At 45.1% G+C, this 72,089-nt stretch overlaps 2 protein-coding genes across 2 annotated transcripts; both read right to left on the bottom strand.

Moving 5' to 3' along the window:
- Positions 1-30,271: 30,271 nt before the first annotated feature.
- On the bottom strand, positions 30,272-33,991 carry LOC112895736 (acyltransferase-like protein At1g54570, chloroplastic). The gene is made up of 13 exons (XM_025963729.1): positions 33,691-33,991; positions 33,538-33,589; positions 33,385-33,440; positions 33,054-33,212; positions 32,851-32,955; positions 32,434-32,537; positions 32,160-32,281; positions 31,932-32,040; positions 31,699-31,829; positions 31,222-31,591; positions 30,972-31,085; positions 30,664-30,746; positions 30,272-30,557 (listed from the first exon to the last, which is right to left on the bottom strand). The coding sequence occupies exons 1-13, from the start codon at positions 33,989-33,991 to the stop codon at positions 30,272-30,274; spliced, it is 1,992 nt and encodes a 663-aa protein (XP_025819514.1).
- A 1,264-nt stretch (positions 33,992-35,255) lies between these two features.
- LOC112893635 (acyltransferase-like protein At1g54570, chloroplastic) lies at positions 35,256-42,677 on the bottom strand. Its single transcript, XM_025961065.1, has 13 exons — positions 42,123-42,677; positions 41,821-41,872; positions 40,992-41,047; positions 40,652-40,810; positions 40,445-40,549; positions 38,450-38,556; positions 37,483-37,604; positions 37,278-37,386; positions 37,031-37,164; positions 36,584-36,953; positions 36,252-36,365; positions 35,965-36,050; positions 35,256-35,852 (listed from the first exon to the last, which is right to left on the bottom strand). The coding sequence occupies exons 1-13, from the start codon at positions 42,496-42,498 to the stop codon at positions 35,552-35,554; spliced, it is 2,091 nt and encodes a 696-aa protein (XP_025816850.1). The 5' UTR covers positions 42,499-42,677; the 3' UTR covers positions 35,256-35,551.
- Between the last annotated feature and the right edge of the window lie 29,412 nt (positions 42,678-72,089).

The raw sequence follows: 72,089 nt of genomic DNA, 5'->3' as shown, positions 1-72,089 counted from the left end.
AGCCGGCCGCTGTCGAGACATGGCAGGGGCATAAGTGCAAGAGTTTTTAGTGTTCCAGGGACCCAAACGCAAAATACCGAGGACCCCCCTATGTGTTTTGTTATTTCATGTGATTGATGTTGCTGTCTTGCAAAATTCGTAGAAAAATCAAAAAATTGCAAAACTAATTTTGTTGGAAACTAGATTACAAACCCTACCACTTTTATTAATGAAGTTTAGTTTAAAACTAAATATTTTTTAATCTATTTTAAATTTAAGGTTAAAAGGTATTTTGCACATAACTTCTCCATATTAGCTTTGTTTCTTATGATTTTTGGTAAGTAACTTTTATAGGTCATGTGTGGACTTGTGTTAAAGTTTCAAACCTAGCACTGTTTTATAGTTTAACTTCTTTTGAATTTGGGTAATTCAAATTTGAAATGATTTGAAATTAACTAAGCATGTTCTTTAGGCTTAATTAGTTAGATCTTTTTGTCATAATCTAATGTGTTAATAATTAGTCTATAATTAAATTTTCAAGACTTTATAATTCTATTTACCTTCATTTTGAATTTAAACTTGAAATTTGAATTCAAAATTCAAATGTTCTAGTTCCTGTTTTTCATAAATTCAATACAATAATCATGACTTAAATGTGAATGATAATTCAAGACTAAACCCCCTTGTTTCATGAGTTCATGTGTGTTAATTATTGGATTGCAACTTTATCATGAAATAAAAATATTTGACTGAAACACCATCTCAAATAAATTGTTGCACACTCGACGACGGAGACTACGAGTTGGTCTTGGGACAAGACCAGGGGTTTTCTGAAGACCCAGTAAACGTCGCCGAGGAACTAACTGAAGCCCCGAACCTAAGTTCGGAAGTCTCTTACGTCCCTGCCTCCACCCCCACTCAAGAAGGCAAGCCCCGATGCATAACCTAGTATTTCAATTTATTACCATTTCACTTATATATTATATATCTTGCATTACATCTAGGAGTTGAAATGAAACCCTAGTTGCATAAATCCTACGAATCCAATGTATTGTACCCAAGTCCTTATCACATAGACGCTCTGCTAAATAGGACCGATAAAAGTCGAGTGATTTCCTGTCACTCGCGAGATATAGGAATTGCATGTTTACTATTCTGCAATCACTATAAGGATAATGGACAGAGTCATGTGCTGTATCATGACCTGAAGGTTTACCCTGTCTGTTTTGTTAAAAGTTGATAAGGTCGCAGCGTGTGGTAGTGGTGGCTAAGCGTTTGAAAGTACTAGCCACGTGCCGCGAAATATGGTAAAGCGGTAAGCCTAGTACCTGAGTGGTCCGGCAAATGGACATGTCTCCACCACTCGACTTTTATTTTATGTTTACACGCACTGATGTGTGGGAGTACGTTCTGCAAAGCAGACAGGAATACGGGATCATGTAGTCGCGCTACAGACGTATGTCCTGCACAATTGGTGTGCGTACGGTCCTGCAGTCGCTTCTGGTGGCCCTGATCCATAACCCGGAATATGAGGGAAACGGTTGCTTCGGAACGATCTTTAGATGTTCCAAGCGTGTGTGTTAGGTTTACCTTGCAAGGTTGAATTCAATTCAGAATCGTCCGTCTCTCGCGGAAATTGAGACTGCTTATTCCTTCTGCCACATAGAGTAAGAAGAATAACTAATGATGGAACAATCTTGATGAATGATAAACTCTACCTTGCTTGCTTAGTGTAGGTGCTAACTTAGAATGGATAATCAACTAAAATATGAAAGCTAAAATTTAAAAATAGATCATACTCTTTGTTGCTTTTCAGCTGAAATGAAACCTAGAACCTTTACAATGCCTTCATGAGTCTAGTTACGCGCTAAAGTATACCCAATCTCGGATAAGCCTTGCTGAGTATTAGTATACTCAGTCTTGCAAATAAACTTTTCAGGAATGACCTTCGAGAACCCTACGGATAGTCTCGCTTGGCCAACTTCTGTTCCATATGGCTGGTCCGTGGAGTGGGATCCGTCCCCGGCTGGCAGTGACCCTCCGGAATGATACCAGGCTTCGGGCTGAGCATGGTGTTAACCTTCGCAACGTGTGTAGTCGCGTGTTTATATGTTTACTTCCGCTGTGAACCTGGACAAGCTATTTAGCCTGTCGTTTTGAACACTGGTTGTATAAGCATTACTTTAAGTTTTGAACAAGGTTTGTAATAATATCTACATATCTGTAAATCAAAAGTTGGTGAGCTGTACTGTGACTGTAAACTCGCCATCATGCGAGGTAAGCCTGCTTCGATCCTGCTGAACCGTGGTTGTATCAGGCGGTGACCCGACAGACCAATGGGTTGTTCCGTTTGAAGTGCGTTAAGTTAGTATCGGCTAAACAGCGATGACTAGCGCACTTGAGCCGGAATAATTCAGGCGGTTCTGCCACAGCTGGTATCAGAGCTGTAGGTTTACTTTTACATCTGGAATAGCTCTTACAAAGTGTTTTCAGGACAAAATTGGCCAACAAATGAGTTTACAACGTACGTTGGATCCGTTAAGGTTGGTGTTTAGAACGCAAAGCCCTAGGGAAGTATATGGGAATTAACAGGTGGCTACCAGAATATGTATATATGTATAGATAGTTCTGACTTCCAGCACTACTTTCTGTCAAAATTTAAATTCATGTACAACTCAACCTTACTTTTTGTAACGACACCTACGATCGTGAGGTAAGAAGGTAAGGATCCTCAGCTAACTGGGGAGTTAGCCTTCCCGTCGGTGATGCGAACCGAATGCTGTTTCTCAAGCAGTGGCCTACTTGAGATGCTGCCAATATATCAACTTAGGTTGATCATATTGGGAGTATATGGTTCGGCGCAGGGTATGGCGATCGCTGTTCATACCCCCGCATTTTTCGGTACCCCCGTGAATACGTTGTTTCAATAACTTATGTTAACGTTGTCTGTACGGTGGTAATTGTACAGGTGCTATTTCTATAGTGAACAGTACTGTTTGGGGACGCTTTCATGTCGTGCTGCCATGAAAGGTTCATGATATATATATATATATATATATATATGTGTGTGTGTGTGTGTGTGTGTGTGTGTTCTTCTGCAGGTACACTAACCACGATTAAGAGGTTAGGACGAGTAGGATTAATCGATTAGTTATTAGGGAGTGTCGTATGTGTTTTGCCACCGAAATTAACCGCGTAAGTTCGAACATATTCGATAGTTGTTTTTGGTTGTGAGGACGAGTAGTACGTGCATGCATAATCCGTTGTCAAACAAAAGAATGCAATATGTGTTTAATACTGTTAAGGATGAATGGTGTGTTGTTTGTCTCTGGAATGGGTTGATAGGGTTTTCATGGTAGTTTTAAGTTAGGTATCTTAAGTATCTTAGGCATCCATCTGAATTCCAGTCTTTGCTGTTATCAGAATTGATTATCTCGTTCCATTTATCTTGTGATTTCTCAGCAAGATAAAAAGTCTCACCATTTGCATTCCTGTTGCAGATGGCAGCCCCTCCTAACATCTTTTGGGATCCAGCCGGGCATTTCCATATAGATGCCTTGCACTGGGAGGGTTTCCCTCGCCTTCTCTGGGAGTCACTGCGTTCGCTCAGTTATATCGAGCCTCCACAGTACGACGCAGTGGAATATCAGGAGGAGGGTGTCGGTGTTTAACCGGCTGCCCACCGAGGGATATGCCCAAGGTGATAAGTTTTGGGTGAGGAGACGCCGAGATCAGGAACTTGAAGGTGCATGGAACACAAAGCTTAGACAGGTTCGGGCCGCAAGATGCGTAACACCCTACGTCCTGTATGGTGGCTTGTATTGCCTTTGGTGTAGAATGACCTAGAGATCATGTTTTGAGAGGGGTCCCTGACCTCCCTTATATATCCGAGAGGCTAGGGTTACAAAGATACTAACCAACACCAGCTAAGGAATCGTACCAGAACATGTCTCGAGTAGATTCTCCCTGTATCGGTGAGCCTTATCTCCTATTTAAACAGGACCGTACGCACACCAATTGTGCAGGACGTACGCCTGTAGCGCGACTACATGACCGTACTCCTGTCCGCCCTGCGGAACGCACTTCCGCACGTCGGTGCGTGAGAAAAACCAAATTACGAGTGGTGGGAGGTATGTCCACTTGCCAGGCCGATTGGTTACTAGGCTTACCGCTTTACCATATTTCGCGGCATGTGGCTAGTACTTTCAAACGCTTAGCCACCACTACCACACACTGCGATCTTAACAACTTTTATCAAAATAGACAGGGTAAACCTTTAAGTCATGATACAACACATGACTCTGTCCATTATCCTTATAGTGATTGTGGAATTGTAAACATGCAACTCCTATATCGCGCGAGTGACAGGAAATCACTCTACTTTTACCGGCCCTATTAAGCAGAGCATCTACACGATAAGGACTCGGGTACAATACATAGGATTCCTAAGATCTTATGCAATTAGGGTTTCATTTCAATTCCTAGACGTAATGCAAGATATATAATATAATAATGAGATTGCAATACTTGAAAATACTAGGGTATACATCGGGGCTTGCATTCTTGAGTGGGGCTGGGGGCAGGGATGTCAGAGACTTCCGAACTTTGGTTCGGGGCTTCAGTTAGATTTTTGGCGACGTTTTTCGGGTCTTCAGAAAACCCTTGGTCTTGTCCCAAGACCAACTCATAGTCTCCGTCGTCGAGCATCGTTGATTCTACATGATATGCAACAATTTAAATGAGACGGTGCTTGAGTTCAAGATTTTATTTCATGATAAAGTTGCAATCCAATAATCAACACTCACGAATTCATGAAACAAGGGGGTTTTATCTTTTAAATCATCATTTATACTTAGGTTATGGTTATAGTATTGGATTTACAGAAAACAGAAATTAAAACATTTGAATTTAAATTCAAATTCCAAGTTTAAATTCAAATCTTAGGTAAATAGAATTATAAGGCCTTGAAAATTTAATTATAGACTAATTATCAACACATGAGTTTATGACAAAAAGATCTAATTAATTAAGCCTAAGGAACATGCTTAATTAATTTCGAATCATCTCAAATTTGAATTACCCAAATTCAAAAGAATTTAAACTAAAAAACAGTATTAGGTTTGAAACTTTTACATAAGTTCACACATGGCCTATAGAAGTTACCTACTAAAAATCACAATAAACAAAGCTAGTATGTGGAAGTTATGTATATTATACCCTTTTACCTTAAGTTTAAAATAGATCCAAAACTATTTAGTTTCAAACTAATATTCATTAATAAAAGTTGTAGAGTTTGAAATCTAGTTTCCAACAAAATTAGTTTGGCAATTTTTGGATTTTTCTACAGTTTTCTACAATTTTTTTACAATGCAGCAGCATCAGTCACATGAAATAACAAATCATTTAGGGGGGGGGGGCGGGGTCCTTGGTATATTTGCGCCTGGGTCCCTGGGACACTAAAAACTCTTGCACTTATGCTCCTACCAGGCCCCGGCGCGTTCTCGCCGGCGGCGAGGTCAATGGCGGGGAGGGGCTGGTCGGGCAGGGTCTACGGGACCCAAAGAGCTGTATGGGAGGGGAGGTGCACGACGGGCGACGGTGGAACACGACCGGCGATGGGGAGGTGCCGCGGTCGTGGCGGCGCGTCGCTGTTCCCGGCGATCATGGGGATCTAAAGCACGCACGAGCACCAGGGGGAGATGGGGATGCGATTCCCGTACTTGAATTGGCCGAAAAAGTGGGGGAAGCGGGTTGTCAACGATGAGGTCGAGATCGGGCGGCTCCGGTGAGAGGCGGCTCGGGGTGGGGGCGATTCCGGCGAAGGGGGGCCGGGGATTGGACCAGATCAGGTCCGAGGGCTAGTGGAGGAGGTGGGGAAGCGGTAGGCCGAGGGGATTTGGATGGGGTGAAGGGGTCACGACGAATTCCGGCGAGGAAGCACGGGCGGACTTCGGTGGCGCAAGGAGGAAGAAGAGGAAACAGGTGAGGGGAGGTGGGGTTCGGGTCGGCTTTATAGGGGATAGCACGGCTCAGCTGATGGGAGAGAGAGGGAGAGAGAGAGAGAGGGCGGTCAAGGGCGGAGCTGAAGACGGCGGGCGGCGCCGGCGTGCTCGATGGGGTGGTGTGGCAGCCGCTCGGGATCGACTGCCCGACGTGGCACGGCGAGGGGAGGACAACGGAGGCGTCGTGGCGGTGGGAGGAGGGGTGGGGCGACGCGTGGACGGGTGGCGCAGAGCTGCAGAAGCTCGGGAAGCGGCCGGCAGCGGCGGGTCACGCGCGCGCGCAGAGGCAGAGGAGATCGGGGGCTCGGGGAAGACGATGGAGGATCAAAACGCAATTTCAGAGAAAAGCTGGGACCCTTCTCTAATGTATAGATAAGTTTCCAATCAGTGCTCAAATGGAGATGGGTCCAAAAGCAAAAGTGTATGGTTTTTCAAAATGTACAACTTTGCTTTAAGGTTCATCCACAGAAGAGCTAAGGATTTGCAATTAATTTGAAATTTAGCAAGATTTCTAAACTTTGCATAAATCCTATTTTAAAATTACACCACATTTATATCCAAAGGTAGTTTCACCTACTTTTGCGATTTAAACACAAGTTTTAAACTTTTGCAAAACAACCCTCATACTTTTGAATTCTACCCTCCATGTTCACTCATTTAGCACAAAAGGACCTTTATTAAAATATAATTATATAAACAACCATTTTTCCTTAGCATATAAATTTTTAAACATACTTTTACCACATTTTGCACGTAACATTACACTAAAATTTAGGGTGTGACAATGCTAAATACCTGAGTGTCACAGCCTTCCCCCCTAAAAAGAATCTCATCCCGAGAATCCGGAACAGGATAGAATTGATTGATCAAGTCTGGAAAATTATGCTGAAGATAAGATTCAGTTTCCCATGTTGCTTCTTCTTCTGTATGATAGTTCCATTGAATCTTGTACATTCTAATGATTTCTCTTCTAGTGCTTCTCTCTTTGGTGTCTAGCACTCTAATGGATGTTCTGTATAGGTCAGATCAGGTTCGATTTCGATGGCTTGGGAATCGATGATTTCGGTAGGAACTTTAACACACTTCCTAAGTTGAGATACATGGAAGATGTTATGAATGGCTGCTAATTGAGAAGGAAGTTGAAGGCGGTAAGCTACGGGTCCACAAATTTCAAGGATTTCAAAAGGTCCGATGTATCGAGGAGCAAGTTTCCATTTTACGCCGAACCTTTGAATACCTCGAGTAGGAGATACTCGAAGATACACAAAGTCTCCGATTTGAAATTGTAATGGTCTTCTTTGTATATCCACGTAGCTTTTCTGTCGAGATTGGGCTGCCTTTAGATTGTTCTGTATAACTTTTACCTTATCCTCGGCTTCGATAACTAAGTCGGGTCCAAAGATTTTACGCCCGCCAGTTTGTGACCAATTCAAGGGAGTTCGGCACCGGCGACCATACAATGCTTCGAACGGGGCCATTTTAAGACTAGTTTGATAGCTGTTATTGTAAGAAAATTCTGCCAGTGACAACCATTTATCCCAATTCTTGTCATACTGAAGGACACAGGCTCTAAGCATATCTTCTAGAATCTGATTCACCCTTTCAGTTTGTCCATCTGTCTGAGGATGATATGCAGAGCTTCGAACTAACTTGGTTCCGAGAGCATGTTGAAGTTGTTCCCAGAACTGGGCGATGAATTGTGCTCCACGATCAGATATTATCATCTTAGGTATCCCATGAAGACGAACAATTTGATCCAGGTAAATCTCGACATACTTTTTAACATTATACGTAGTATGCACGGGAAGGAAATGTGCAGTTTTGGTTAATTGATCAACGATTATCCAAATAGAGTCATGCCTCAGAGAAGTATTGGGCAAACCAACAATAAAATCCATAGTGATATCCTCCCACTTCCAAGAGGGAATAGGTAGAGGTTGAAGAATACCAGCAGTCTTCAAATGACTGGCCTTGACTCTTTGGCAGATATCACATTCCGAGACATACTTAGCAATTTCTCGTCGCATACGAGTCCACCAAAAGTTTTGTTTCAGATCCTGGTACATCTTTGTACTGCCGGGGTGCATAGAGAATTTGGATAGGTGGGCCTCGTCCATTATCTGTTTACGAAGCTTATGGTCTTTAGGTACAACGATACGTTCGTTGAACCTTAAAACTCCTTCTGGATCTATTTGGAAGCACTTATATTTCCCTTCTCCTGGTGTTATCTTCTGTTTAATGATTTTGACTCCTTTACTTCGCTGTTGAGCTAGAACAATGCTGTCCTTAAGTGTGGCTTCAACTGAGAGATGGTTTAAGTCACCTTGGGGAATGATTTCTAGATTGAGCTTTCTCATTTCCCAACAAAGAGTCTCATTGAAAGCTTCTACAAACAAGCAAGAGCAATGTGCCTTGCCACTGAGTGCATCCGCAACGACATTGGCCTTGCCTGGATGATAGTGTACTTCCAAATTGTAATCTTTGATAAGTTCTAGCCAGCATCTTTGTCTCATATTCAAATCTGCTTGTGTAAAGATATATTTGAGGCTTTTGTGATCGGTGTATATATGACACTTCACACCCATGAGATGATGTCTCCAGATCTTCAAGGCATGAATGATAGCTGCGAGTTCAATATCATGAGTAGGATAGTTCTGTTCATGAATCCTGAGTGCTCGTGATGCATATGCAATTACTCGATTGTCTTGCATAAGCACACAACCCAGTCCGATTCCTGATGCATCACAGTAGATGTCAAAGGGTTTTGATACATCTGGTTGAGCTAAGACTGGAGCAGTTGTGAGATGATCTCTGAGAGTGTGGAATGCATCATCGCATTTTTGATCCCAAGAGAATTTGACACCTTTCTTTAGTAGTTCGGTCATAGGTTTGGCTATTCTGGAGAAATCCGGAATGAAGCGGCGATAATAGCCAGCTAGACCAAGAAAACTACAGATTTGATGGACCGATGTGGGAGGTTTCTAATCCATCACTTCTTGTACTTTGCTGAGGTCAACGGATATACCATCATCAGAAATGGTATGGCCCAGAAATTTCACAGTATCTAGCCAAAACTCGCACTTTGAGAATTTGGCGTACAAGTGGTGGTCTCTTAGTCGTTGAAGAATGACATGAAGGTATTTAGCATGATCTTCTGAAATTTTGGAGTAGATCAAAATGTCATCAATGAAGACCACAACAAATTTGTCGAGTTCTTGCATGAAGACAGAATTCATGAGATACATGAAATAGGCGGGAGCATTGGTAACACCAAACGACATGACCAGATACTCGTATAGACCATATCGAGTGGAGAAAGCTGTTTTTGGAATGTCACTGGGCCGGATCTTAATTTGATGATAGCCGGAACGAAGATCAATCTTAGAGAATACCTTAGCTCCGGCTAGCTGATCAAAGAGGATATCAATACGGGGTAAGGGATACTTGTTTTTGATAGTTACCGCATTGAGAGGACGATAATCTACACATAGCCTTATTCTATTATCTTTCTTCTTCACAAATAAGGCTGGACAACCCCATGGTGACGCACTCGGACGAATGAAACCTTTGTCAAGGAGGTCTTGGAGTTGGATTTTCAACTCAGCCAACTCGTTAGGAGGCATACGGTAGGATCTCTTAGAGATAGGGGCTGTGCCAGGTTGGAGTTCTATGATAAACTCGATATCTCTATCTGGGGGCATTCCAGGCAAATCATCTGGAAACACATCTGGATATTCACAAACAATAGGAATATCCTTTAACTTGATCCCAGATGCAGCATAGGTGTAGGAGTTGAGGTACTTCGGTTGTGGAAGATAGAGAATAGTAGGCTCATGCTCAGGTGAATCGATCTCCACAGTTCGAGAAGAGATATCTAAAGACACATGGTGCTGGGTCATCCAATTCTACCTAATAGAACATCCATTCCTTCTAGGTCTAGTAGAAGTAAGTCCATTTTTATCAATCGACTACCCAGCTGAAGTTGTGCCTTCCTACAGATTTGATTTGATAAGGTTTTTCCACCAGGAGTTGTTATCTTATAATCTCCATTAGTAGGATAGATATCCAAGCCTATTTTAGTCCCATACTTTGCACTGACAAAGCTATGAGTAGCACAAGAGTCAAAAAGAACAATAACAGGGTGATGGTTGATAGAAAATGTACCCGTCATTATCGGTGTCCCTTCAGGGAGTTCAGAGAGAGTGGTGAGGTTCACCTTTCCTTGGCGGACCTGGACCACCTGTCTCTTGTTCTTGCCCTTGCTGGTTGGACCGGATGTTTGCCCTGGGAAAAACTTCCTAGGTTGAGGGCAATCCTTGATGAAATGGGACGGGCTTCCGCAGTTGAAACAACGATAGTTGCCTTGATTGACAGGCGGAAAGCACGGCCGTGGACCTGGTTGTGGTTGCTGCTGAAATTGTGGTGTCGGTGGTCGGTTGAATCGTGCCGGTTGGGGTGGTCTGGCTACCCATCTACCAGGCAAATTGCCTCGAGGCGGGGCTCGAGGGGCAGTGCTTGGAACCAACCGATACCTTGACAGTTGTGTAGTTGAGGGCCTTGTGGGTGTCTTCCTCTTCTTTTCTGCTCTATGGGCTGAGATGCAATCTTCTTGAGTAATGGACATATTGACCAACTCATTAAAATTGTCGGCCCTTACCAAATTCAGTCGTTCTTTAAGTTTGGTGTTTAGGCCTCGGCGAAAACGATCTCTTTTGCGGGCATCATTGTCCGCATGATATCCCGCATATTGGCACAAGTGGTTGAAAACTTGTGCATATTGCATGACGGTGCGGGTTCCCTGAGTCAAGTTAAGATCTTCATTGAGCTTTTGCTCAATGAGTCCCTCAGGTATGTGGTGCGCTCGAAAGGCAGTCCGAAACTCGTCCCAGGTGACGACATGATCGGCAGGCTGCATGGCATAAAAATGATCCCACCATAGACGAGCTGTGCCATGAAGTTGCTGGGCTGCAAAAAGCGCCTTGTTTTCCTCCGAACATAGGGCAGACAATAAAGCAAATTTGGATTCGATAGTATGAAGCCAAGCATCGGCGTCGAGGGGTTCATCTGCCTTGTGGAACAGTGGAGGCTGGGTACTAAGGAAGTCTTGATAACTGGCCGATAAGGGTTCATCTCGGCCTCGGGATTGCTGATGGAAGTGGCCCATTTGAGCCTGCACAAGCTGGTTGAGAAGTTCTGTTTGTCGGGACATAACCTCGGCTAGATTTGGAGGTGGCGGTGCTGGTTGCTGAGAACCACTAGCCTGATCTGCCCGGAATCCTTCCAGGGTTCCGCAAGTAGCTCCAACCATCTGAAACAAAGGAGATATCCATTATCAACCATACCCTTACTCCAATTTCAGATGATATACAATTATCAAACAGAAATGTAATTCAAATGCTCCATTCAATCAACTCATTTCAGATACCAAGATATTGAGCAAGATAATAGAACACAAGATTTAGATTACTACTTAAACACTGGTAATCCTTACATCTTACATTAGCGCACTTTAACCACTACAAGCCATTGCCTAAGTACACATGCCACATATAACACAACAAGTGGCTCTTGATCTAAATATACTACGAACTACCTATGTTACATCTGTCTACACTATCTACAACTAGACTATCACCCACTCAACCAAAACTAAAAGTCATCAAAGTTGCCCACTGATGACTGGCTGCCAGAAAAAGAATGATGGGGACTGATAACAGGATCTCCACTCAGAATCGATCCCGGAGACTCCTTCGATTTCTTCTTCAGGAGCTGGTATGGCAGGAGGTGCTGGCTGCTGTTGGAGTTCATTGATGTGGGTGTGGGCATCATCAATCTCCAAGATGAGGTCATGGACCTGTTCCTGGAGGAACTCAATGATCATGTTGCGTTGGGTGATTATCGCATCACTCTCATTGATCTGGTCCTCCCGATGATGAATAGTCTCATTTCGAGCAGCAATGATCCCATCTTTCTCGGTCACTAAGGCTCGAAGTTGATCAACTTGGGTGACTTGTCTATCAGCCTCCCTATAGTAACTTCACGCAGTATTGATCAATTGACCCATCTCGCGACATAGTAGCAGTTGATAATGATGCTGCACACCCATAAACCGCATAGTACCTCGAAATGTTTCCTCCGTGGAACCTTCTAACCTGTGACCTTTGGGGACTACTCTGAGGTTCCACTCTGGATCCTTGGGATCAGTAGTAGAAAATATACCGATCGGCTATCCTGCAGCTTCTCTTGGATGTTGCTTACAGAAAAGATGAATGGCTTCCAGTGCCGCTCCTTCAAGGGTGTCAACTATTCGATAGCCCATCACATCAACTTCAATAGGCTGCCATTGAGAATGGAAGGGATGCTGAGGAATAGTAATTTTAACTCGACATCGGCGAACACCCTCTTCTTGGTACTCCATCGCGTCATACTGTGGAGGTTCAGTATAAAGGAGCGAACGCAGTGACTCCCAGAGAAGGCAAGGGAAACCCTCCCAGTGCAAGGCATCTGTATGGAAATGCCCGGCCGGATCCCAAAAGACGTTAGGAGGGGCTGCCATCTGCAACAAGAATGCAAATGGTGAGACTTTTTACCTTGCTGAGAAATCACAAGATAAATGGAATGAGATAATCAATTCTAATAACAGCAAAGGCTGAAAATCAGATGGATGCCTAAGATACTTAAGATACCCAACTTAAAAACTACCACAAGAATCCTATCAACCCATTCCAGAGATAAACAACATACTATTCATCCTTATCAGTATTAAACATACATTGCATTCTTTTGTTTGACAACGGATTATACATGCATGTACTACTCGTTGTCACAACCAAAAACACTGCCGAATACCTTTGGACTTATGCGGTTAATTTCGGTGGCATACTCATACGTCTCTCACTAATAACTAGTCGATAAGTCCTATCCATCTTAACCTATTAATCGTGATTAGTGTACCTGCAGAAGATCACATATATATATATCATGAACCTTTCATGGCAGCACGACATGAAAGCGTCCCCAAACAGTACTGTTCGCTATAGAAACAGCATCTGTACAATTACCGCCGTACAGACAACGTTAACATACGTTATTGAAACAACGCATTCACGGGGGTACCGCAAAATGCGGAGGTATGAACAGCGATCGCCATACCCTGCGCCAAACCATATACTCCCAATATAATCAACCTAAGTTGATATATTGGCAGCATCTCAAGTAGGCCACTGCTTGAGAAACAGCGTTCGGTTCGCATCACCGACGGGAAGGCTAACTCCCCAGTTAGCTGAGGATCCTTACCTTCTTACCTCACGATTGTAGGTGTCGTTACAGGAAGTAAAGTATAGGATTCCTAAGATCTTTTGCAATTAGGGTTTCGTTTCAATTCCTAGACGTAATGCAAGATATATAATATAATAATGAGATTGCAATACTTAAAAATACTAGGGTATACATTGGGGCTTGCCTTCTTGAGTGGGGGTGGGGGCAGGGATGTCAGAGACTTCCGAACTTTGGTTCGGGGCTTCAGTTAGATTCTCGGCGACATTTATTGGGTCTTCAGAAAACCCTTGGTCTTGTCCTAAGACCAACTCATAGTCTCCGTCGTCGAGCGTCGTTGATTCTACATGATATGCAATAATTTAAATGAGACGGTGCTTGAGTTCAAGATTTTATTTCACGATAAAGTTGCAATCCAATAATCAACACTCACGAATTCATGAAACAAGGGGGTTTTATCTTTTAAATCATCATTTATACTTAGGTTATGGTTATAGTATTGGATTTACAGAAAACAGAAATTAAAACATTTGAATTTGAACTCAAATTCCAAGTTTAAATTCAAATCTTAGGTAAATAGAATTATAAGGCCTTGAAAATTTAATTATAGACTAATTATCAATACATTAGTTTATGACAAAAAGATCTAATTAATTAAGCCTAAGGAACATGCTTAATTAATTTTGAATCATCTCAAATTTGAATTACCCAAATTCAAAAGAATTTAAAGTACAAAACAGTATTAGGTTTGAAACTTTTACATAAGTTCACACATGGCCTATAAAATTTACCTACTAAAAATCACAATAAACAAAGCTGGTATGTGGAAGTTATGTATATTATACCCTTTTACATTAAGTTTAAAATAGATCCAAAACTATTTAGTTTCAAACTAATATTCATTAATAAAAGTTGTAGAGTTTGAAATCTAGTTTCCAAAAAAATTAGTTTGGCAATTTTTGGATTTTTCTACAGTTTTCTACAATTTTTTACAACGCAACAGCATCATTCACATGAAATAACAAATCATTTAGGGGGGGTCCTCGGTATATTTGCACCTGGGTCCCTGGGACACTAAAAACTCTTGCACTTATGCCCCTGCCAGGCCTCGATGGCGGCCGGCCATTCGGCCCCGGTGCGTTCTCGCCGGCGGCGAGGTTACCGGCGGGGAGGGGCTGGTCGGGCAGGGTCTACGAGACCCAGAGAGCTGTATGGGAGGGGAGGTGCACGACGGGCGACGGTGGAACACGACCGGCGACGGGGAGGTGCGGCGGCCGTGGCGGCGCGTCGCCGTTCCTGGCGAAGGGCCGGCGAACATGGGGATCTAAAGCGCGCACGAGCATCAGGGGGAGATGGGGATGCGATTCCCGTACTTGAATTGGCTGAAGAAGCGGTGGAAGCGGGTTGTCGACGGTGAGGTCGAGCTCGGGCGGCTCCGGTGAGAGGCGGCTCGGGGTGGGGGCGATTCCGGCGAAGGGGGGCCGAGGGTTGGACCGGATCAGGTCGGAGGGCCAGTGGAGGAGGTGGGGAAGCGGTAGGCCGAGGGGATTTGGACGGGGTGAAGGGGTCACGGCGAATTCCGGCGAGGAAGCACGGGTGGACTTCGGTGGCGCAAGGAGGAAGAAGAGGAAACAGGCGAGGGGAGGTGGGGTTCGGGTTGGCTTTATAGGGATAGCATGGCTCAGCTGATGGGAGAGAGAGAGGGAGAGAGAGAGGGCGGTCACGGGCGGAACTCAAGACGGCGGGCGGCGCCGGCGTGCTCGACGGGGTGGTGTGGCAGCCGCTCGGGATCGACTGCCCGACGTGGCACGACGAGGGGAGGACAGCGGAGGCGGCGTGGCGGTGGGAGGAGGGGTGGGGCGACGCGTGGACAGGCGGCGCAGAGCTGCAGAAGCTCGGGAAGCGGCCGGCGGCGGTGGGTCACGCGCGCGCGCAGAGGCAGAGGAGATCGGGGGCTCGGGGAAGATGATGGAGGATCAAAACACAATTTCAGAGAAAAGCAGGGACCCTTCTCTAATGTATAGATAACTTTCCAACCAGTGCTCAAATGGAGATGGGTCCAACAGCAAAAGTGTATGGTTTTTCAAAATGTACAACTTTGCTTTAAGGTTCATCCACAGAAGAGCTAAGGATTTGCAATTAATTCGAAATTTAGCAAGATTTCTAAACTTTACATAAATCCTATTTTAAAATTACACCACATTTATATCCAAAGGGTAGTTTCACCTACTTTTGCAATTTAAACACAAGTTTTAAACTTTTGCAAAACAACCCTCATACTTTTGAATTCTACCCTCCATGTTCACCCATTTAGCACAAAAGGACCTTTATTAAAATATAATTATATAAACAACCATTTTTCCTTAGCATATAAATTTTTAAACATACTTTTACCACATTTTGCACGTAACATCACACTAAAATTTAGGGTGTGACAATGCTAGATACCTGAGTGTCACACTAGGACCATACGCACATCCAATGTGCAGGACGTACGTCTGTAGCGCGACTACATGACCGTACTCCTGTCCGCTGTGTGGAACGTACTCCCGCACATTGGTGCATGTGCGAAAAACCAATTTACGATTGGTGGCGGGTATGTCCACTCCTCGGGCCGATCGGTTACTAGGCTTACCGCTTACCATAATTCGCGGCATGTGGCTAGTACTTTCAAACACTTGACCACAGCTACCACACACTGCGACCTTATCAAATTTTATCAACACAGACGGGGTAACCTTTCAAGTCATAATACTGCACATGACCCCGTCCATCATCCTTATAGTGATTGCAGAATAGTAAACATTCAACTCCTATATTGCGCGAGTGACAGGAAATCATTCGACTTCTGCCGATCCTATTAGCAGAGTATCTATTCGACAAGGACTCAGACACAATACATAGGTTCCTAGGATCCATGCATCTAGGTTTCCATTTCAACTCCTAGACTTAGTGCATAATATAGTTATATAAGTATAAAACTGTATAAGTGTAGTAATTTAAAATACTAGGTTATGCATTGGGGCTTGCCTTCTTGAACAGGGTTGGGGTCTGGGATATTAAAGACTTCCAAACCTTGGTTCGGGCTTTAGTTAAATCCTCGGTGACGTTCACCTGGTCTTCAGAAAACCCTTGCTGGGACTCCTGGATTAGCTCGTAGACTCCGTCGTCGAGTGTCGCTGACTATATGATATGCAATGATTTGAATTAGGTGAATCTTGAGTTAAGAATTTTACTTCACGATAAAGTTGCAATCTAACAAATTGATAAACACAACTTTAAAACAAGAAATTTTGAATTCAAACCTACTATTTGTATCTTAATTAATTATCATAATTAATGGGACTAATTGAATTAGGTTAACAAGTTTGATTTTATTTTGCAATCCACAAAGGTTATGGCCTTGAATTTTTGTGGGTAAGCTTACTTCTAATAGATGAGCTTATTATGAATTTTTCATAAATTTCTAAAAACAGAAACTAAAGCATTTGAATTAAGTTCAAATTTTAAGTTTAAATTCAAACCTTAGGCAAAACGGTGCCATAAATTCTTGAAAGATTTACTATGAACTACTCAATTACAGAACATCATATGGTAAAAAGATCTAAGCATGAAAACCTTAGTAACATGCTTGAATAAATTTAAACTGTTTCAAGCTTGATTTGCATAAGTTTAAATGAGTTCAAGTTAGAGTTTAGTACTGCAGGTGAAACTTGCACACAAGCTCACTCATACCCTAAACAGGCTACACACCAAAAATCACAAGCAATAGAGCCAGCATGCAAAAGTTATACTCAAGATACCCTTTTGCTAAACTTTAAAACAACTCAAAAAGCATTTGGTTTCAAACCAGACTCTAATAAACAAAGTTGTAGAGTACAACAAAACTAGTTTGACAATTTTTGGATTTTTCTACAAATTTCTATGGATTTTCAAGGTTGGCTGATTTGAAATGGGGGTACTGATTTTCACAGAAAGGACCCTAAAAAGATTTGAATCCTTGCAATTGGGTCCTTGGCCGGGTTAAACAGAGAAGCCGATCGACGGCGACCAAATTCCGGCGAGGGGGCTCACCGGCGGTGAGGGAAAAGTGGGGGAAAAGGTTCAGGAGCTCACGGCGGTCATGGGGGTGGCCGGAGTTGAGGAAGAGAGGGGCTGAGGCGGCGAGTCGACGGTGAACAGAGGCGGGCGGCAGGGCTCCGAGGGGCGGTGACGGCGTTCCAGTGGCCGGAGTGCCGGAGGGCGGCAGGGAAGTAGCTAGAAAGCTTACTCGGGGTGATGTGGTGCTGGTGGTGTGCTTGGTAGGGGCTGAGAGGGGGTGGAGCATCGGGACGATGGCGAGACCGAGCGGCGGCGAAGCTCGAGCTCACCGGCGCGGTGGTCCGGGCTGCGTGGGCGCGGGGAATGGAATTGGGCTGCTCAGTGAGCTTTAGTGGGTTGCAGCAGTGCTGTAGGAGCACTGGCTTGCAGGTGTGGGGTGGCGGAGGCGGCTGACGACGGCGAGCCGAGGCTGCGGCGGAGCTCCGGCGAGGAGTAGCGCTCGGGAAGAAGGAAGACAGTGGAAATGTGAGTGCGTGAAGGCAAGAGTGAGTTCACTGGGAGCTCAGGGACGTGCTTCAAGTTGAGGAGGAGGCACGGCGAGCGAGAGCAGGTGCTGGCAAGCCAGCGGGAGGCGTGGCGGCTCAGGCGGCGGCGGCGCGACGTGGAGGGGCGGGGAGAAGCCAGCGGAGGCTGGGCAAGCGGTGGGTGCGGGCGCTGGAGGGCACGTGGCGCGAAGAGGAGCGGCGCGGGGGCAGCTGGGGCTCGGGAAATGGCCGGAGAAGATGGCGGGGTCACGGGCGCAGAGAGAAACAGAGAGAGGGAGGGGCTGGAGGTTGAAGATAGGGACCTATCTGCAGTTTTTCAAAAATGCAGGGACTCCACTGTAAAACCAAATTAACTTTTAAACCATAGCTCAAATGAAAATGTATCCAAAAGAAAAAGTGTAGAGCTTAGCAAGATCTACAACTATGCTTTAAGGGTCAGCTTCAAAAGAGTTAAGGATTTGAATATAATTTAAAACTTGGCAAAATTTTAAACTTCAGAGATATCCTATTTAAATTCTACACTCCAATTGAACCCTTAGGGTAGTTTCACTTCTCACAGAGGTTTAAAAGTAAGTACTTGCTTCTTGCAAAACAACCCTTTACATATTTTGATTTTACCTACCATTCTCACACATTTTGCACCAAAGTACCTAAATTTTCCAGAATTACATAAAGACCCTTTTGCCTTTGCATTAAAGTTTTTAACACACATACAAAAGATCAAACACACAAACTCATACTAGAATCTAGTGTGTTTTCTTCCTAAGTACGTGAATGTCACAGAGAAGTCGCTCCAGCAAGGGCCGCTTGCCTGCTTTACCATCTTCTTGTGAGTCCACCATGTCCACAAGCTTCTTAGCGGCTCCCCTGAGGTCCTCCAGCTCCTTTTGCCGCCACTCCTTCTCCTCGCCCAGCGTCTTGATCTGCTGAAGGCAATCGGCGAACTGTCGTTCAGTGTTGGCGATTACCTTCTGCAGCTTCTTGATGTCATCTGTATGGTGATACAACATTTTCTTCACGTCAGTAAGCAGCTCTTCTTTATACGTTAAGATTTTCCTAAGCTCTACGGTGAAGATATTTTCAGAATCCAAGATAAATTGTTAAGGGAAAGTACTCGAGGGAAGAAAGGGCTTGCCTTGGTACGCCTTCTTCTGCTCCTTGAGTTGTTCCTGGAGCTCAGAGTTGGCCGTTTTGAGATTGTGCAGATCATTTTTGAGAAGCCACATCTCTCGAGTCCGCTCCTGCTTCAGCTTGTCAAGTTCTCTCCGAAGATAAATGTTCTTCGCCAGCTCTTCGGATATGCGTTTTTCCTTGGCAGCGAGCTCCTAGTGGCCACTCACGACTGCTTTTAGCTTTTCGGTCTTCTTCTGCGAGTGCTTGATCACATCCTGCATAAGGGGGAAGATTAGGACAAGCAACTCTACAACGTACACTGGCAGCAGAGTAATCACGACTTACCAGGGTAAAATTGTACATCTCTTTGGAGATCTTCTTGAAGTACCGGATGTTGTTGTCCGTCAGAATCGGGTCATCCACCAGATCTGTGGTGATGACATTTTGGTATCTACTCCCAGCCATCAGCAGCTCGCCAGTGATCCTTGAGGTCCCTGCGTGCTTCTTCAGTAGATGGTTGTTGGGCACCTGCAAGTCAATATGCATTCAGTACATAATGTCTCTGGTCTAAGCAGCTAGCCGTGGGCGGTCAGACACTTAGTTGTGCCATCTGTAGGAGCGGCTTCAGTGGCCTCGACTTGTTCCTCACCACCAGCCCTGGCTTCGGCTTGCTGGGGCTCGGGGGATGGCAGGTCGGGCAGTGTTGTGTCCGCCTCGGGGGCTGGTTCCTTGGGAATGGGCTCCTCTAGGGCTGGTGGCTTGGGGGCTGGGGTAGCTGCGGCCGGCTTCTGCTTGTGCCTCATATCGCTTGCAAACCTAATGAAGCAGAATCAGTTATATTATTACACAAGTCGAGCAGAACAGGGTGTTCATTATGCAAGAAAAGATGTATACTTACAGTGAAGACTTCTTCATGATAGCTTTCTTTACTCTCAGAGCACATGGCGTCTCAACCACGATACTCATTGCTGGCGGCAGGGTCACGCCAGCTGGTGGCGCGGTGCCCGCCACGGCGATGGTAACCGCTCCTGTCGCATTAGTCGATGGGTCCGTTCCCATCTCTTGGCGCTCGGGGTCGGGAGGAGAAGTAGATGGACTGCAAAAGGATAGTGTTAGCGTGCAACAATACCGATATATGATAACTCAACAAGGCAGCATCTTCATACCTGGAGGACTTGAATACATGCGCTTTCTGGTTGCGCACCACCCGACGACCCTACGGGACCAAAGGCAGAGTTTCGGTCAACTCCACGGATGGTCCAGGGGAGTTGTTTCTTCTCGCCTCTCCTTCGGCTTCCCTTTCAGCCAGGGGGCTCCCGCCTTCAGTGGACTCACTGCCGGGCAGAGCCTCGGCTGCTTGAGTCCTCTTCACTTCAGCTGCGGCGCTGTGTGTCCCTACAGAACACTTTCAGTTAGCAGTGACAGAACAGCAGAACTTGTTTTTAACAAAAAGTAGTCGAATACTTACCGGTTTCGGAGGATTTTGTGCAGAAAATAGCAGCGGGACGTTGGGAACTGCATTCACGTCTAGCAGCACTCACCTGACCCGGGTGAGTGCGGTGTCGTCAGTCAGTTCTTCTGCGCACATCTGAGAGAGATCTTCAGCGCCTATGTACTCGAAGCCTAAAGTGTGGCGTTGTTGGATTGGCTGGATCCGGCGCTTGAAGAAAGAAAACATTACGGACGCTCCGGTCACCCCTATTTCTTTATGAGCTGCTATGATGGCTAGCAACTCATCGACTTGGTCCAGGTCTGCTCTGGGGAGCTCGGTGTTCCACTCCAGCCTCACGACAAGGGGGTTTGCTGGATTTTTCAGGAAGCTGGGGGGCATGGTTTTCGATGTAGAACCAGTGGTTCTTCCATCCAGGAATGTTCAAGGGGAATTTATAGAAAAGGTACCTATCGCTGGCTTGCTATCTAAATTGGATGCCGGTGCCCCCTACAACGGATAGATTTTTGGTTGTGGGTTGTGGTTTTACCCAGAAAAGGAAGCGGAAAAGATACCAACGGGGTTCGATTTTGAGGAAAGCTTCGCAGAAATGGATGAAGATAGCAATGTGGCAAATAGAATTCGGGTTGAGGTGATGGAGCTCAAGCCCGTAGAAATAAAGAAGGCCACGGAAAAAAGAGCAAGAGGGGAGGGCCAGACCCCGTTCGGCAAAATGGTAAAATGTGATGATTTCGTCTACATTTTCCATGGGGAAAGGTTCGCGAAAAGAGGGGTGCCAGTTGACAAGACTCTTGTCTTGGAGCAATCCCTCGGAAACAAGTTTATTGAGGTCGTTCTTAGAGCACTTACTATGAGTCCATTCCCCAGACGGCGGCTGCGCCTCTTTCTTCTTCTTCCCATCCTTCTCAGATCTCTTGGGCACCATTTCTGGATCCACTCGCCATGAGTTGCTCGGGCGCTGCGGGGAAAGGGGCGAAGAGATTTGGCTAGGATGGGGCTCTCCAAGGGGGTGAAGGCGGAGTGCAGCTCTGATTGGGGGATTTGGAAAGTTCTTGGCGGATTGCAGATTGGAAGCACAGTTTTTACTCGGCGTTATCGCGGGGTTAAATAACCAGCGGCTGGAACTAGGCATGGTGCATAGGGGAATGGAGTACTTAGCAACATACTCGGCAGAAATAAAAGTATGCAATGCTCCACAATCAAATAAAACTGATGTAGGGGCTGAGTTGACTAGGAACATACCGAACATAATATCCTGAGCCTCCTGAGCGGTCTCCGCGGCCACATGATTCACACACCCGCGGACTTAATTCTGCTGACCCTTGTTATTCTGCGGCATCTGATTGTTGTTTTTGGGTTGTTGCTACTGTGGAGTCTACCTCTATCCACTGTTATTGAACTGGCCCGGAGTATTCTAGGCGTTCCTCTTGGGACAACCATTGGCATAGTGTCCCGCCTCACCACATCTGAAGCACGTATTACCTCAAGTGGGAACAGGGGCGTTGTTCCTCACAGGTGTTGCACTAGGGATGCTCTGGCGATTCTGCGGAAAGCTGGGACGCTGCTCTGACTGACGAGCATGCTGAGCTTGCTGCTGGTGGTGGTTCTATTGGTTAGGGCGCTGGAATTGATTCTGCCCGTAGTTGACACTCTGTCCTCCAGTGCGAAAAGGTGTCCCTTGCGGAGGCGCGAAATGAGGGCGTGAGCTGTTGCTGAACTGCCCTGATGACTCAAACTTCCTCTTCTGCTCACCCATCTCCTTGCGAACATGCTCCACCATGATGGCATTGTCCACCATCTTCTAAAAGTTTTCAAAAGTGTGCACCATCAGTTGATACTTGAAAGGACCAATCAGACCATCCCTGAAGTGATCCTGCTTCTCTGCGTCATCTGCTACGTCTACGGGAGCGTAGCAAGACAGCTAGATGAACTTGTCCTGGTACTGACTCACAGACATTGCTCCCTATTTCAGCGCAAGGAACTCTTGTTTCTTGAGCTTCATCAGACTTTTGGGTATGTGTTGCTCCCTGAACTTGTTCCTGAACTCCTGCCAGGTGATGGTGTTGGGGGTGTCATGAGCTGCGGTGTAAGCATCCCACTAATCTGTGGCGGTTCCTTCCAGTCTGCCCAAAGCATAAAGAACCTTCTCCCTATCAGTACACTGGACGATGTTCAGCATCTTCTCCACCGTCTTGATCCAGTCATCAGCTTGCAGAGGATCAGGTGGGTGAGAAAATGAAGGAGGTTTGTGGCTCATGAATTCCTTGTGCCTGTCTCTTGCTGGTGGTGGTGGCAATGGTGGAGCTTGGTTCATCTAGGCCTGCATGTTGGCGATAGTGTTCGCCATGTTGGTTAGCAGCTGAGTCTAGGCGGCAAGGAACTGCTCCATCCCTACTGGTGGCGCCTCGTGCTGTTGACTCTGCTGAGGATCGGGGTTGGTATTGTTGCTCGTTTCCTGTCGTGGTACTGCAGGCTGATCAATCCCTGATCCGGACCTGGTGTTCACCATCTGATCAGTTAGGAGAATGAGACTCATGAAATTAATATGGAAAAAAGGGTAGGAGCAAGGATAAGATAAGATAGTAAATAAAATAGACAACCCTAAGCTTTACCCACTATCTATATTTATTAAACCTTGATGAAATTATGGGCTTCACTCCACAATTCATCACAATCATTACAAAGATCCAACTCACATTGTGCTCACAAAACCAAGCACACAAGCATATTAATTAAGACTAAACAAACTATAAAGATCGTTTGAACTAGCGATTACAGAAAGACTCTTAAGGACACTCCTAACTTAGTCTCCTAGATCTAGCATCTCTAACGGTAGCGAGGACCGTGCAACATAGAGGATATTTAGAAAATGCTATGGGTGACCTTAAAGCAAGAATAAGTTTGGAAAACATCAACATACTTGAGAGACAAGTACGAAGTCAAGAATGAGATAATAATGATATAATCAAGAAATAAGCAAATTTTTGAAAGCAAGCAAGCAGAAGCTAGGTTACTAAGCATATAAGCCTTAAAATTCGACCATTACTAACTAGGCTAATATCCTACAGTCAACACTGCTCTGATATCACTTCTGTCACACCCGGTTTTAGAAAGGAAACCGAATACATCTCATATGTGCGCTAGGATCAAGTTCCACACATATGATAGACAATACCAGTGTATATCCGAAACAATGTCATAACGAAAGAGAGTATCATAGTACTTTATTACATGACCGAACGTCTTAGTCTTAAGAGAATAAATAAACGTTTGTAACTAGCAGCAGACTTCAACTTCACAGGCATATGACTAGAAGACATATGCCTAGAATTCTTCAAAATCTTCAGGAAACTCCGGACAATTATCTTGTTCTGAGCAACATTGGTTTTAATAAAGCAAGCATGAATACACTTATGGTTGGTACTTAGCAAGTCGAGTAAATAGATAAAAGAAATAGGATGACAACAAATACATAAAGAACATCAATTTAGATCATCTTTAAGTTCAATTACTATCTGAGTGTCCAAGCCGCTCTTAACCATGAGCATGGCTGATATATCAGTTTTTCACTCTGCAGAGGTTGTACACTTTACCCACAACTCTTGTTTCCCTTAATACCCAGGTTTGCAAGGCTATTAAACACTTACAAGGTGAGTGGCAGGGATTCACTACGAGGCCTTTACAAAGATTCGCTAACTTGCAATGGTCCGCTAAGGTTTCAGGCCGCATTGGTCATAACCCTCCCTAATAAGGCGGTACCTTAGCAAAGGACCATAAACAAAGCCTACAGGAGGACCGAGCTATACCCCATCAATGCACTCCCCTCTTGCCCTTTCGGTAAGACCATTACAAGCTAAAGTTTCTAGTTAATTAGCCAAGATCAGAGCCATGTAGTATTGTGGTTGCACTACTTTCCTGGGTGGTTTTCCATATTCCAATTAATGCAATGATCTTAGTTATCACCATAAAAGTATTACAGAACATGAGTAAAACCAGTGTAGCGTGGTCTCAGGTTATCCAACCAAAGTCTAAGTAAAAGCAACTAGCGTAGCTACAACATAAGTATAACAATCCAGGTTTAATCAAGGAAGCTCAAAAGAAACTAGGCACATCCTTAGTTTGGTATCCATCATATTATAGACACATGCATGCATATAAAGTAAATATGTGTATTTATAAAATTATTGGGACTGGACTATGATCAAGGACCACTTGCCTTCGTCAAAGAAATGCTGCTGCTCAGGAACGTCTTCAAAGCTTTGCTCTTGCGGACTCTCGAACCGTGCACCATCTATTGTAACACACAAGTATATACAAACGAATAAATACAATAAATAAGAAACAATACAACAAACAATATAAATAGAGCAAAACAATGTTATCAAGCTACTGTATGCATTGCAAGGGTTGTGTGAGCGCGAGAATCGATGAAAATGGAGTTAAAACGTTATGGCTAAAACATGATTCTAGGGGTTTATTTGTACAAGATTTGAACTAGAAGGGCTCTGGGCAAAGAAACCGAAGGCTAGAACATAATTAAACCTTAGATCTAGGGTTTAGATTGTAAAATAGAGGGGCTAGGGACAGCGGGTTCTATTTTAGAAGACGATAGGGGTTTAAACAGAAGAAAAAAGATCTATTCGTGAATGCTTTTCAACTGCCGTGGACTGCAGGTTGATTTCTATAAAACTTAGGGGCTAAAGTGCAAAATACCCTAGGGTTGATCGGTATCGGTTATTTGAGTGTGGTCTAGATCTAGTCTAGGCCGTCGGATTTGGATCGGACGGCAGCGAAGCAGCTCACGCTGCGGGCGGCAGCGCTGGGCGCCGGCTGCGGGCGCCGGCGGCTCATCGGAGATCCGCGTAAACGCGACTCCGACCACGGATTCCACCCGGGTTTGGCCTGGGAGAAAGAGAGCGAGGAGGGAAACGCGTCTAAGGGGTTGGGACGAAGCGCCGGTGGCTGGGGAAGGCGGGCGACGGCGAGGTGCGGTGGCGAAGCTCCAGCGAGCAATCGTGCGTGCGGGAGGATGGGAAATAGAGGGAAAAAGGGCCGGTGAGGATCCTCACCCCAAGGCGGAGCTCCGGCGGCAGCTTGCGACAGCAGCGGAGCAGCGAGGCGGCGGCTGCGACGGCGACCGAAACACGGCGGCAATGGCGGCGGCGACTGCGGGTTTGACGGGTTCTAGGGCACGGAGCGGCGTTTTATAGGGCAGCTGCGGCCTTGCCGTGCGGGCCCGGGGCTCCACGCGGCGGGGGAAGGCTGAGACTCAGCCAGACTCGTGCTGGAGGTCGGGGACGACCCTGACGGGCGGGCCCCGCCTGTTAGTGAGAGAGAGGGAGGGAAGGAGGGGAGCTGGCGCGCAGGTGGGCCGTGGGCTAGTTGCTGGACTGGGCCGCGCGGTGGAGGGAAGAAAGAAAGAGGGTTAGCTGGGCTGGCCGCAAGGAGGGAAAAGAGAGAGGAAAAAGGAAAAGGGGAGTGGGCCGGGCCTAAAGAGAAAAAGAGTGAGAAAAAGAATTGCATTCAAATGCATTTGAATTTGAATTTGAAATTTAAATTTAAATGGAAGATAAACAATAAAACAATGCAATGCGGCATGAAATGCACAAAACCTATATTTCCTTATGTTTCTTTTTATGGTTAAATAAATTACTATTAATTCACGGTAAATGCTCTAAAATCAAAATAATGGAATAAAAACCTTATGGGTCCTAAAATAAATCTAGCAAAATTTATTTAGATTTCTAATTTGAAAATTAGGGTGTTACAATGCGACGGTGGTGCAGACGTTCGTTGTTGCCGATTTGGATTAACAGTTTGTTCATGTTTGCACAATTGCAATTCTGTCTCTTGTTCTGCTTCTGTTGGCCAGAGTATCAAACATTCCTGCATGTGTTGGAATTAGAGCCAAATTATAGTTTATTTTAATCCGAAACTCAAGATAAATCATGACACGAGCATGGCATATTGTGCTTGCAACGAAAACAACAAACATAAACAAAAAGTTTAGAATGTACCCAGAGGCGGGGCCAGTGCTGAAGGCACCAGATGCGCCATTACTTGATATTGCTAGTCGAGCCTGTTTGATGTAGTGCATCTAGAGCTGATGCTGTGCAGGTTATTGCAGTGCAGTTGCGCCAGCCACGAGGAAGTAGTTGAAGCAGTCGCACTGATGCGTTCCCCAAAAACTTGATCCCTCTTCTACTCCTCAGGTGCAGAGTCTCAGGAAAGAACGCAGCTTCGGAGGCCTGCTCTTCTGGGTTGCTTGTGCACTCAGGAAGGTGGAACGGGGACAACAAAAGGGCAGCGCAATAGTGGAAGAGGTTTTGTGTAATATATCAAGAATAGACTTCTTTTTACAGGTACTAGACACATCGCTTGAACGTTCAAGTTAGTGCCATAAAAGGTAGTAACTCGTAGCCATTAAAAGGTCAGTTACTACTCGTTTTGAAACCAGCAAATCAATAATCACTTACTCATGGGTCTAAAGATTTATTGACTGTATCCAATTAGGCTCTTGTCCCCAATTAATCTAACAACATGTTGTCCATTAGCGATGAAAGAGCAAGAGCTAGAGCAACAAAAGAATGTAAAGAAAAATTGAACTCGAGAAGTCTTATTCTTAATCTTCTCCGTGACGCCAAATCTTTTGCTGTTGATGAATCGATCTCGGCATCTGTGCAATTACTGGTTAACGGCAGACATGTGCACCGGCCTCCTGCGTTCTTGCGCATCAGAAGAATTGCAACCGCCGGGAAAAAAAATTGGACATCATCTCCTCATCGTTGAAAGAAGACGTGATGCAGCGTTGAGACTGCTCTTCTTCTTCCTTCGCGTTGTTGCCTTAGACGGAGGCCATGCCAATCAACTTCTGGGATCTCCGGCGGTGGATCATTCGATCCTTCACTGATTTTTCTCTTCACTTCTTCCTATGTATGAATACAGCGGATGCCTTCATCTTTGAAATCAGTGATTCGAGATCGCGGCGACGTCATTGTCGTTGTTCTGTACTCGAGATCACCGTCGTCGACTTGTCCTCCATGTGCGTGCTCGCAGATAAGCGCCGTGTGATGGTGCCGCAGCGGAGACTCTGATGCAGCGATTGATTAGAGATGCAAGAGTAACAAAAAAAAGGGTAAACAAACAAATTTGGGGAGGAGATGGCTGGTAGCCTCCTAATCACCTTTGTTTTCTTTTGGTTTGGGCCATTATCCTCTCTCCTTCTTATTCCTGCAGTTGAGGTCGGGCCTCTGTTCGTGATCTCGCGAAGTTGATGCCGCCCGTTGTCGTCGCCGGCGAGTAGCCGCTGTTTTTGCGGCCTTCTTGGCCGAGTGTGCCGAGGGCGATTCGTAGTTACTGATCTTCAATTCTTGGGAGTAACGTCAAGGAGAAAGGCCTCCGTTCTTCTGCTTGGACGTGGCCTTGATGTTCAATTGGCCTCTGGTTCTTCGTGTCTTGATGCAGGCCATCGAGCCTGCAACTCAGTTCGAGATCATCGCATCGTTGTCGTGGGTGCGTCGCCGGCCGCCGCTGTTCGGACGATGTCGAGACGACGAGTTGCGGTGGAAAATGTTGATGATGCTTCGGTTGCCGATTCTCATGAAGATGATACAGTCTCTTTCTCCCTATCTTCTCTTTTCTCGCTCTGCAGAGAGCGCGCTGATAACGTGTTAATACTAGAAAGTAGACTGCGGAATGGAATGAACCAATAATTTATTAATTGATCGAAAAGAATAATGTGATTACATATTTATACATGATGAAAAGGTGTGTCCAAAGAACATATCCTTTCGGGGTTTCAGGTGCTTTTGCGAAAGATTCGTACCTTTCATGAAAAATACTATCTATATAAAAAGGTTTCTTTTTATAAAAAGATGCAAACTAATTGATCACTGATAAACTTAATTCTAAAACATGCTCGCGGGGCAGGCAAGGTCGCGGGGGCATGGCGCTGGCGCGTGACACAACGGGGCCCGACAGGCTTTGACAAACGTGTGCTGGTCGGCCTCCCCGCGACCAAGCTGCGTGAGAGCGCGTGAGGGAGAGACGCGTCGGGAGGAAGAGGAAAGCTGACGGATGAGTCCCGCCCATCAGCGGCTCGGGCGACGGTGAAGGGATAAGGCGCCAGGGTGCGGGTGGCGGTGTTGGGTTGTGCCCGTGTGGGCTAGCTCGCGGGTGCGTGCGTGTGTAGGTGTTAAGGTGCGTTAACAAGCCGGTCCAACCTTTGGCCTCGTGGCCAAGCCGGGCTGGTTGGGTTGGTTCCATGTAGGGTAGCGGGTTAGGATGACGGGCCAGGTTAGGGTTAGTGTAGTTAGCAGGTTAGTTTGAATTTAAATTTGAATGGCACATTTAAATTTAGATTCCACACAATTAAATCCAAACAAAATCAAATCGTTCAAATAAATCCAAATTATTTCACACTAGAATTTGCAATGCTTAATTTAAATTAGATCTAAATTACTAAGAATTTGAGAAAGAACAAGAAGGCACTTTTATATTGTTTCTATTTACTTGGCACTTGCACAAAAAATTTTAAAATCACCAAACTTTTACTATAAATATTCTGGAAAAATCCTGGATGTTACTGCACCAGTAAAAAAACCTTTCTGCGCTAGTGCTCCACTTGTCGGCAAGCATCTGGACGAGCACCACGCACGATGGGGAGGCGGCGGTAGCCTAGATTTCATTGGGGAGAGCGGCACCTAAACATCAGGGAGGTGGCAACGGCCTGGATCTTGATGGCGAGAGCGGCACCTGCATGGCGGGGAGGCACGGCGCGGGAAGCACAGCACCGGTTGGTGGGAGCGCGGCGCCGGCGAGTGGGGAGCGCACTGGGCGTTGCGAGAGCCGGGGGAGGTGAATTACGGTAGGGGTGGGGAGTGCAACAGGTCCCCCCCCCCCCCCCCCTCCCCCGCATTGTGCAATTTTTGCGAGGCGCTTTGACCGATTCTTCACGAGAGCTGGCAGCGAAATCGATGTTTGTTAGGTCCAATTTGATTCCCAAGCACTTCTAGGATGAATTAGGAGAAGCTCTGCTAAATAGTTTTCTAAAAGAAGTAATTCTATGCTGATTTTGTGAAGTGATTCTTTGAAATAAACTAAGAAACTGGGAGCTGGAAAAAAGTAGCTTCTCCTAATTCACTTCTCACACTGGATCTTTTTTCATAAAGTTAATCTTAGATAATTATAGAGAATCACTTTTAGCTAATGAATCACTTCTCTCTTAGAGAATCAGCTTCCATAGAGAATCAGAATCAGCTGGAGTTCACGAGAATCTGCGGAGCATAATGTTGCCAAAGAAACCCTTTGTTGGTAGGTTATTTAATGTGAAACCTGCTAACCTAGACTCCAGTGTTTGCATTTTCGGTTAGCTATTCTTTTATCAGATGATATGGTTTGATCATGTGGTGTATTCTTTTATCAGATGATATGGTTTGATCATGTGGTGATTTTGTCGATCTAGCCTAATCTCTGTATGCATACGTTCATATGAGTGTTATATGTACGTGTATGCGTTAAAAAATTATAATTTTAGACTATGCTCTTTCAAATTTCTTCACTTTCCACACGTCTAGTACAGTAGTGGTACGGAGCTATTGTCTTCAAGTAGGAGTGGTATAGTTTCTTTTTTTAGAAAATGGAAGTTAGTTTCCGGCCTCTATAGTGGTAGTTTCTGATTGAACATGGATATGATTCGTAGACAACTCAACACTGAGCGAGTCTTTCCTCCCTAGAGGTTGTGGGGTACCTTAAAAGAGTAATAATATCTGTTGTAAAATATCACGTTCTGTCATTTTATATATTACTACAACACATGCAAAACAAGCATGACCAGCTAAATCAGAACAATTCACGTAACCAGACATTCAGGGATCAAACGCCGGGACCTCGCAGGTTGGTCCCCGAGCAGCTTGGTACAACATTCTTGGGATGAGGCTCCTGTACTTGTCCTCCGTCCTCTTCTCCAACAAGTACGAGATGATACGCTCGACCTCCGATTTAACATGCATGTAGAGATCATTGGCAGCCTGCTTATCAGTCAGGACGTCCTGCCAGCCCTTCGTTGGAATCGGCTTCCCGAACTGGTAATAGAACCGTCCTGGAATTTTCAGATACAGACCCGGGAAGAACACCTCATGATCAACGTCCTCCCTGAAAGAGCAGCATTTCAGCGAATATTCAGGAGCCGTCAGTGTAAGGAGTTGTCAGATACTCGAGATCTCAAAACTCAAAGAAGAAGCAATTTGTTAGTGTGCACCTTAGCTTCAGATGATTGCTATACGCTTGCATCATTTCCTTGCCAAAGGGTGCACTCCGGATATCTTCGAAGGTACAAAGCAGCTGCAGGTCATTGTTTTCAGGTATGCATATTAGCTATGGATCTTGAAATTATTCTGAACGTTTTGACATCGTCAAGATTGCCCACTCCTTCCTTTTTGTGCCTAATTTCTTATTTTCAAAAGAAAAACTGCATCCTGCCAAATGCCAATAATGCTCATTCTTGTTTTAGGTTTTGACCAAATGCCTAACTAGTTGAAAAACAGCAGGGAATATGGCGGAGCATACTTGTAGCAGATCATCCTCTCCGACGACTCCAAAAGGCACAATTGTAGCGTTAAACTGTGCTGCCAGCCTGACAAATTCGGCCTGAGATGGCCAGAACAACCTGTGCTCTTCCCCCTGCAAAAGAATTTCATGCGAATCAGCTGGACACATTTCAGTAATCAAAATTTAATGTTTGATTATTTTGCGTTTTTTGCAAATGATCTCTGCCCTACTCAATGCATAACAAGCAGAGAGACGAGCAAAGTAAAACCTTGCAATGCAGCGCCTCCCGGTGGCCGCCGGGGTAGAGGAGCACGAACTCGCCGGCGCCCAGCAGCTCGTAGATGTACTTGTACATCATGGGCACGCCGCCCCACAGGTTGAGGAAGTCGAAGAAGTCATGGCCCTCCGACCACGCCCTCTTCTTGTTTGGGAACAGCAGCGTGTGCGCGATGCCGCGAACGACGATCCCCTTCAGGCGCAGGAACTCTGCTGCAAGCGAGATCAGCTCGATCCCCAGAAGCATGTGGTTGCCGACGAGCAGCACAGGGCCGTCCTGGGGTACTCCGGCCAGACCCCTCACAACCGTGCCGTCTTCCAAAGTGGAGTACATCGCTGGGCAGGTCCTGAATCTGAGATCACTGCAATTTGTTACGAAAGAATTATCGTGTCATTCGTTTCGAAGAAGTACAATGTGTTCAGGGTTCGGTCAGACGTGAAGAGTTTAACAGGCAATCATTCTGGTTACCGGGTAGCTTTGTCTACTTCATTCAGCTCAGTCGCAGATGGAGGGATGTAGTCGAAAACCCGGTGGTACCGCCTCGAATGGCGGTAGAGATCGGTGCACTTAATGATGGATGCGACATGAACACCGTACTCCTGAAATGTATCCTGAATTATATCATTGGGTCTGTTCAACAGTATTTTCTCTTCTTTCAGTTGAAAAAAATTACGGTAATCTACTTGTCAGATAAACCTTACCAACAGTAAGCTGTGCCCATGCTTGTCAAAAAAGTAGACTTTGCATTTTGGTAGCAACTTCTGTAGTCTGTCAGCTTCAGCTTTGCTTGGAAGTAACTTGTCACCACAGCTGACAGAAAGCATACCAAGATAAAAGCTATTGTCCAATGATATAATGGAATTTCTCAAGGGACAAACTTCAGTGAAATATGAAGCAGTTAACTGAATGGCTTAAAGCTGCTGATAAACCTGACAAGCAGTAGCACTTCAGCTTGAACTGATTGTAGACGATAATTGGCATAAGAGGCAGCCCGTTTGATCAGCTTCATTTTCCATTTCAGTGTATCCTCAGGTATCTTGTCCAGTATGTTCTACAATGGAAGGATAACATTTTGATCACAGCTTAGAAAGGATTATAAGCCAAGTGCAAGGAAATTGGTTCATTTCTAGAATTATTTTACGTCTCTATCTATCATTTATTGAAATGGACCCAATAATAAGAGGTGAAGGAAACAGTAGATACCGAATGCTTCAGGAAAGATGACATGTTATTTGTCAATCTGTTCAGTGCTACTAAAGGATGCTTCCCATTTATCATGCTACTCACTGCCATGTGCACTTCATTGTCTGGTTTCATGATCAGGAAGAACAGAAGCACCAGCACACAGTAAAATTACGCATGGAATCATTGACAAACATAAGACAAGCACAAAAAGGTGTGCGAAGCAAAAACAATTATATGTGCATATACTCTTAATAAAAATTAATATAGTTCACCTGTAAGGATTTATAACAAATGCTATAACAAATTCACAAGCTAGTACTGTAGTCAACAAGTAACTTCCAGTTAATTAAATTTATTTCCTTGCATTTAAATTTTATTACCTATTCCTATGCTTTTATTTATCACTTTTGTGGTGCGACCTATAAGGTTACTTACCAATGTTGTAGTTCAATAGAGCTGTTATTGCCATACAGGCTTGATCTGAGAACAGACTGAAAAACGATAGAAGCTGCTGTATGCCTGACTTCTCATATGATGTTGCTTTTGCATTAAGAAAGAAAGAAAAGCTTATAGGTCAAATTTTCCATTAATAAACTAAAAAGATTCATAGAGTAACTAACATGTAATCTAGCAAATACCTGGATTTACTAGCACCAGTATCAAATCAATGTGTGGATTACGGGAAGCTACTGCAAGTGCGAGGCATCCTCCAAAAGAATTCCCCAATAGATAGATGGGCTTATTGGGAGAAGTGGCATGCTCCTTTCTTACAACATCTTCTACCATTGTAACAAGATCTGAAAAAGAAAAGCAGCTAAACCGTACAATCTTGAGAACTTTGAAGTTGGCTAACCATTTTTTATTCTGAATCATAACTAAAATTTGAAAAATGGATCTCAATTAAGATGGGAAAGAAACTTGCTTAGACCGAAAATCCTTCAATGAACTAATTCACAAACATATGCATACCTTCGAATGGCGTGCGATCATGTAAAGGGATGTGCATGCATCTAAGTTCAAAAATCCTGCAGATGGGAACAGTAAGTGCTGACATTATTCAGTTATCAGAAGAATAACCAGATGAAATTATCCACAATTTGTATAAGCTTTAATGTTTCTTACCTTCCAAGTGCCTTGTGATGCATGAATAGCCCCATCCCCATTCCATCTACTCCTGAAAGTTTGCCACCCAAAACGCTTTGAAGCGTTACACAATGCACACTACGGAAATTTATATGTGACAATTGATCACGCAACACTTATCTGCATGATTACCAGGCAAATACAGCATTAGTGGAGCATCTTCGATAGGCGAACCGGCATCGACCGGACAAAACCAACGTGGCGGACCACTGTCATGCTCCACCAATTCCCCAAGTGATTCGTAGTAGTAGTCTAGGTTCTTCACCGTCTGGTATCCATCGTCATACAGTGGTTCAAGCCCCCTGTACCTCGCCTGCAATCTCCCGGCATGCTTCAGCTGGCAGCTGGTCCTCTCAAGCGAGCCATGCCATTGTCGCCGTGGTCGCCAGAGAGCAGCGGCCTGTGTATGCAGAGGAGGAGACAGAGTCGCCATTGATGTGAGCCAGAAAGCTTTTTCGGGAGTTCTTGGTATGGTTTTGGGGAGGCCCAGGAGAGAACGGAGTCATGCGTTAGGGAAGCTTCAAGGTGTGCAACGGAAATAACTGAAACGGAATGAGGCATAAAGGGTGTGAGTTTGGACATTAGAGTATTGTAGAGTTGCACTCCGCTGTTTGAAATTTGTGTGATCCGGTCTTGTGTAAATCAACGACGTGACATTTCGATGGTCAGACTAGCGTCTTAATTATGTTATTCGAGAACATCTTGTAGAACAGATAAATTAAACGTCGTCATTAAGCCTAACTGCTAAGGGCTAGTTTGCGAGCTTTTAAAATATTGAATAAAGGAAATAAAAAATCATCTTTGTAGATTTGCCTTGAAATAAATTCATTAGATTATAATATAAAATAATAGTAAAAGTTGAACCTTGGAAAAACCGTGAAAAGTAAAAAATGAAAGTATTTGTAACCACACAAGTTGTGCTATATTAGCTTTCTCCTTAACTGAGCGCAAGACGATCATGCTCCATCAGATGAACCTGAACTGGTAGCACGAGACTAAGTCTGCAATTTGTGGATGTTTTGGCATTCAAGTTAATTAACTGAGAATCTGAATATGTTTTTTCAACTTGAGGATAACATATTCAAGTTGAGAATCCGAATCTGGGTTGTGGGATGTACACCCACACCTTACCACAATTAACTGAGCTAGACTCAAATCCTACATGAAGCACTAGATATTTATTGTATCTTATAACAAGAAACAAAAAAATCCGACCAAAACATACCGTGTATATAAATTTGTTTTAGTAGGTCGCAATATACTCTGAATTTTTTGCTATAGTTTTCTTACTTATTGCACAGGATCTTTTCCTACGTGAGAATGGGCTTGGGATCAGTTGGTCACCAGAAGTCTCAGTAGCACCAGGCCTTCCTAGGAGGTCCTAGGTTCGAACCCCTTCGGAAGCGGATTTCGGGGGACTTTCCAGAAATTTTCCTGAATTGCTGCAGCCTCCACACGTGCTGGGAACTGGTGTCCGAGACCATCTCTTCAAGGCAGGTATGTGAGTGTAGGAGTAGGATTTAGCTTGCGCATAGGCTATCTCAAAAAAAATATCTTTTCCTCTATTAATTCTTTTTTCTTTTTAGAATTCAATAAATCTTTTTCTTTTTTTGTATGATTGAGTCATTGAGACACGTTTCACTTCTGTTTTGCCTTTTATTAATATATAATCAGAGGAGCATTGCTCCTCCTGTTTCTTCAAAAAAAATATATTATCAGGCTAATCACTATCAATAAACCACTTACACCCCAGTCCAAAAACTGTCAGAAAATATACACATGCAATGTTTTTCTACATAGGACATGTAATCTACTTCTGTACAATGTGTAATGGAGGAAATTTCCTCTGAATGCATTGCATGATTTGCATATGATCAAAGAATCACAATAAGCTTGCAGTTACAGATGTCCTGCCCTACTTTCACCGATTCTTTCACCTACTTTGTGTGAGCTTTCAAATATCCAATCACACTAACATTTCTGCACCTGATCTTCATGGTTCGAAAGTTGGGACTTGAGCAGAGACGCCCCATGTTGCCTGGTATAGCGCACGCTGCGCTATACTCCTGTAAGGGTCTTCCTCCCTCTTCCTCTTTAGATATGATATTATCTCCTCCACTTCTGATTTTATGCGAAGATACACATCATTTGCACTCTTTCTGTCTCTGACAAGGTTGTTCATTCCTTTCATTTCGATCGGTTTGCCAAATAGGTAGTAGAATCTGCCAGGTACTTTTGGGAGAAGAGCAGGCAAGTGCATGTCTTGATTCCCATCCTCCCCTTTGACGCTATCCCTGAAATGAATAACGCATTCCAGGAATGGAACTAAGAGTTCGGTTGAGCAAGCACAAAGGTAAGGTTTGATCATTCTGTTTTGGTTTTGGAGAAAATAGATTGAAGTCTGACCTCACTCTGTCGGCTTCTTTGTTGATTGACTCTATCCATTCCCGAAGGCCGGGGATGTTTTTCTGATCATTATAATCCAGAACCAACTGCAGAATGATTGCAGAGTAAGTGATTAGTTGCATCAGCATGCGTACGGCCATAAACATCATGTATTTTTGCAGACAAAAGGAATAATGAAGCAAAACAGTATATCTAAAGCTAGCCATTTTCTATGGTATTTTAAGCATAGAACATGGTACTTTCAGATTTATATGATAGATCAAAGACATGGATCAACAGATATCTACCTCTAGAACATCATCTTCTCCTACACACCCAAAGGGTATGACAGTAACCCCAAACCGTGCAGCCATTCTTACAAATTCTGGTTGATCCGGCCAAAACAACTTGTATTCTTCGTTCTGAAAAATTAAGTAGATATAGTAAGGAGTAAGCAAAAGGTGGTCCACAAATTGGAGTTCAAGTAGCAGTTATTCTTTTTCATAGGGATGCCAGCTAGCTCATTTTGAATTGATGTTATTAGCACATTGTAATTGGAAATCTTTCAGATAATAATTTCATGTACAATTAATGGTTCAATCAAGGCTAGTTGTGGAGAAATTGGTCAAGTTAAGCAAACCTTTCTATGCAGGGCTTCCCGAACACCGCCAGGATAAAGCAGAACAAATTCATTCCTCTCAAATAACCTGTACATATTGATTGGGGTGACCGGTAGTCCACCATACATAGAAACTGTATCTAACCGAGATAACTCCTGGCGTGAAGACTCAAATTTTGTTCCAAACAAAATTGGATGAGCCAAGCCACGAACAATTTTTTTCTTCTCCCTCAGAAACTCTTCATACAGTGGACTTAATTCAATACCCATGAGCGCATGATAGCCCACAAACAAGACAGGACCCTTATCAGGAATGCCGGAAAGACTACGGACAATTTTTCCATTCTTCAGGGTAGACATCATAACTGGACTCAGTGCAAGGTGAAAAAGTCTGCAGAAAATTCAGTTTGCAATTTTACAAAAATAACAAAAAGAATAGAATAGAACTTTCAGCATTTCAGTACATACTTGTGATCCTCGTCAAATGTTTTCTTGAACTCACTTAAAGTAGGAGGGAGATAATCGGTTACAAAATCCCTTTGTCTTCCACGGCGGTACATGTTTGCTCCCTTTATGACAGATAACAGATTGACACCATCTTCCTGGGCCAGTACATTATGGCTTTCAGAATTGCAGGGAAAAGAATGCACGGCTTGGTACAAAGATTATAATTGGATGGAAACAACAGAAGAATTGTTCGTGTGATGAGATATACCAAGAGTAGCGTATGGCCGTTGTCCTTGAAGTATCGAACTCTGCAGTTCTTCAGTGCCTTGAAGAGACGATCTGCTTCATCTCCGCTTGGTAGAAGATTGTCGCTACCGCTGAATACAGGTATACACTATGAGACGACATGTGGGGTTAAAAGTCGGCAGACTACAAAACTACAGGGTATACACAGAAAGTATTAAGGCAAGGACCTGGCAAGAAGTAGAACTTCTGCTTGTACAGCACGAAGACGAGAATTTGCATAGGCAGCTCCAGCCTTAAGAAGTTTGAGCTTCCACAAAAGAGTATCCCTTGGTATAATATCTGCCAATTCCTGAGGTAAAAAAAACATGGGATCAAAATGAATAATATTATGCAGTTTGATTTGTAACTGATCTCATAATCGAAGGACAGAATGAACATAAACTTCCAAGATAGTAACTTAAACGAAATACATACTTATTCCATCTTTTCGAAAGACACAATAAAATATAATTCACTGCTAAAAGTAATGTTTGTCACACATTTTCGTGAACAGAGGCTTAAATTATAGAAGAATACAATTCTGTCCAAAATGTTCTGCACATTATTTGTAAGAGTGAGGACTGATCTGATGAATGTTAGGTGCCTACCGGGTTCTAAAAGCCTTAGAGCAATCTAGTCGAGTTAGACACTTTTTTCTCAACTGGCAGGAGAGCTGCCTGTCATTATATTAAGGAGAAATAACAGATACGGTTAGAATCGAGAAATAAACAAATAAGGACCACAGTGTCACCAGATCAATGAACACTAAGCGCCACCGGACTTAATAGACAACAACAACCATGAATATAACTATCGATAGATTAACATTCAGGTTGGGGCTTAACCGAGTTAGAAACTTAGACTTTCCTGGTGTTGAGGTTTAGTTGTTAGGCTGTGTCCTTATTCAGTGTGTAGTGTGATTGTTAATCTAAACTAAGTCTAAGTTTGTTTGGTAATCTAAACTAAGTGTGTTGGTGTCGGTCTCTCCCTAACAGAAGAGCTTGTGTACTTGGCCAGCTTTTCTTTTCTTTTTAATTACAAAGAAGCGCAACACTCTTGCCTGTTCGAGAAAAGAAAAGGACTAATCTGATAATATGTATGAAGTTCAGAAATATCAGCATTCCACAAGTTTGGACAAAGGTGTGAAAAACTAACCGAAAGTAAAGGTAGCATTGAAGTGAGACTATCTGACAATTTCTGTAGAGTTTCTGGAGGAGATAGATTGTTTTCAATGCTAACCGAAGCCATCTTCAGGGGGTCACCTGTTGAAACACATCCTTAGAAGTAAGAACATAGAGAAAAGATACATTTCTTTTCTTTCTACGCTGATCGTAGCTCTAGTATATTTTCTACCACCTAGAAATGCATGTGGCCTTTGCCTTTTCAACGCCATAGAAAATGAAAATATAAAAGATAGATGCTGTTAAATAACAAGAGCTTCTGGGGAAAAGAAATAAAGGTGGATGGCGCCCCAAAAAATCCAACAATTAATTTTGAATAAATCTCCAAAATTTCAAGTAAATATTAGTACCAAATTTTTTGGCAATATTACAATAAATTTGAGTAAAATGAGCACATCTTCCCTTTGTTATATAGTACTTGCTATGGTGTGATTTATCACAAAGAAAAATAAAAAAAGGTCAACAACTTTCCGATGACACTCATATTGGCACGAGCAAGATTGAACATGAAGACAGAAAGATTAGCTTGAACCAAATGGAAGATGGACTCAAAACGCCGAAAGAAGATCACCAATAGATACCTCTCGTTGAAATGATCGAAACAGACATATGGATTTCTTAAAATCGGACTCCATGCAAGCGCTCTCGCGGGCTTGTGGCGAGTGGAGTGTGCTCTCATTCACCAATCCAGGTTCGAAACTTGCATTCTCTTAATATCAAAGCGGGGGGCAGTCTGCCCTTCCCATCAAGCTTTTTCTAAAATCGGACTCCAAATGAGAGTGTTTTGGCAACTGAAAAGTGACATGCGCTGCTAACACCAATTAAGTCAATCAAATAAGTCGGTCAATTTTCTGTTGGTTCTGAGGGTTTACAGAATGGATAATACCATTGGATAGCTTTCATCAATCTGATCGAAATGAACATGTGGATGACCCCAATCAGACTCCGAAGAGGGAGTTATGGCTGATGGAAGACGAGGTGCTATAATCGACATACTAATCCGCTGGTAGCTATAAGCTGAGCACCGAATGAGTCGGTCAATGAAGAGGTTTATGGGTTTTCTGTACAGTATCTCAGACTAATCCGGTGCTTATTTGACCGAATGGGCCGGTCATTTTAGAGAGGTTAATAAGGGTTCTTTACCCTCACCGATTGATTCGATCAAAAGGGTTAGCCACAACGGAGGATAAGACGGTCATTCCAAAGCCATAGCTGAACCTAGATCGAGTAGAGCCGAGGGTCACCGATTGGACAAGCCATGCCGACCCATATATAGTTGAGGTGTGTAGGCCAATTGCATCAACCATGATCGAATCTATCAAACACAATTACTCATTTTTCTCTTTGCCCCTACTTTTCCAACCCTAGTTGTTGTTCATTCTTCGTCTCGACGGTGATCTAAGATGCCCTAGCTGGTCTGCCGAATGTAGGCCACTCCATTCGCCCTGACGCGGTCCTTAGGTTTTTTAAACTATTATGATTGCCCCTGTTTTGCATTCTGCACCTTTTAGGTTTTTAAAATTATTATGAATGCCCCTATTTTTTTATCTTGATCAAATAGTGCTGACCTAGCAGGGGTGGCAGAAAAAAGAAATGGAAGCTACATAATGCTGAAAAAGAGCAAAGAGAGATTCTATGGTCCTAGAAAAGGAAATTATAGATCAAACCAGTAGCAAAAGAATTGTCAATAAAGAGACCTTTTTTTTATAGTAGCGCAATGGGATATTAAGCTCAAATCAGTTGCAAAAGATAAATTTCTCTATGATAATGTGGAACAAGAATTGCATTTTAATATTAAATGTTCTACGAAAGAAATTATTTATGAACATTCAAGACTAACTTTCTTATGTAAAAGTTAAAAGAAAGGTCAGGATTTTGTTGTTCAGTCGACGCAGATTGGAAAAGGCTGATCTGGATTGATGATATATGAGTATTTCGAAATTCAAATAAGAACTAATAGGAGTCATACCCATGACAAAACTGAGAAGATATGGAACTGTAACATGAAACGCGCTTGGCATTGATTCCAAAAGAGGCAATATTGGCTGTAATGGAGTCTTTGCAAATGATGTAGCTGGAAAAGAAAAACAGGTTAGTTGGAAACAAAGCCAGAAAAAAAAAGTATTAGGAAAAGAATCTATTTTAGTCAAATGTTAAACTAAAAACGATCACCTGCCTGGATTTACTAGTATGAGAAGCAAATCAATTTGTGGATTACGAGCAGCCACTGCCACTGCAAGGCATCCACCAAATGAATCTCCAACGAGGTATATTGGTCTGTTTGGTGATAAATCATGCTCATGCTTGATAGTATTTTCAACGGTTTGTAGTAACCCTGCAGTCACAAATATCAGAAAAGAGAGGCTTTTGGATTACTCATCCCTCAATCTCTTGAACAAATGAAACGCAATTCAATAAGTTGCCCTCATAATTTTTATTCACTAAATAATAACTACACAGCTATAGAATAGGGATGCAGACTGGACGACCCAAGTCCTGTCAAGCAAACATCATACCTTCAAATGGTGTACGATCATTGACTGGTATGTGCAAGCAACGAACCTCGAATACTCTGCAGAATTAAGAAAGGAGGAAAAAAGAGTTAAAAAATGAGGTTGACTCAACAAGCTCCATGAGTGCCACAAGCAAAGAATGGCAGCTAAAGAGGATGGAGATGATAATAGGAATATTTGTGGAACAATAAAATTTACCATACGAATTATAGTTGGTGAAACTGTGATATGAGTAAAACGCTAGTTCAGATTTAGATCATAATATTTAGTTTTTTCTATTGAGTAGCGGTTCCTAGATGGAGTGGTTGGAAAACACAAGAGTCAAGACAAAACGAGAAGGAAACAGAGGCAGACAACTTTTGTCACATGGGCAGGTTTAGTAGCGTTAGAAAAGATGCAAAAAAAAAGTAAAAGGAATCAACATCTAGTGGATCAATCACTAGTGGACTGGTTAGTCATCTTATCTTCTTCTTTTTCATAACTTCGTAGACGATGACTGCACGGCTGAAGTAATCAGAAACAGAGGGCAGTCTTTTCTGATTGACTTGGATACTCCGCCACCATGAGTCAGTGACATGGACAAAGCAATGAAGCATACTAGCATAGACACGTAACATCACATGTAAAAACATAGGGCTACTCGTTTCGTAATTTCATTGAAGTTTACAGGAAGAAAACTGATAAGGTTTTTCTTAAAAAAAAGGGAAATTGGTAAGGTTTGAAGAGCATGGATACATGAGTTGGAAGAAGTTTTCTCCAAACCAGCTACACCTGTTAGTGGAAAATGGTAAAAAAACAAAAAGATAGTACGAAAAGAAAGGAAAATACTCACTTGCCCAACGACTTGTGGTGCAGGATGAGCCCCATTCCGATGCCATCCGTTCCTGCAGTGTTGTCAATTCGCTGCTCAGCCATCATCAAAGAAAACAGGGATGGTTTCTCCATTTGGGTATGTACTTATGTTAACCCGGAGACGAAATCAGCTCAATCATGTGCTTTTATTTAGCTAATAAATTGCCATTTTCATTTCATCGACAGCTACCAAAAAAATGAACAGTACTTAAACGAGAAGGCTAGGCAAACGTGGTAGTGATTGATTTGTCCTGGCCACTGGCAAGCTCAGGGAACGCGTACCTGGCAAGAAGAGCAGCAGCGGCGAGTTGTCCACCGCCGGGCGGCCGCACTCGACGGGGCAGAACCAGCGCGGCGGGCCGCCGTCGTCCCTGGACACGGCCTTGGCCGCCGCGAAGTAGTCCTTGACGGTGACGCCGCCGAAACCGTCGTCGTAGAGGGCATCCAGCCCCTTCTTCTCCTCCTCCTCCACCGCCGCATCGTCCTTCACCTTCTCCTTCCTCTCCACCGGGGCCCCTGCCACGCCGTTCAGCGCCGTCGAGGCCACCGACGGCGACTCCAGGGAGCTCGCGCGGAGGCCGAAACGCCGATGGCTTCGGTCCCTGCGGCGGCCGGCCCCGACGACAGCCGGGAGAGGGTGGAGCGCGGCGACGGGCATGGCCACGGCTCACGGCTAGGCCTGGGCGGGAAGACGGAAGAAGAAACAGAGGAGCTGATGGAGAAGCAGGGGAGCTGGAGAGGCCGTGGACTGGATGGGGCGGGGCGGGCACTGGACGATTGCTATTCGTTTTTGTTACGAGTGCGGCAGCGAGTGTGAATGGTCGGGGTGGCCGTGCCGTGGTGCACGTACGTTGGCGCGCGTGCGAGAGGCACAGAGGGACACGCCGATCGTGCAGAAAAGGGTAAGGCCTTTTGTGTTTTCTATTTTCTAGGGTAAGGAGGCCTTGTCACATTTTGGGCGGCATGTGTCATTCACAAAGCCGTCGGTTCATCTTTCTCAGGTGAATTGAATCTGATATGAAAATAAAATGATTTTTCTTTTTTCGGAAAGGGACATGAGAATGAACTAAGTGATGAGAAAAAAAGAGCTGTCCTGCTAACGGTGTATTTAGGCACATATGTTATGTGCACATAGATTTACGTTTTTTTTTCAAACCTTGGCTAAGATGCGACGAGCAAATTGTTAGCTACTCCCCATCTATTCTTTCCAAAAAAAAATCTTAGCTACATCTTAAGCATCTTTTGCCAAAGAGGTGTGGTAACGTGTGGTTGTCAACCAAACATATCCTAAATTGACACCCGGCTAAATAGTGACCAAAATTGCTCAAAGCTATGAAATTATCGCTGGACTAAGCGAAATGCTAGGGGTGATTTATATGTAACTGTTGGATTATCTCAAACTGAAAGGTTGCGAGTTGCTTTGATGGACCTCCCTACTCGATCCAAGAAGTACCTTTAGTTTGATGTGCAAGGTATACTTGCGGGTCTCCGTATATTTGCATTCTTAGACCTAGAATGTGTTATTGTGTGGCTCACATCCATACATTCCCATATTCACGTATTAATGTGGTGTCATTTTTTATTTTTATATTCATTTTTAAAAGAAGAGAGTATGTAAATCATTTCCCAGCATGCTAAGCTGTCAAAAATACTAGTGATCACTCAAAGGAAGAAAAAAAGAAAGAAAAAGAACGAACAGCGTCATGCCTGACGACAGGAGTGCCGATTGGACGTGAACGTTCCACGGTGAGGGGCCGGTGCCCTCCGCGGCGTGTCCATGGACACGGGCGTTCCAGCTTCCAGGCAAGGATGTTTCAAAAAAAAAAGAACTTTCAGGCAAGCGTGTGGAAGCGTGGAGCACCCCATCGACGGCAGGCAGGAAGTGCTCCGAATCTTTCCAGCACGGCGCCGGGCATATGTGCGGTCATGTGGCACCGGGGCGCAACCGGACAAACGCGCTGCGATCCGCTGGTGCCAAACCGAATCGACAGCTACCGCGAGTCGAGATCACGGGGGATAAAAATAGCTTCGGTTTTTCATTCACTTTTTTGGTGGGTTAACCTAGTACTGCTGCAGCTCCGATAAATGTGGTTTGCTCGAGACGAGAGATGGATAGAAAATTACTGATCGAGAGCTTGCTCGCTGTGTAATCACCAGACCAGCAGCCGGCTTCTGGGCTACTACGTACATCGATTGGTTTTGTGTCCGCTTCTGCAAATAGGCCTCTGGTCTCGGGGACGGCGAGGTCGGTCCCCGCTTCCGCTTCTTCTTCTTCTTGAATATCTCTCTGGTGGTGCGCGCGCGGTTTGGACCGTCCGTCGTTCGGAATCTCGGAGATGCGTGCTGACGACGCCTCCACCCGTCGTTGACACAGTACAACTTGGTTTCACCCACTGCTCAACTCCAAGGGCTGGCACGCCCTGAAAAAAAAAACTCCAAGGGCTGGCACGCCTTGTAAAAGGACCCCAAACCTTCCGTGGCCCCTGCGCAAGTGCTGCTGAGCACCGAGGTTGTCGAGCCACGTAAACGCACCCCGTCCATATACTTCCGGCGTGTGCGTGCTTACTTCTCCAAAACACGTACGTGTTGCTGCCGGTAATAGCCTCCGGCACGCACTCGTGAGTCGTGACGTCTCAGCAGACCGTGCCACCCGTCGCGGCCGTCGTCCGTATCATCTTGTACCCTCTGCGTATACTACTGTAATAATAAAACACTCCAAAAACGAAATTGTTTTCTAGATTAATAATCAAAGGCCGACCCTGGTCAACGCTAGCGAGCCCAGTCCACGGCCCACTTTGTGAGAATGTCCAATATTTCACCCACAAAGCAAGGCCGATTTGGTCAATACCCGTACCTTACCAAAAAATTTTGGCTCAGTTTTTTGGTTAACAAAATTCAACTCGCCAAATCTATGATGAAAAAACTTGAGTGTATTCCTACATGTTATGATGTTTTATTATCGGTGTTTCGATCACTAGTTAGTAATTAGTGTCGCGCTTCTATGTGGCTCGATGGCTAACCATCGAAAGTAAGGATTTAGACCGATTCGGGCAAATGCCCTACGTCTAATATGGAGGGTGTTCTTCGCGTTCCTCATGTTCGAGTGTTGGGTGCTTATAACGGGCGCTTGCAAGCGGCATATTTGTGTGATTCGGCTTCTTTTTCCTTCTTCTCCTAGAGAGAAGGCCGAGCTATAATGCGTGAGAGAGGGGTGCCTTGCCCCCCGAGGTTGGCATCCAGGGAGTGTAATACCCTAATTTTTAATTTAGAAACCTAAATAAATTTTACTAGATTTTTGCAGGGTCTATAAGGTTTTTATCCAATTTATTTTGATTTTAGAAGATTTACTATGAATTATAAATAATTTATTTAGCCATAAAAAGAAATATAAGAAAAATAGACTTTATGCATTTCATGCTGATGCATTGTTTTATGGTTTGTTTTTATTTGAATTTAAATTTTAAACTTAAATTCAAATAAATTTGCTTGTTTTCCTTTTCCTTCCTCCCTTTTTTCTCTTTTGGGCCCAATCCAAATCTCTCTCTCTTTTCCCCCTTCTTTTCTCTCCCGCGCAGCCCAACCCGCTCGGCCCAGGCCAGCCCATCCCCCTTTCCCGGCTTGCCCCGCCCTCTGTCTCCGCTGTCGATAGGCGGGCCCCCCATGTCGAGGCCTTTCCCCCGACCGAGCCAGACTCCAGCTCGAGTTCGACCTGGCTGCGCCGCCTCCCCGCGTGCCTTGGCACGCATGCCAAGACCCCCGTAGCCACCCCATAAATAGTGCCGCCAGGAGCCTTTGATCTCCCATCGACCGCAGCCGCCGCCCTCGTGCCCCGCAAACCCTTGCCCTAGCTCGCCGCCACCGCTCGAGCTCGTCCACGCCGTGGACCCGCCGCTTCACCGCCCCTCTTCGCCAGCCAAGCGCCGCCGGAGCTCCACGTCGTGGTAAGGACCACCGCCGGCCTTTTTCCTCTCTCCCTCGTGCCTTCTCGCCGCGGCAATTGCTCGTCGAAGCTATCAAGCTACGTGCGCCTTGCTCCGCTTGTCGAGGCCCCACACCGAGCCCTCCATCGCCTTCCCCATCGCCCTAGCATCCTCAGCCGTCGCTCGCCGCTACCTGCTAGCGCCACCGTCCGAAGCCCCTCCTTCGCCTGCGCCGCCGGATCCCAATCCGAGGGTCTAGATCTAATCTAGACCCGAGTCAAACATCTCAGTACCGATCAACCCTAGATTGTTTTGCAAAAGAAACCTTCTATTTTATGAAAATCAACCCGCAGTCTGCCCTAGTTCAAAAGTAATTAGATCTAGTTCCTTTTTCTTCTATTTTAACCCCTGCTGTGACACTCAGGTAATTAGTGTGGTCACATCCTAAACTTTAGTGTAATGTTATATGCAAAATATGGTATAAGTGTGTTTAAAAATTTAAGTACTAAGGGAAAAGGGTTACTTATATAATTATATTTAAATTAGAGTCCTTTTGTGCTAAATGGGTGAACATGGAGGGTAGAATTCAAAAGTATGAGGGTTGTTCTGCAAAAGTTAAAAACTTGTGTTTAAATCACAAAAGTAGGTGAAACTACCCTTTGGATATATTTGTGGTGTAGTTTTTAAATAGGGTTTGTATAAAGTTTAGAATCTTTGCTAAAATTTATTTTGACTCCAACTCCTTAGCTCTTCCGTGGATGAACCTTAAAGCAAAGTTGTACATTTTGAAAAACCATACACTTTTCCTTTTGGGCCCATCTCCATTTGAGCACTGGTGTGAAAGTTATTTATGCTTTACAGTAAGGTCCCTGTATTTTCTGCTTTTTGCAACCGAGTCTTCCATCGTCTTCCTCGAGTCCCCGATCTCCTCTGCCTCAGCGCGCGCGCGTGACCCGCCGCCGCCGGCCGCTTCCCGAGCTCCTGCCGCTCTGCGCCTCTCTTCCACGCATCGCCCCACCCCTCTTCCCACCGCCACGCCACCTCCGCTGTCCTCCCCTCGCCGTGCCACGTCGGGCCGTCGGAGCTGAGCAGCTGCCACGCATCCGAGGGCACCGCCGGCGCCGTCCGCCATCTTGAGCCTGATCCCATGACCACCTCTCCTCTCCCCCTCTTCTACGAAGCAATGCGCTGCTATAAAGCCGATCCAAACCCCTTCCCCTCGCCTGTTCCCTCTTCTTCCTCCTCGCGACACCGAGCTGCCGCCGCACTCCTTCGCCGGAATTCCCCTCGACCACGCCACCCCGCTCAAATCCCCATGGCCCAACACTTCCCCACCTTCTCCCCTAGCTCCTTGAATTGATTCGGTTCAGCCCCCAGCCCTCCTTCGCCGGAATTGCTCCCACCCCGGGCCGCCTCTCACCGGAGCCGCCCGACCTCGACCTCACCGTCGACAGCCCCTTCCGCTTGACCTCCAGCCCATCCAGGTATCAGGTCGACTCCCCGCAGCTCACCGGTGCTCGTGCATGCCTTGCTTGCTCATGTTCACCGACCCTTCGCCGGGAACGCCGGTGACCCGACACGGCCGCCGCACCTCCCCGTCGCCGGTCGTGTTCCACCGTCGCCCGTTGTGCACCTCCCCTCCCAAACAGCTCCCTGGGTCCCGTAGATCCTGCCCGGTCAAGCCCTCCCCGCCGGTAACCTCGCCACCGTCAGGGCCTGGCAGGGGCATAAGTGCAAGGGTTTTTAGTGTTCCAGGGACCCAGGCGCAAAAATACCGAGAACCCCCCCTTGTGGTTTGTTATTTCATGTGAATAATGCTGCTGCCTTATAAAATTTGTAGAAAACCGTAGAAAAATCCAAAAATTATCAAACTAATTTTGTTGGAAACTAGATTTCAAACCCTACAACTTTTATTAATGAAGTTTAGTTTGAAACTAAATATTTTTTAATCTATTTTTAAACTTAAGGTTAAAAGGTATTTTGTACATAACTTCTAGTTATTAGCTTTGTTTCTTGTGATTTTTGGCATGTAACTTCTATAGGCCATGTGTGAGCTTGTGTAAAAAGTTCAAACTTAGCACTGTTTTGTAGTTTGAATTCTTTTGAATTTGGGTAATTCAAATTTGAGAGGATTTGAAATTAATTAAGCATGTTCCTTAAGCTTAATTAATTAGATCTTTTTGTCATAATCTAATGTGTTGATAATTAGTCTATAATTAAGTTTTCAAGACTTTATAATTCTATTTACCAAAGTTTTGAATTTAAACTTGGAAATTTGAATTCAAATTCAAATGTCTTAATTCCTGTTTTCAGTAAATCCAATACTATAATCATAACATAATTATAAATGATAATTCAAGGCTAAACCCCCTTGTTTCATGAGTTCATGTGTGTTAATTGTTGGATTGCAACTTTATCGTGAAATAAAATCTTTAACTCAAGCACCATCTTAATTAAATTGTTGCATATCATGTAGAATCAACGACGCTCGACGCCGGAGACTACGAGTTGGTCTTGGGACAAGACCAAGGGTTTTCCGAAGACCCGATAAACGTCGCCGAGGATCTAACTGAAGCCTCGAACCAAAGTTCGGAAGTCTCTGATATCCCTGCCCCCACCCCCACTCAAGAAGGCAAGCCCTGATGCATAACCCAGTATTTCAAATTACTACATTATGCAATCTTATACTTATATATTATATCTTGCATTAAGTCTAAGAGATGAAATGGAACCCTAGATGCATTGAATCCTAGGAACCAATGTATTGTACCTGAGTCCTTATCGAGTAGATGCTCTGCTAATAGGACCGGTAGAAGTCAGGTGATTTCCTGTCACTCGCGCGACATAGGAGTTGCATGTTTACTATTTTGCAATCACTATAAGGATGATGGATAGGGTCATGTACGATGTCATGACCTGGAGTTTTACCCTGTCTGTTTTGATGAAAGTTGTTAAGGTTGCTGTGTGTGGTAGTGGTGGCTAAGCGTTTGAAAGTACTAGCCACATGCCGTGAAATATGGTAAAGCGGTAAGCCTAGTACCTGAATGGCCCGGCAAATGGACATGTCTCCACCACTCGACATTTATTTTATGTTTACATGCACCGACGTGTGGGAGTGCGTTCTGCAAGGCAGACAGGAGTACGATCATGTAGTCGCGCTACAGACGTATGTCCTGCACAATTGGTGTGTGTACGGTCCTGCAGTCGCTTGTGGTGGCCCTGATCCATAACCCGGAATCTGAGGGAAACGGTTGCTTCGGAACGATCTTTGGATGTTCCAAGCGTGTGAGTTAGGTTTACCTTGCAAGGTTTGAAATTCGATTCAGAATCATCCGTATCTCGCGGAAATTGAGACTGCTTATTCCTTCTGCCACATAGAGTAAGAAGTGAATCCATAAATGAAATAATCATGGTGAATGATAATCTCTACCTTGCTTGCTTAGTGTAGTTGCTAACCTAGAATGGATGATTACTAGAACATGAAAGCTAAAATTTGAAAGTAGATCATACTCTTTGTTGCTTTTCAGCTGAAAATAAACCCAGGACCTTTACAATACCTTCATGAGTCTAGTTACGAGCTAAAGTATACCCAACCCCGGGTAAGCCTTGCTGAGTATTCGAATACCCAGTCTTGCTAGTAATATTTTCAGGCATAACCTTTGAGAACCCCGCAGATAGTTCTGCGTGGCCAACTTCTGTTCCGCATGGCTGGTCCGTGGAGTGGGATCCGTCCCTGGCTGGCAGTGACCCTCCGGAGTGACACTAGGCATTGGGCTGAGCATGGTGTCAACCTCTGCGACGTATGTAGTCGCGTGTTTATTTCCCTTCCGCATTGAGCATGGACAAGCAGTTAAGCTTGTCGGTTTAAACACTGTTTGTATAAGTTTTACTTTAAGTTTTGAACAAGGTTTGTAATGGTATTTGTATATCTATAAATTAAACGTGGATGAGCTGCACTGTGGTTGTAAAGTCGCCTTCGTACGAGGTAAACCTGCTTCGATCCTGTTGAACCGTGGTTGCATCGGCGGAGACCTGACAGACCAATGGGTTGTTCCGTTTGAAGTGCATTGGGTTAGTATCGGCTGCATAGCAATGACTAGCACACTTGAGTCGGAATAATTCAGGCGGTTCTGCCACACCTGCGCTTTTGCAAAATCCAACCCGCCATCCCTAACACCTTGGTTTTCAATCTAAGCCTCGAGTTTAAGGTTTATTTATGTTTGAGCCCTCAGTTTGTTGATTCAGAGCCCTTTTAGTTTTAAATCTTTTATAAATAAGCTCCTGGAACCATGTTTTAGCCATAACTTCTCCGTTTTAACTCCGTTTTTATCAATTCTCATGCTCACGCGATCCTTGCGATGTGTGCTGTAGCTGTAGAACCTTCTTTTGTACGGTTTATATTGTCTAGTGTATTATTTTTTATTTATTGTACTTGCATGCTTGTATGTACTTGTGTGATGCGATAGAAGGTGCACAGCTCGAGGATTCGCAAGAGCAAGGGTTCGAAGAGGCTGAGCAGCAGCAGGACTTCGAGGAAAGCAAGTGGTCCTTGATCATATTCCGATCCCAATAATTTTCAATATACACACATTTACTTTATATGCATGCATGTGTCTATAATATGATGGATCCCAAACTAAGGACATGCCTAGTTTCTAGTGTACTTTCTTGATTAAACCTGGGTTATTTACTTTATGTTGTAGCTATACTAGTTGCTCATCTATTTAGACTATGGTTGGTTAACTTGGAAACAATGCTACACTTATTTAACTTCATGTTCTAGAATACTTTATGATGATAATAATAAGATCATTACTTTAATTGGAATATGGAGAATCACCTAGGAAAACGGTGCAACCATAATACTACATGGCTCTAGTTTTGGCTAATTAATTAGAAATTTTAGCTTATGATTATCTTACGAAAAAGGCAAGAGGGGTTGCATCGTCGGGATATAGCTTGGTCCTCTTGAGGTTATGATATGGTCCTGATTAAGGCGTCTTCCTCATTAGAGAGAGTTATGACCGCTTTGACTTGAAACATAAGCGGATTGTCATAAGTTAGAGAATCTTTGTAAAGGTCTCGTAGTGAATCCCTACCACTCACCTCGGAAGTGTTTAAGAACCTTGCAAACCTAGGCATCAAGAGAAACACGAGCTGTGGGTAAAGTGGACAATCTCTACAAAGTGAGAACTGATATATCAGCCGTGCTCATGGTTAAGTGTTGCTTGGACCCTTACATGATAATTGAACTTGAAGATGATCTAAATTGATGTTTTTATTTTGTTGTTGGTACTTATCTCTTTTACTTACTTAAGGGTTTATGGTATATACTTACACTTAGTTAATGCTTGCTAAATAAAATTTGACCATCTAAAAGTGGTTATCGCAGTCAAACCATGCCAGCTATTTCTTAAAATTGGCCTTGCATGTCATATAATTTACTCCACTTGCTAAGTACCAACCATAAGTGTACTCACGCTTGCTTTATTAAAACCAGTGCTGCTCAGAACAAGATAATTGTCCGGAGTTCTCTGAAGATTTTAAGGAGTTCTAGATGTATGTCTCCTAGTCATCTGCTTGTGAAGATGAAGTTCCGCTGCTAGTTTAAGACGTTTATTGGTTGCCTAAGATTAAGACTTTCGGTCATGTAATAAAGTACTTTAATACTCTTTTTCGTTATGATATTTTTTGGATATACATTTGTATCGCCTATCATATGTGTGTGAACTTGATCCTAACACACATATTAGATGCATTTTGTTTCTGTCGGTGTTTTACTGGCTGCCCACCGAGAGGTATACCCAAGGTGGTAAGTTTAGGTGAGGAGACGCCGAGATCAGGAAGTCGAAGGTGCAATGAACACAAGATTTAGTCAGGTTCGGGCCGCGAGGTGCGTAATACACTACGTCCTGTATGGTGGTTTGTATTCCCTTAGGTGTTGATGTTGTTTTGAGAGGGGTCCCTGTCCTCCCTTATATATCCGAGAGGCCAGGGTTACAAGGATACTAACCAACACCAGCTAAGGAATCGTACAAGAATATATCTCGAGTAGATTCCCTCTGTATCGGTTAGCTCTATCACCTATTTAAACGGGATAAATAAGAGATAAACAAGATAAATAAGAGATAAGACAGACTTAATCTATTAAACCTCTTTAAACTACGTTATGTACACAGTCCCGTGACCCCGGGTCTGACAAGCCCCCGAGCTCTTCGTAGCTGAGTACTGCAGGCTTATCGAGTACATTCGAAGTAGCCTTCGGCTTCTTCTGAAGCTCTGTCTTGAAGTCCTTCTTCGAGTACTTACTTGGCTGCATCGAAGCTATGAGGTGCTCATGCCCCGAATTTTATTTCTGATATGGTGTGCGATTGAAAAATCGCACTCCATATGGAGTTGCCCCCGAGCCTTAGGTTGAATCGGAGAATCAGGCTCAGAGTCGCATTAGTCTGTAATCCTCCTTACTTTTCAAATAAATTTGAAAAATAAGTAGTCGATGCCACGTATCCTGCAGCCCCCAAGCCTTGAATCCAAATCCCCCATATTTGGAGATAAGGATCCAAAAACCGTGGCATGCAGGTTAAAAATGTCTACACGGTAAATTACCAATATGATGATACAAATGATGGAGACTAGATCATAAATTCGAAAACCCCCTCTTTTCAGGCCAATTAACCCTAAAAAAAACAATTAATCGAATATTTAATCTAAACAATCCACCAAATTATCCTTCATCTTCGGAATATTCCCAAAAACGACTCTTCAACTTCAAAACAGTAAAATTGTCCCCAACCGCTGGTTATTTAACCCCGCGGTAGCAGTGAAAAATGACTTTGCTTCCAATCTGCAATCTGCCCAAAGACAGAGAAATCCCCAAATAGAGCCGTGCGCCCGCCGCCATCCTCCCGGCGAAATCCACCCGCCCAGATCTCCCCGCCCCTCTCCCCGCAGCCCTCGAGCAACTCGTGGCGAGCGGATTCGGAGATGGCGCCCAAGAGATTAGAAATCGAAGGGGAAAAGAAGGAGGCGCAGCCGTCGACCGGGGAGTGGACATACAGTAAGTGTTCCCTCAATGATCTTAATAGGCTAGTTTCCGAGGGGTTGCTGCAAGACAAGAATCTTGTCAACTGGCACCCCTCTTTCCGTGAACCTTTCCCTATGGAAAATATTGACAAAATCGTCACATTTTACCATTTTGCCGAATGGGGATTGGCCGTCCCCTCTTGTTCTTTCTTCCGCGGCCTTCTTTATTATTACGGGCTTGAGCTCCACCACCTCAACCCGAACTCCATCTGCCACATTTCGATTTTTATCCATTTTCGCGAAGCTTTCCTCGGAATCGAACCCTACTGGGATCTTTTCCGCTTCCTCTTCCACGTCAAACCACAACCCACCTCGAAAAATCTTTCCGTTGCACGGGACGTCGGCATCCAACTGCGTCAGCAGGCCGGCGACAAATATCTATCATACAAATTCCCCTCCAACCTTCCCGGGTGGAAAAATCACTGGTTCTATATCGAGAACCATGCCCCCCAACTACCAGCAAAATCAAACAATCCACTTGTAGTGAGGCCGGAGTGGAATCTTGAACTTTCCAGGGAGACATGGATCAAGTCGAGGAATTGCTAGAAATCATAGAAGCTAATAAGCTGATGGGGGTGACCGGCGCATCCGTTATGTTCTCTTTCTTCAAGTGCCGAGTCCAGCCGATCCAACAGCGCCACAAACTTGGCTTCGAGTACACGGGCTCTGAAGATCCGTCTCGCATATGTGCAGAGGAGCTGTCAGATGACGCCACACTCCTCCGAGTCAAGCGGGTGCCGATAGACATGGACGCCATCCCCTACATCCCAGAATTGTTTTCCGCACGAATTGCTCCAATACCGGTGAGTGTTCGACTACTTTTTGTTTGAAGACAAACTCTATTCTGCCACTGCTAACGGAAAACCTTCTGCAGGGGCACACAGAACTGTACCGCAGCTACCCGCCGCAACCCGATATCCCCCAGCCAGACCACCTCCTCCCCAGCGCCGCTGTCAAAGCAAAGAGGGCTCGCATAGCTGCAGCTCAGCGCAGCAGCGAGTCCACGGAGGACGAGAGCCCCCTGGTGGAGAAGGAAGCTGAAGGAGAGGTGAGACGGAACAACTCCTCTGGGCCAGCCATGGAGTTGACTGACGCTCTGCCCTTGGTGCCGTAGGGTCGTCGGGTAGTGCGCAAGCGAAAGGCGCAGGAAATCAAATCTTTCGGGTACTGGCTTGCTGCTTTGCTGTATTGCTGTATGTCGATATTATGATGTGCTGACAGTATCCACTTGTAGTCCTTCTGCCTCTTCCTTCAGGACCGAGCCCGAAGAGGTGGGGGCGGCTCCATCAGCCGCCGCAGCCGTCACCGTCGCCGTGGCGGGGACCACGCCACTGGCTGGTGAAACCCCACCGCCAGCAACGGAAACGCCACGACAGGCCTTGCCGGTGAAAAGGGCCATCAAAAAGAAGTCTACACTGTAAGTTTGCATCTGGTTGCACAATAAACATTCTGCTTTTTTCGACTTGTATGATGACTGACTCAACTTCATTAGGGCTGCAAGCGCCGAGAACCTCCAACTGAAACCGGCCACGATTACCCCAGCCCCCGGGTCATTGACCCGAGAAGGGTCTACAAGTGCGGGGCTAGTCACAGCTGCGCCAGCCCCCGAGCCGTTAGCCCCCGAAGGGTTGACGCCCGCGGAGCCAGCCCCCGAGGCGGACGCGACGTTGCCCGACTTGCCGCCTCCCGAGCTCCAACAAGTCAAAACCGAAGCTGGTGGCGAAGAGCAAGTCGAGGCCCCTGATGCCGCTCCTACGGATGACACAGGTAAGCATCTGACCGCCTGCGGCTAGCTGCCGAGATCCACGTGCTATATGCTAAAAACATTTGTGTTTGCAGGTGCTCAGCAGCCACCGCCTGAAGAAGCTGCGGGAACCTCAAGGAGACCCGGTGAGCTGCTCCTGACCGGGTCCGGGTATCGGGATGTCATCGCCACTGACCTGGTGGACGATCCGTTGCTGACAGACAACAACATAGAGAACTTCAAGAAGGCGTGTGACTTTGCCATGGTAAGACCTGAGTACTTTCCTACTGGTAAACACTATCGAGTTGCTTATCTGAATCTCCCTCCTTATGCAGAATGTGATCACCCACTCCCAGAAAAAATTAGAGAAGCTGAAAACCGTTGTGAGTGATCACCAAGAGCTCGCCGCCCTGGAAAGGCGCATTGCCGATGAAAAAATAAAGAACTGCTCTCTCGAGAAGGCGAACTCCGAACTCCAAGAACAACTCGAGGTGCAAAGGAAAGCGCACCAAGAGCAGCTCAAAGAGTAGGAAAAAGCGCACCAGGAGCAGCTCAAAGATCAGAGGAAGGCGCATCAAGGTAAGCCATTGCTTCCCTCGAGTACTTGCATTTATTAATTTGTCCTGGATTCTGAAATAACTCTTCACCACAGAACTTAGGAAAATGTTAATATATAAAGAAGAGCTACTTACTGATGTGAAGAACCTGCTGTATCACCGTACAGATGACGTCGAGAGGTTGTAGAAGGTGATCGGCGACACTAAACAACAGTTCGTCGACTGCCTTCAGCAAATCAAGACGTTGGGCGAAAAGGACGAGCAGCGACAGAAGGAAATGGAAGACCTCAGGAGGGCCGCCCGAGAGCTGGTGGACATGGTGGATCCCCTAGAAGAAGGTGAGGCGAGCCCGCGGCCCCTGCTGGAGCAACTCCGCGAAGCCCCGAAGAAAGTGCTCAAATTCCTCTCAAAGGCTCCGGTCGCGTGCGTCAGCAACGCCCTTGCAATTGTGAAGTCCTTTTTGCTGGACGCGCGACTAGAGATATTTGCTCAGGGAATGGCAGCGGATTGCACTGAGGAACAATTTGACGAGTACCTCCGAGAAGCCCAACCTGTAGCAGAACAAATAGTGCAAAGTGTACTGCAAGATTAGGGTGTAAAAAACAAGTACTAATTCCCTTGTGTGTATACTTTATTTGATGTCTCTACTCGTGTGTGCCTGGACTGAATCAGGATCCAGACTTAGAGGGAATTTCCAGCCTGGACTGGGAGAGCTGCTGCGAGGCTGCGAGTACTTCCCCTAAAGCATCTGGCACACGAGTAGTCGAAGCGTACTGGATCGCCTCCTGATTGTAGTCATACGACTTCTTCAAGTCGCCTTGGAGAGTAAGTACTCCACTCAGTCCTGGCATCTTGAGAAGCAGATAAATGTAATGTGGCACTGCCATAAACTTGGCGAGTGCCGGACGACCCAATATTGTATGGTAAGAAGATTCAAAGCTGGCCACTTCGAATTTGATGAACTCAGTGCGGTAGTTCTCCCTCGTGCCGAAGGTGACTGGGAGAACTACCGTACCAAGTGGGTGCGCCGCGTTACCTGGGACGATGCCGTAGAAGGAGGACTTTCTCGGAACTAGCATGTCCTTGAAGTCCAAACCCATCTTCCTCAGAGTGCTGGCGAAGATGAGGTTGAGACCGCTCCCACCATCGATGAGCACCTTGGTGAGCCTGGCCTCAGCCACCACAGGATCCAGAACCAGAGGAAACTTGACGGGCTCTGAGAAACTCGTCCATTGATCATCACGGGAGAACGAGATGGGGACCTCCGACCAACGGAGTGGTCGTGGTACCGCCGGCTCGACGGATATGATCTCCCGGAGAAGCAGCTTCTGGTCCCGCCTGGAGCCAAAATCCCCATCTCCCCCGAAGATGACGTTGACGGTCTTCAAAGCGTCCTGGAACTTCGGGTTGCGCCCTTGGTCCTCTTGGTCGTCATCCTCGGGTTCTTTGTCCGCAGGCTTCTTGTTCTTCCTGCCACCACCGGAGTTGCTGAACGTCCTCCGAAGGTGGTAGCAATCGATGGCCAAGTGATTGGCACCTAGATGCCATGGGCACTTCATCTACAAGAGCTTTTCGAACTCCTCCTGCGTCGTTGACTTCTTGCCCCACGGGGGATGATCCACAGCCGCGATGAGATCATCTGGCTTGCACTTTCGGGGTGGACCCGAATAGTCCTGCTGGCCTTTGTCGTTGCGGTTGTCGTTTGGGCGCCTCAGATTACTATCTTGGCACTGTGGGAACCGCTCCCGCATCTTCTCGTCCTGTTTGGACCAATCGTGCATCATATCACGAAGGCCCGCAACAGTCTTTGGCCTGTTCCGCCCAAAATCCCTGTAGATGCCTGGATCAGTGATGCCGTTGTAGAAGCAGTCGATGATGTCGTCCTCCGAGATGTTCGTGATGGTGGCGCGGACGTCGAAGAAGCGACGTGTGTAGGACAGCAGGAGCTCGTTACGTTCCTGTTTACACTGAGCAAGATCGTGACGAGTACCTGCACGAGCGATCGCTCCCTGGAAGTTGTCGATGAAGACCCTCTTGAGTCGTTCCCAGGAATCGATGGAGTTGCTGCTAAGGCTCTCCAGCCACGTGAGCGGTGTAGGGTCCAGAGCCATCGGGAAGTAGACGACCTTGGTGATGTTGGAGCCCCCTGCGACCTCGATGGCTGTGGAGTAGCAACGTAGCCACTGCTGAGGAGCCTGTTTGCCGTCGTACTTGGTGATGCCGATTGGCTTGAAGCCCTCAGGGTACTTATAGCTGCTGAATCATGCAGAGAAAGCTAGAAAGCGATCACTGCAATCAGTTCCTTCAGACTCGACTTCTTCACGTACCTTACGCCTGGAGTCGATCACGGACCGCGCATCGCAGCCTTCATTGATGTGCTGGCGCAGATCTTCTGGAGGTGGCTGCTGCCTCCCGCCAGGGGCTTGGCTCCCGCGAGCGTTGTTGTTGTGGCTGGGCGGAGGTCGGAGGCGTCCGCCGGGCGTTCGGCTGTGAGCTTGGCTCCGACTCTCGCCCACGCGCTCCTCCCTGATGGTGGACGCCGGGTTTTGCTGATCCAACTGGATCCAGGCCCTCTGCGCGTAAAGAAGTGCTTGACGCACGTTCGGATCATTGCTGCGCTCGAGAATGGCCGTAACCCTGACAATGTTGGCCACCGGGGTCCTGAAACCCCGTTCACTTACGGCGAGGAATTCAGGGTCAAGCTCGCGATGCATAGATCGCCTGCGCTCGTTGACCCTCCTCCGCCGGATTGTGCGGGCTCTATTCCTGGCTCTCCGTGCCTCACGATCGGTGTCGTTCTCGTCGCTGGTGTTGGCTGTGGCTTCATCTTCAGAGATCGCTTCGAAGTCAATGATGGGGAAGTCACCATCGTCCTCGCGTTCTTCCGCCATTAACACTGGCGGGAGGTGAGCTCATCAGAGCTCGCATCGACTAGTTCAGTCGACTCCTCCGCCACGGTGGCCAGCGGCCTGCCCTCCTAAAAGGGTAAAGGCGTGAGGTGAGCCACAAGTTGACCCTCAGCCTCGAGTAGATTGGAGAGCTCCATGCCCCTCCAATGCACAATGCGCCCCTCCGGCATGGAGGTGATCATCAGATCACTGGCGCCAAAACAACCGGAAGCCCCCCGGCATGCGATGGCTTCAGGCCCTCCGACCTGGAGCAGAGAGTCCAAGTCCTTCTCTAGCGTGGAAAGGGACCCAGAGACGTTGGCCTCCTGAAGATCAGTGGCCAGGTTACATAAACCGAGTTGAGATCGGTTACGCGAGTCCTTAGATTGGAATGATTCCAACCCAAGGGAAGTTGCCGCAGCGCTTGATGAAGTCAAGCCGGGAGCTGACTCCATCTTGATCTTTGCAGCGGATGCATGGATCAACAGGTCATCGAGATCATGAACGAACTTGTCGAGGTCACTGCAAGGATCCGCCGCGGGAGTCTTTGGCTTCATGTCGACGAGGAATTGCCAAAAATCGCCCACACCATCTGCAATGCAGACCCACGAGCCAAAAACAAATGTCGTGCCCTGAGAGGGAACTGGCCTGAGGAATCGGAAAGATGCCATCGAGCTTGCCGGTGGATCTTCGACGCGCTCCCCTACCTAGCGCGCCAGCTGTCGGTGTTTTACTGGCTGCCCACCGAGGGGTATACCCAAGGTGGTAAGTTTAGGTGAGGAGACGCCGAGATCAGGAACTCGAAGGTGCAAGGAACACAAGATTTAGACAGGTTCGGGCCGCGAGGTGCGTAATACCCTACATCCTGTATGGTGGTTTGTATTCCCTTGGGTGTTGATGTTGTTTTGAGAGGGGTCCCTATCCTCCCTTATATATCCGAGAGGCTAGGGTTACAAGGACACTAACCAACACCAGCCAAGGAATCGTACTAGAACATATCTCGAGTAGATTCCCTCTGTATCGGTTAGCTCTATCTCCTATTTAAACGGGATAAATAAGAGATAAGACGGACTTAATCTCTTAAACCTCTTTAAACTACGTTATGTACACAGTCCCGTGGCCCCAGGTCTAACAGTTTCTTCTTAAAACCGGGTGTGATAAAAGTGGTATCAGAGTAGTGTTGACTGTAGAATGTTAGCCTAGCTAGTAATGGTCGAAATTAAGGCTTATCTTGCTTTAGTAGCCTAGCTTCTGCTTGCTAGTTTTCAAAAAAATGTTTATTTCTTGATTATATCATTATCATCTCACCCTTATTTTCATGCTTGCATCACAAGTGTGTTTGCCTATTTTTCCAAACTCCTTGCTTTTAAGTCACTCATAGCTTTTTCTAAATATCCTCTATCTTGCGTGATGAGGACATCTCTCCTTTGCATACAATGTAAGGACCGATCACTAGAGCACGTGCACGACAGTTGGATCTCCAGGTATGTTCTAACCTTGTCAATTATTTTTCAGAACTTACGCTTGGTTCCATGCATACGTTATTGATTAGGAACAATGGAGAGGACCAGCAAGGATTTGGAGAAGGCCAAGGACTCAAGGAGGAGGAGCTAGGACATCCACACCAAAGAGGAGTCCATGTCCAACTCGACTTCGACTCCACTTCGGATTCCAGAACCTTACTTCACCAAAACTGACGCCCTGGCCACATACGGAGTCAGATTTGGATGTTCTATATATGGTTGGAACCAGAATTCCTTCTGAGTCCACAGGAATCGTCGACACAAGTGGGCGTCCAGAATTTGACAGGGTGCTGTGTCACCGTCTTTTGGGTCGTTGGCCCGTGTACCGTGTTGAAGCCCGTTAGGGTTGCGTCCAGGGGACTTGCATGCCCCTAACTCCCTTTTATTTAGTAGCTGTCACCACCTTAGGGTTTGGGTTTTGCTTAGATTCATTCTGTCATCAAACAGTGTCGCCGTTCATCGGTTTGTGAGACCCCCTCTCGTAATCAAGTCTGTTTGATTGCATCTCCTGTTCTTGCTTGTGTTCTTGATTGTGCTTGCAGGGATAAGCCTTCGTGGTGAGGTCATTCGTGTGACACGGGTGACAACCAATGGAGCAGTGGTGTAGTGATTGCGGGGTTCTGTTCGTTCGGAGCCTTGGATCATCAACGTCGAGTTCTCCACCAATCAATTTTACCGTACCTCTTGGAAGATCGGGACTCAACCTCCTATCAAGTGGTATCAGTTATCAGGTTGCCCATGAGGTATTATCGTGTGCCCTTTAGATTTGTTTTGTTTTCTTCCTATAGTCCACAAAAAGCCAAAAAAATTATTACTCGTTCCAACCTACAACCCTCGCTCGGCCTTTTGCACAATTTAGTTTCGGAGTCCGTAGTTCTGAGTTCGTGTCCTAGGTTGAGTTTGGTTGCTGGTTTAGATTTGTTTTAGTTCAGTTTTGTTTATTCCATCCGCTGCCATCCACACAAAAAAATCAATCTACAGAAACTTTTCCATTCACCACCGATCCATCTATTCAGATCTAAATCAGTTTCCACCGCCACAAACCCTAATTCGGAGAGTCCTTCTTAAATCGGGCATAACTTTTCACTCGGAACTCCGATTGAGGGGAATTTTTTTCTAGAAAGCTCTTGAAAAGTTGCACATACGATTCCCCCTCTAAGCTAGGTTCAGCGTTCTCAAAAAAATTAAAAAAAATCAGGAAGGCACTTGATTCGGGCTACGAAGTTCCAGCACCAGTTTTTCCAAACACTCCTGAAATTGTACCGATCATATCTTTCATCGGTTTGAGCTGATATTTGGTGCTGTTCACTCTCTTGTGCCCCCGGTTGAGCAAAAATATAAAAAAACAAAAGCAAAAAAATAAAAATTTGATTCCTACTAGTGCTAAAAGACAAAACAGGGGGAATTTGATTCCTTTTTCCTTGCTTGCTGCCACAACTGTTCTAATACATTTTTAGACCAGCAACTAGGTCAGATTCTTTGGACACTTATTCAGCATTGCTATCTGTTACTAACTTGTGTGCCACATATATATACTGCACTTGAGCGTTCCCAAGCTCCACCTTCTCCCGAGCAGAACAGGTACCCTGTGCAATCACACCCACTCTCTTCGTGTTGTCATATACCGGTCACCGTTTGCCACCTGCAGTGCTGGTAGGATACTGGTAAGAGCGGGGTAAGACGCATCTTACTACTTATTTTTCCACTTCCACTTTAGAGAGTGTAGTCGTAGGGTTCACAACCTTTTGCCTTCCATTTCTGTTTTGTTCTAACTATGACAGGAAAGGCGCCGATGGACGAGACCTCTCCTTCTACACTTCCGAACAATACTGATGTGGCAGAACCAACCTGAATTATACCGGCTCAAGTACGCGAGTCCACTCCCGAGGGCCCCAACGTGCTTCAAACGGTATAATCCCTTGGCCTGTCGGGTAACGTCCCGATAAACCACCGAAAGCAGGATCAAACAAGGTACCCCGCACGAAGGCGAGTCCAGAGATACAAAGGCCATCATATTTTACATCACAGGCAGTTATAATACATGAGTGTTTAAAAGTAACATAATCTTCCCAACCGGGGAATTATTACAAACCGACATAAGTCTTAGAACAAATAGCGATATTAAAGTACGGTATGATACACGTCGCCAGTATAGATGTCATGTTTGCCCTTGCATGACATCACTCGGAGGGGTCCGGGTTGGCCGGGGACGGGTCCCACTCCACGGACCAACCATCAGGCAGAGGGTAGGGCCACAGTACAGGCAGAGCTGGGTCAGCAGAAGCATTACCTGAACAAAAGTTATAAAGCAAGGCTGAGTATTCTAATACTCAGCAAGGCTTACCCGGTGATGGTATACATAGCCATATAACTAGACTCATGAAATCTGGTAATGGTTATGGGATAAATTTTCAGCGGAAAAGCAACTAAGAGTAGATCCTTATTTTCATCTTTTAGCTTTTGAGGTTCTAGTTGAATATCCATTCTAGGTGAGCATCTAAATCTATACAAGCATGGTATAATCTTTAATCATTCATCATTGTAGATAGTATCAAAATAATTGCTCTTGTTACTCAATGTGACAAAGGGATTAAGCAGTCTCAACCATCGTGAGAAGCGGACGATTCTGAATCGAATTTAACCTTGCAAGGTAAACCTAACTCACACGCTTGGAACACCAAAGGGTCGTTCCGAAGCAACCATTTACCTTTCATTCCGACTCGTGGATCAGAGCCACCACAAGCGACTGCAGGACCATACGCACTTCCAAAGTGCAGGACGTACGTCTGTAGCGCGACTACAAAACCCGTACTCCTGGTTGCCCTTGCAACACGTATTCCCACACGTCGAACATAAGTAACCAGAAGAAGCAAGACGAGTGGTGGGAGGTATGTCCACTACTCGGGCCGATCGGCTACTAGGCTTACCGCTTACCATATTTCGCGGCGTGTGGTTAGTACTTTCAAACGCTTAACCCCGATCACCACACGCTGCGACCTTATCAAATTGTATTATCACAGACGGGGTATCACCTCAACCATGATATAATAATATAAATTGCAGAGCAAATAAAGTAGGGTTTATGTCCGGGGCTTGCCTTCTTGAGTAGGGTTGAGGGCAGTAGGATCAAGGTCTTCCGAACCTTGGTTCGGAGTTTCAGTTAGATTCTTGACGGTGTCTCCGGAATCTCCAGGAGTTTCTTCGGCTTGGTTCGCGATCAACTCGTAATCACCGTCGGTGAGGGTAAACGGTTCTACATGATATGCAAGACAAATAACATTAGGAAAAAGTGCACTCTTTTATTTGAGTCACATCAAAAATTATGTTTTAAAAGATTAACACTTCAAGAAGTGCTGAAACAAAGAAGATTTTAGTCTAAACTTATGCTTGATGCTTAACTTATAACCACATCATTGAATTAATTCAAGATAAGTATTAAAACATATATTAGGGTCAAATTCAAATTTAAATTTGAATTTAAACTTTGAGTAAGAGTGTTATAGAATTTTGAATACTTAAAAATAGATCACTTAATAATTCATGAGCAAGAGATCTAATTAGTTAAATTTTAAAAGGTATGTTTAGCTAATTCTAGTTCAAAATAATGTGGAATGGTTAACCTAAAAGAATTTAAATTATAACATGAGTTTAGATTTAGAAATTTTACATCACTTTATATATCATCTATAGAAATTTGCATGCCAAAATCACTAACAACTAGGTCAACATGTAGGAATTAAGGACTTTATACTCCCTTGTTTCAAATTTGAAAAAGATTCAAAAATATTTGGTTTCATATCAAACTCTTTCAATAAAAGTTATAGAGTTCATAATCTAGTTTCTAACAAAACAAGTTTTGCTAATTTTGGAATTTCATACGATTTGTTATGCATTTTACAAGACAGCATAAACATCACATGAAATAATAGGCACTTGGGGGGGGGGGGGGTTCTCGGTTCTTTTGCATCTAGGTCCCTGAAGAGGGTTTTCTTCTTGCAGTGACATCCTTGCTCAGCCATGGCGACGGCCGGCTCGTCGGGCTCGACGACGTTCTCACCGGCGGCGAGCACCCCGGCCAAGAGGGTGAGCAAAGCACTAACTACAGGCCCTAAGGAGTACACAGGACAAGGGGGTGCAGGATGGGCAGCAGTAAAATAGAGCGGCCGACGGACGGGGGCGGCGGCCGTGGCGGCGCATCGCCGTTCCCGGCGGAGGGGCGGCGAACACGGGCCAAGGAGGGGCGCACAAGCATCAGTGGATCACCGGGGAGCTATTTGCATACCTGGTGGAGCGGGAGATCGGGTGGTAAGGGCGGTCGACGAGAGGATCCAGCTCGGGCGGTTCCGGCGAGCGGCGGCTCGGGGTAAGGGAGATTCCGGCGAAGGGGCGGCCGGAGCTGGACTGGCTCGAGCTGAGGAGCAAGGGGAGAGGGTGAGGAGGCACTGGGCTGGCAGAATTTGAGCGGGGTGGTGTTGTTGGGACGGATTTCGGTGAGGAACGACGGCGGCAGCGGTTCTGTGCTGGATGTTTGCCGGGAAGAGAATAGAGCAATGCAGTAGGGAGAAAAGGAAAAGAAGCCATGTTTGTAGCGGCACGGGTTCACAGAAGAGAGAGGAAATGAGAGAAGGAAGGGAGGGCCACGACCGGGCTCTGGATAGCAGCGGCGAGGTGGCGGTCGGCGAGCTCTCGGGGCAACCGTGGCACTCGCAGGAGGGGACATCGGGGAGGGGCTACGACGGCGGCCAGAGGTAGGGGGGGGAACACGTGGGGAGAGAGGGAAAGGGAGATGAACGGCGGCGAGGCAGGACAGTGCCCAGGGGTGATGGCCTGCGCCGGCGACAGAGGTGAAGCAGAGGGAGCAGAGGAGGGGGTGCAGAGGAAGAAGAAGGGGAAAAGAAGCCAGGGACTAATTTGCAAAACCTTGAAAGCTCAGGGGTCTCCCTATAAACTAAAAATTCCCACTGATTTAAGGATCAAATGAAAAAGGTCCCAAAATGAAAGTTGTAGAATTTTTCAAACTCTACAAGTTTGTTTTAGGACTCAAATTCAAAAACCCAAAGTTTGCAGCATTACTTGTTAAGTTTTGACTTAAGTAAAATTTAAATTACTCCTGTCCTTACCAAACAAGATTTTGATTAAATTTTTGACATATTTGCAAACATTCATAGAATGTCATGATGACAATTAATTTTTACAAATAAGTCCTTAAGTAAGCATAAAAATTACTTTTACCCCTCACTTTTTGCACAAAAGACCCTATAATCTGTATTTTTACATATAGGCCCTTGTCTTTACTTAAGGGCTTATTTCACCTTATGACCATACCCCAAAACACACACTTTGCACATAAAGACTTGTATTGCATAAAAATTTTCAAATACACCCTTAACACCTATGTCTATTACATCCCAGGTTAACTTTTTATGAATCTTATTACCTGGATGTCACAGCCTTCCCCCCTAAAAAGAATCTCGTCCCGAGATTCGGGAGCAGAAGATGATGGATCGGATCGATTAAATTTGGGAATTAGTTGAAAGGAAAGTCGGGAAATTCTGTTGAAGATAAGATTCCGTTTCCCAAGTTGCTTCCTCTTCAGTGTGATGATCCCTTAAGATCTTATACATTTTAACTGTCTTTCTTCTGGTGACTCTTTCTTTGGTATCCAAGATTTTGATGGGTTGTTCAACATAAGATAGATCGGGTTCGATCTCAATGGTTGGGGTTTCAATGATTTCCGTAGGTACCTTGATACACTTTTTAAGCTGAGAAACATGGAAAATATCATGAATAGCACCCAATCGAGGTGGAAGGAGAAGTTTGTAGGCCACTGGGCCACAAATTTCAAGAATTTCGAAGGGTCCGATATATCGGGGTGCTAGTTTTCCTTTTATGCCGAAACGCTGAACGCCCTTGGTAGGAGATACTCGGAGATATACAAAATCTCCTATTTGGAATTGCAAGGGTTTCCTCCTTTGATCCGCATAACTTTTTTGTCTAGATTGGGCTGCTTTAAGATTGGTTTGAATAATTCCAACCCTATCCTCGGCTTCTACAACTAAATCTGGTCCAAAAATCTTGCGCTCACCGGTCTCAGACCAACTCAAAGGAGTTCGACATCTGCGACCATGTAATGCTTCAAAAGGTGACATTTGAAGACTAGATTGATAACTGTTATTGTAAGAGAATTCGGCCAAGGCAAGATATTTGTCCCAACTCGTCCCGTAGTGAATGATACAAGCTCGGAGCATATCTTCAAGAATTTGATTGACTCATTCGGTTTGTCCGTCTGTTTGAGGATGATATGCAAAGTTTCGGATCAGTTTGGTGCCGAGAGTGGACTGTAATTTTTCCCAGAAGCGTGCAACGAATGGTGCTCCTCGATCGGAGATGATGGTCTTAGGAACACCGTGTAGCCGAACAATTTGATCAAGATAGACTTCCGCATATTTCTTGGCGGAGTAAGTAGTATGTACGGGAATAAAGTGAGCCACTTTTGTGAGTCTATCGATAATCACCCATATGGAGTCATGTTTTTGAGATGTATTAGGAAGACCCACAATAAAATCCATACTAATGTCTTCCCATTTCCATGACGGGATGGGTAATGGTTGAAGCGTACCAGAGGCCTTAAGGTGACTAGCTTTGACCCTCTGACATGTATCACACTCAGATACATACTTAGCAATTTCTCTTTTCATCCTGGTCCACCAAAAATGTTGTCGTAAGTCTTGATACATTTTGGTGCTACCGGGATGAATAGAGAATTTAGATAGATGAGCTTCATCAAGAATTTGCTTTCGAAGTTGATGATCTTTTGGTACAACAAGACGTTTGTTGAACCACAAGACTCCTTGAGGATCAATATGGAAACACTTGTATTTAGCCTCTCCTTGAGATAATTTTGATTTGATGATTTTGATACCCTCATTATGTAATTGTGACATGATAATTTTATCTTGAAGGGTATTCTCAATGGATAAATTATTTAGACTGCCTTGAGGAATGATTTCTAGATTGAGTTTCCTCATCTGATTACAGAGAGTGTCACTAATAGCAACTATAGATAAACAGTGACAATGTGTCTTGCGGCTAAGTGCATCCGCAACCACATTAGCTTTACCAGGATGGTAATATACCTCAAGGTCATAGTCTTTGATCAATTCTAGCCATCGCCTTTGCCTCATGTTCAAATCCGCTTGGGTAAAGATATATTTGAGGCTTTTGTGATCAGTGTAAATGTTACACTTAGCACCCATAAGATGATGTCTCCAGATCTTAAGAGCGTGGACGACGGCTGCTAATTCCAGGTCATGAGTTGGATAATTTCGCTCATGATTCCGGAGTGCTCTGGATGCATAAGCAATAACTCGGTCGTTTTGCATTAGAACACAACCGAGACCAGTTCCAGAAGCATCACAGTAGACATCAAAAGGTTGGGTATTATCTGGTTGAGCTAACATGGGAGCAGTTGTTAGAAGCTTCCTCAAGGTATGGAATGCTTCATCACATTTATCATCCCACTGATATTTAACTTCTTTCTTGAGTAGCTCGGTCATAGGTTTGGCTATCTTAGAGAAATCCGGGATGAATTGGCGATAATACCCTGCCAATCCAAGGAAACTTTGAATTTGATGGACTGAAATTGGGGGTTTCCAATCCATAACTTCCTGAACTTTAGTTGGATCAACCGATATGCCTTTGCTAGAGATAGTGTGTCCCGGAAATTTCACACTATCCAGCCAAAACTCACATTTTGAGAATTTAGCATAAAGACGATGATCACGTAATCGTTGAAGAATGATATGTAAGTGATTGGCATGGTCTTCCTTATTTTTGGAATATATTAGGATATCGTCGATGAAGACCACGACGAATTTATCAAGTTCCGGCATAAAAACGGAATTCATGAGATACATGAAATATGCCGGGGCATTAGTAAGCCCAAAGGACATAACCAGATATTCATATAACCCATATCTGATTGAGAAAGCCGTTTTTGGAATGTCACAAGGCTTTATTTTAATTTGATGATAGCCAGAGCGTAAGTCAATTTTTGAGAAGACCTTAGCTCCAGCTAATTGATCAAACAAAATATCAATGCGGGGAAGTGGGTACTTATTTTTGATAGTGACCGCATTGAGTGGACGATAGTCAACACATAGCCTTAGGCTATTGTCCTTCTTTTTGACGAAGAGAGCGGACAGCCCCAAGGCGACGCACTTGGGCGTATGAAACCTTTATCAAGAAGATCTTGAAGTTGGATTTTAAGCTCGGCCAATTCGTTTGGGGGCATACGATATGGCCTCTTTGAAATAGGAGCGGTGCCTGGTTGGAGTTCAATTATGAATTCAATATCTCTATCAGGTGGCATTCCAGGCAAATCATCGGGGAAGACATCAGGATATTCACAGACTATCGGAATATCCTTAACTTGGCCTGTGATAGCATAAGTGCAAGAATAGAGATATTCCTGCCTGGGCAGATAGAGGGTAATGGTTCTATAATATGGTGAATTAATTTCAATAACTCGGGAGGAAATATCCAACAGCACTCTATGTTCAGTCATCCAGTTCGTCCCGAGTATAATGTCAATACCCTCCAGGTTTAGCAAGATCAAATCAGTTTTAATCACTTGGCTGCCTAGTTGAATTGGCGCACTTCTAACCATTTGATTAGAGGTAATCTTACCTCCAGGAGTAGAAATCATATATGACCCTTGGGTGGAACAAGGATCAAGTCTTATTCGGGTACTACAGTTGTTACTAATAAAACTATGAGTTGCTCCAGAATCAAATAAAGTAACAACTGGCTGATGATGGATGGAGAACGTACCCGACATAACAGGGGCTCCGTCCGGAAGTTCCGCAAGGGTGGTGAAATTAATTTGCCCCTGCCGGACTTGCATCAGGGGCCTTTTACCCTTGTTCTGATTACCTTGGTTAGAGCTTTGCCCTTGATTAGGCTTCTTAGGCCGTGGACAATCCCTGATGAAATGATCTGCACTTCCGCAATTAAAACAGCGATAGTTGCTGCCTTTCGGTGGAGCTTGTCGCACATTTGGCCTTGGGCCAAATTGCTGTTGCTGCAGTGGAAGTGCGGAAGGTCTATAACTTCCTTGTTGTTGAGGCGGCCTAAAAACCAATCGACCAAATGGGGCATTCCTCTGTGGTGCTCTTATTTGGGTGTTAGGAACGACCCGATATCTTGGTGGTTGAGCACTTGAGGATCCCGTAGGGGTCTTTCTTTTCTTTTCCGCACGGTGTGCCATGATACAATCCTCCTGGGTTAAGGCCATATTTACCAGCTCACTGAAACTATTGGGCCTAGCAAGATTCAGGCGCTCCTTGAGCTTGGTATTAAGGCCACGATGGAAGCGGTCTTGCTTCTTGGCATCATTGTCTGCATGATGACCAGCATATTGGCACAGATGATTAAATGTCTGTGCATACTGCAATATTGTACTGGAGCCCTGAGTAAGTGCCAAAAACTCATTTAACTTCCGCTCCAGTAATCCTTCAGGGATATAATGTGCCCTAAAGGCAGTTCGGAATTCTTCCGAAGAGATGACGTGTCCCGCGGGCTGCATGGTACAAAAATTATCCCACCATATGCGAGCAGCACCGCGCAGCTGCTGAGCAGTAAAAGAAGCTTTGCTTGAGTCCGCACAAGGTATAGTCAAGAGGGCGAACTTGGACTCAATGATATGAAGCCAGGCATCAGTGTCCAGAGGTTCTTCAGCTTTACTGAAGAACGGGGGTTGAGTGCTAAGGAAATCCTGATAGCTGGCCACTGGAGGGGGAAGGTCGTCACGACCTCCACGGAACTGTTGACGCTGCTGGTTTTGTTGTGCTTGTACCAGCAGATTAAGAAGCTCCGTCTGCCGTGCCATCACCTCAGCTAGGTTGGGAGGTGGTGGGGGTGGCTGTTGAGAACCACTAGCTTGCTCTGCCCGGAAACCTTCCGGGGTTCCACGTGTGGCTCCCACCATCTGAAATAAAGGAGACGTCCGTTAACATTCACATAATCTTACTCCTAGTTTCAGAAAATGCATCATCCATATATACCATGCACACATTCCATTCAATCTTCTCATATCAATATATTAAGATAAAGATTAGAGAGATAAAAACATGAAACTTATATTACAACATGGATACAAGGTTTTTTCTCATTACATAGCTTATAGAATCCACCTACCGGCCATCTATATTACATCAAATGGCACTAGATCTAAACAAGCTACACCTTAACTAGAGCACCTCACTCTTCGCAGAGTACAACTAAAAGAAAGTCGATGATTCGACAACTAGAAATCGTCGAAGTTGCCTATGGAAGACTGACTACCAGAAGAAAAATGGTGAGGACTAAGAACAGGATCACCATGCTCGGAATCAAGTTCTGAGACTCCTTCAATCTCCTCTGGATCTTCTTCTTCAGCCTCAGGTACTACAGGTGCAACGGGAGGGATCGGTGGTTGCTGCAGTTCTTCGATTTGAGCTTGAGCATCATCAACCGCAAGTATCAGATCATGGATTTGTGCCTGTAGGAATTCAATAACGGTATCACGCTGAGTGATTATGTGATCACTCTCATTGATCTGATCCTCCCGGTGATGGATAGTTTCGTCCCGTGCTGCAATAATCTCGTCCTTTTGAGTCACTAGAGTTTGAAGCTGATCCACTTGAGTATTTTGTCTATCAGCTTCTCTATAGTGACCTCGGGCAATATAAATCGCTCGGCCCAACTCACGATGCAGAAGTAGATGATAATGGTACTGTACATTCATAAACCGCATCATTCCCTAGAGTGCTTCTTCCGGGGGACCATCCAATCTATGACTCTCAGGGACGATTCTGAGGTTCCACTCTGGCTCATCTGGATCTATCGTTGAGAACAATCCGATGGGCTTTCCTGCAACTTCTTTCGGATGCTGAATGCAGAAACGATAGATCGCTTCTAATGCCGCTGCTTCAATAGTATCCACGATACGATAACCCATCACGTTAACTTCGATGGGCGACCATTGGGAGCGAAATGGATGCTGTGGAATGGTCATTCTGACATAAGCTCTATGAATTCCATCCTCCACAAACTCGACAGCATCATACTGAGGAGGCTCCGTATAATGAAAAGATTGTAAGGATTCCCAGAGTAGACGAGGAAAACCTTCCCAATGGAGGGCATTGGTATGGAGATGCCCTTCCGGATCCCAGAAAACATTCGGTGAAGCTGCCATCTGCAATCAAGAATGCAAATGGTGAGATGTGTTTACCTCGTTAGAAGGTCACAAGGTAAATGGAAGAACGATTGGGACTAACAACCGTAGGGTCTCTAACCGGTATATAAACTTAAAGTTTTTGACTAACACCACCACATGAACCCCATTAACTACACCAAAGGTCAACATCCTACCACACATCCTTAGAAGAACCAAAACACACATTGTAGGATGGATTTAATGATGAGTTATGCATGCACGTTCTACTCGTCCTCTCGACCAAAAACAACTGCCGAATACCTTCGGACTTACGCGGTTAAATTCGGTGGCATAACAAATACGTCTCTCCCTAATAACTAGTCGATAAGCCCTATCCGTCCTAATTTCGTTATCGTGGTTAATGTACCTGCAGAAAACCACAATACATATATATATCCAATGAACCTTTTATGCCAGCATGTCATGAAAGCGTCCCCATTCATTACTGTTCACTATAGAAACAGCATCTGTACCATTACCGCCGTACAGACAACGTTAACATACGGTTTCGAAACAACGTATTCACGGGGGTACCGCAAAATGCGGGGGTATGAACAGCGATCGCCATACCCTGCGCCGAACCATATACTCCCAATGTAGTCAACCGAGGTTGGTACATTGGCAGCATCTCAAGTAGGCCACTGCTTGAGAAACAGCGTTCGGTTCGCATCACCGACAGGAAGGCCAAGCTCCCTCAGTTGGCTGAGGATCCTTACCTTCTTACCTCACCATCGAAGATGTCGTTACAGAATGTAAGGTTGAGTTGTGCATGAATTTAAGTTTTGACAGAAAGTAATGCTGGAAGTTAGCTTTATATGCTTATATAGTACAGCCACCTCCATTATTCCCTTAAACATCACCCTAGGGCTTTACGTACTAAGCACAACCTTAACGAATCCAACGTACCTTTTGCAAGATACTTTGTTGGTCAAATTTTATACCGAAAGTATTTTTAAAGCACTTCACATCTCTAGTGTACACTTGTTAGCTCTGATACCAGCTGTGCTAGAACCAACCTGAATTATACCGGCTCAAGTACGCGAGTCCACTCCCGAGGGCCCCAACGTGCTTCAAACGGTATAATCCCTTGGCCTGTCGGGTAACGTCCCGATAAACCACCGAAAGCAGGATCAAACAAGGTACCCCGCACGAAGGCGAGTCCAGAGATACAAAGGCCATCATATTTTACATCACAGGCAGTTATAATACATGAGTGTTTAAAAGTAACATAATCTTCCCAACCGGGGAATTATTACAAACCGACATAAGTCTTAGAA

The sequence above is a fragment of the Panicum hallii genome, chromosome 5, assembly GCF_002211085.1.
Source record: "Panicum hallii strain FIL2 chromosome 5, PHallii_v3.1, whole genome shotgun sequence".
Taxonomy (NCBI): Eukaryota; Viridiplantae; Streptophyta; class Magnoliopsida; order Poales; family Poaceae; genus Panicum; species Panicum hallii.
This window is presented reverse-complemented; position numbering and strand designations above follow the sequence as displayed.

Coding starts and splice junctions, on each gene's coding strand:
- LOC112895736 (XM_025963729.1), bottom strand. CDS start 33,991: ATGGCGACTCTGTCTCCTCCTCTGCATACACAGGCCGCTGCTCTCTGG. Junction 32,956..33,053: donor ACTGGTGCTAGTAAATCCAG/GTATTTGCTAGA, acceptor TTAATGCAAAAG/CAACATCATATGAGAAGTCA. Junction 31,830..31,931: donor ATGGGCACAGCTTACTGTTG/GTAAGGTTTATC, acceptor GATACATTTCAG/GAGTACGGTGTTCATGTCGC.
- LOC112893635 (XM_025961065.1), bottom strand. CDS start 42,498: ATGCCCGTCGCCGCGCTCCACCCTCTCCCGGCTGTCGTCGGGGCCGGC. Junction 40,550..40,651: donor TCTCATACTAGTAAATCCAG/GCAGGTGATCGT, acceptor TTTCTTTTCCAG/CTACATCATTTGCAAAGACT. Junction 37,605..38,449: donor CAATGCTACCTTTACTTTCG/GTTAGTTTTTCA, acceptor TTTTTACCTCAG/GAATTGGCAGATATTATACC.